This window comes from Marmota flaviventris, chromosome 11 (genome assembly GCF_047511675.1).
Source record: "Marmota flaviventris isolate mMarFla1 chromosome 11, mMarFla1.hap1, whole genome shotgun sequence".
In the NCBI taxonomy this organism is placed as follows: Eukaryota; Metazoa; Chordata; class Mammalia; order Rodentia; family Sciuridae; genus Marmota; species Marmota flaviventris.
In genome coordinates, this window is record NC_092508.1 from 115,963,816 (window position 1) to 116,035,904 (window position 72,089).

The following is a 72,089-nucleotide window of genomic DNA, read 5'->3' on the forward strand; positions in this document are numbered from 1 at the left end:
CCCTGAGTGGTGGTGACATCTTTTGGGTGTTAAGGCCATCAGCTTGGACCTTTTGGAAGGCTGGTGGCTGGATACATCAATGGTTCAGAAAATGTGTAGATTATAAACTCTCTTGAACATTAGTTCCCCCTTACTTCCTGCTCTGGGACCTGCAGTTTTCCTTAAGTGTCATTAACTTATGGCATGCAGGTATCTTAACTGTTTCAAGGTAATCTAGTGGTGCATGGCTATGTTTCCTGATGGCCCCATCCATTTTGCAAGGTGGGTAGGTGGCTTTGGGTGCTTGCTTTTCCTGAACCCTGGCTGAAGTAAAGTCCAGACTTGTCTATGCATGGTACACTGATGTTTGCAAAGAGTATTATCTTTATGTCTTGAAAATATTTGTATAGATATCAGGGTTTCTTCCTATCTGAGTGAGTGTCTAGGGTAATTAAAATAGTACTTTGGAAACTCTTAGTGCTTGGTTATAATAGGTAACCTCAATAGGTGTGGTTGGGCCAATTTGTCAATTTCTGCAAATTCCCATTGGCTTGCAAGGGCGTCTTGTGTGTAGATATATTAGTCTGTAATCAGAGTAGTTTTGCACCCAAAATGGACTAGTGAAGCCTAGATTGGTTATATATCCCACTTGAAGTTTTCAGCGCTGGCTGTCAGTTCCCTTATCCTGCTGTGGGTGCCAGGCAGGGTGAAGTGAGTCGGGGAGATGAAGATGGAAACTTTTGATTCATAGCATACCTGCCAGGATGGGCTGGCAGCCAGCAACTGGGGTTGTACACTCAGTAAATAAAAATACTTTACTGCTTTCAAAGATCACCAATTAGCTGGTTGCTCCACATGGCTGTCTTTAAGGAGAGCGCTGTTTTACCTATCTTCTTGTACAAAGGTTTGATTTTTAATGTCTTGTGAAAAGGATTCTCTTTGTCTTGATTGATGTCAGGAATAAAAGCATGATGGTAATATCCCTTGAAAGCTATTGTATTGTCAGCCCTGCCTGACAGTGGGAGGGCCTCCCAGCATTATAGATTAGTGCTGGGAAAACACTGACATTTTCTTTGTTATGTTGCTGTTGTTCTACTTGCAAAGTCAATTACACAATGTTGGAGCTCAGTTACCCAGTTGACTTTGGAAGTAGCAATGTCTTTCATTGTCTTCTTAAAGATATAATTTCATATTGTTATTGTTGTTTTATTTTCTCCCTTTCCTTTTGAACCTGCCTCCCTCCCTGGTTACCTCCCCTTCCATGTGCTAACAGCACCCCCCCCACATGCCCCCCCAGAGTCTGAACATGTGAGCAAAGCAAACACTCTGGTTTCAATTGTGACCATCCAAATTCAAAGACTGCTACATTATTATCTCTGAATTCTTTTGCTTAATCACATCTCAGTGGCTTCTTATTGATATAGTGACTATAGCAGCCAAGATACATAAAAAACCCATCCAATGGGATTATAGTGTTGATAATCTCTTATCAAGTGGGTTGTTCTCTGGATTGGGGTTCACTAAGGTTGGCAAATTCAGAGCTTGCTTTTTAAATTTTTTTCCTCCTCCCACTTCCTAGAGCCTGCAATTCAAGCTGAACCAGGTTCCCTGGTAGATGGGCCTCTGGCAAACAGTTTTTTTTTTGTTTGTTTGTTTGTTTGTTTGTTTGTTTAATTATTATAGCAGATGTAGCATTCAGCTAGAGCCATTGAGTTCAGTATTTAGGATCCTGGATGGCCTTTTGTCATGGATGGAAGGGGTCTCATAGGAGAAGCATGCAGTCCATTCTCCCACTGCAGATGACAAATCGGGTTATAAGGTGTTGTTCTGAGGGGATTCCAGTCTGCCTTTTTGGGCACACTTGGGCTTGGGAAGGATTTACATCCCTGTGTGAAGTCTTGCTATTGAATGGAAGGAAGACTTGACATGTCTAAAGCTGAAAATGGTTCCAGAGGGTGTTTTTATTTACCTGCCATCTTCACCATCCCTCCCTTCTCCAGAAAATCTGAAAGTCCTGAGTTCCCTAACCTGGTCACAGAAGAGGCAAGTCACCTGGAGCAGGGGCTCGCAGAACCATCTCTCTTGCCCCAGAGAACAGGGTGTAGGAGATGCGCTGGTGCTGCCCGCCACCACCGCAGACTACAGATGACGGGCTCCATCAGGAAACTCCGTCCGAGGACACTAAGTGTGGGCCCCCCAAAGTTATTATTATGAACCACCAGACAAGAGCCTGTGTTCACCAGCAATTTGTCAGGACTAATTTTGTTTTTCTCCAATAATTGAAAATTAATGTCTTGAAGTGAAAGCAGATGTTCATGTCATCTTCTTAATTAGGATATAAAATGGAGCTCTGTGGATGTGCTCACTAATCTAACAGCAATTTCCCTCTCCTTCATAATGGGGGTTGATTGGCCTAAGTCACATAAGGCCAGGGACTGGGAGCTGAGAGAAGGGGGCCTGGGTGGCACTCCTTGTGCTCCTTGGGGGTTCGTTTGGGAGGGAGACTATGCCAATAAAAATCTTTTCGTTTGAGCTCTTGGAGAGTTCATTGTTGAGGATGTTCAGTCTCTGGAGACATATTTGCTGGGATAATTCAAAGCATTGTGCTGGGATAGGTAAAGGGAGCCCTGGCAAGGGGAGAGTGGCTTCCTACAGATGTGTGGGTCCCCAACTGTCATGTTCTTTCACTGTTGCATGTTGAAGCTGCTTAAAGTCACGCATTCCTGGGCCTGGATCCCAGAGATCTCTGCTCACCTGGCTGACCTGAGCAGGGGCTCAGAACTCTGTATCCCTCCTTTTTTAAAAATGAGGGTAAAATATGCATAATACAAAATTTACATCTTAACCATTTTTAAGTAGTATTTAAATACCCAACATTGCAGCTGACACAACCTCCAAGTAGTGATGGTTGGGGGAAAGCCATCAGTTCAAACTTCAGTGTTCCAGGGCAGATGTGAAAAAAACTGGCTCAGAAGAAGATGTGGGGTCTCAAAAGCTCATGGTTCTTTTTCTTACTCCAGAGTGAGGGGTGAGTCAGGTCTGCCTGCTGCTAAGAGAGAGCAGGAACCTAGCCCCATCAGGGCCAGTGGGACTGGGGTGCCAGGGACAAGGACAGGAACTTTCTAGTGATCTAGTGACCATTCCCAGGATTAGAACATTTGCCCTCTCTTTGGGGGGGTACCATTCTTCTGGAGACTAAGCCTGGCTGGGTGTGAGCTCCCCTAGTGGCCCTCATAGGCTAGATCTCAAGTGGTTCCCGCACTTGCCTGCCAGGCCCAGGCAGCATCGGCTCACCCATCCCAGTGCACTTGGGGCAGTTTTGTCTGTGATAGGGAGAAGGGAGGAGCAGCTGTTACAGGATGGCCATCTGGCTGCCTTGATTTGTGGTGTTCTTGAAGCCCCTTGTTGGGCCTGTAGGTATGGGCTTTGCCTCAGCGTGCGGTCTCCTTCTCCTCTGCCTCCTCCAAAGTGCTGGGAAACATTTTCCTCCCCTGATTTCCATGTAATTGAGATTTGCCCTTTCGTTACCTGGGCATGAATTATTTTGTCATTCCCTGTCCTGCTGTGAGATTTATCTCTTCTGTTGATCCTAATTAAATAAAACATACTGTTCACCTAACTCCTTTTGCACCAAATTTTACCTGCCTGAAGGCAGAGTGATGGACATCTGGGCTTGATCAAGGAGCAGGGCATTCCTGGAGATAGCGGGGGTGGGGTTTGGGGGTGGGGGGGTGGGGGGGTGGCAGGCGAGGAGCTGTGCCCCTTGGCCTGGGTGAGGTGGGATATGGAGAACCGGCAGCATACCATGTGTTTCTGCTTCCTGAACAAGAGGTTGGGTTTTGTCCTCAGCCCCCATGGGGCTGTAGGTTTGAATTTGGGGAGACAGGAGACAATCACCATCTCCAGGGACTCCCCAGGGAGAGGACAAGGGAGGAGTGCAGGCTGGCAGGCTGGTGGCGGGAAGATGGAAAAAAAAAAACGACAGTTTCCCATCACCTGAGGTGGAGGCTGCAGAGAGCGCTGGGTTCTCTGGAGATCCGCGAGCAGTACACCTGTTCTTGGTGTTCCAAGAGAGCGTCTGCAGATGCCCTGTGCCTCCCAGAGGGACAGCGGTCAGCCAGGGCCCTGAGCATGTACACTGGGAAGATTCAGGCCTTTACTGTTGTTGCCTTTGAATCTCTCAGAATCCTGAAAACCACAGAAAAGGGACCCTGGAGTTCCTTCATTCAGACGTGTGTGTGTGTGTGTGTGTGTGTGTGTGTGTGTGTGTGTGTGTGCCTGGACCTGCACACTGCTGTTTTCAGGGAGCTCTCTCTCTCTCTCTCTCTCTCTCTCTCTCTCTCTCTCTCTCTCTCTCTCTCTCCCACATCCATGCATCTTTAATTTCACACATCCATCTGCAATCTGACTCCCACAATTTAGGTGCATGGGTACTTGTTCCACCTGTTGGGGCCACAGAGAACCACTCAGGTTCCCAGTCCCCAGAGCAACCCTGTGGAGAGCTGGTTGGGCTGGTCCTGTCTTCCTCATGGGAGAGCACCTTGCCTGGCACAGGGCAGCCTGGGGGGACCTCCAGGACCTCATGCTCCATCACAGATGAGGACCCAAGCTGGGCTTCTGGACTACTGTGTTTAAAAATAAAAGGACTTCTGAACTGAATGAGTGAAGGTGTAAACTGTTGAGGGAAAGAACCGGTGAGCAAGTGAGTAAGTGAATGAATGATCAGGTCATGGCTAATGAATTCCTAAGAGAAACAGCTAGTGGGTGAGCTCCCAGGCAGGACATGGGCTCCCGTAGGTGTTACTCTCTCTGGTCTCTCCTGCCCTCCTGGTCTCCCTCCGCCTTTTTTCCTGCTCAGGAGGTGAGGCTGCCAGCCCTCATGTCCCAGAGCTGGGGGTGGCTTGTGCCATCTTCTTCCTTCTCAGGTGCTCTATGCAGTGAGAGGGTAGTTGCTGCTCACGGGGGGCCTGTGCCCTGTATGGTCCTAGGCTTGAAAAATAGTCTTTTAAAAATGATAAAAGCAATATGAGATTTTTATATTAATTTGAAATAAAAAAGAATGTTTGACTCAATAAATTCCCATCCTGCTGCTTATGGTCATCCTGCCACAGAGATTCAGGGGTCAGATGGGACATCCTTAAGTGGCTTGGTGCTGGCCAGTGCTGGGCAGTTCAGCTACCATTGAGTGGCCTTCAGGACCCTCCTCATCTTTCAGGGAGGGTTTGCCCCAGGATTAGCACTAAGAGTGAGGGGTAGGGTTGGGAGAAGGAAGCAGGAGGGAGGAAATGGGCAGTGCTCGCAGGAAAACCTGCTGCCCAGAGTAGAAAACCAAGGCTCACTCTGAGCTGGCAGAGTGGTGCATGCTTGTTATCCCAGCAAGTGATGTCAGGAGTCTGAGGCAGGAGGATTGCAAATTTGAGGCCAGCCTTGGCATTTTAGTGATGCCCTTAACAATTTAGCCAGATCCTATCTAAAAATCAAAAAATAAAAAGGGCTGGGGATGTAGCTAGGTGGAAAATCACCTCTGCATTCAATAATCCCCAGTTCTGTAAAAACAAACGAACAACCCTATTTCCAATGTGAGGCTCAAAATGCTTTATTTTTCTTGTGGGGGATGGGTGTAGGTTGGAGGCAATGTGTTCCATGATCTGTGGGAAGATAGTGTCCTCTTTCAGTCTTAGTTTACCTATCTATGAAATGGAATGGAACCAGTTGGATCAGCTTCGTGTCTTAGGTGGTATAGTATTTTAATTCCTGGAACACAAGAAGCAGCATACACACAAAACTTGGGTTTTAAAATAATGCAGGCTAAGCTGTGTGCGCTGGTGCAGGCCTGTAATCTCAGTGACTCAGGAGGCTGAGGTGGAAGGATCGCAAGTTCAAAGCCAGCCTCAGCAACGGCGAGGCACTAAACAACTCAGTGAGGCCCTGTCTCTAAATAAAATATAAAATGGGGCTGGGGATGTGACTCAGAGGTTGAGTTCCCCTGAGTTTAATCCCCAGTACAAAAAAAAAGTTTATTTTCCAAGTGCTGGGGCCACAGTGGATACATCTGGGTTGACTGCTCTAGAGCATCTGCTGCAGGGCAGCTGGGTCCTTTCTAGCCCTTTATAAAATTTAGGGTGAGCAACAGATTGGGAGAGGCTTGAGGCTTGACAGTGATGTTTCCAAGTGTCTGAGAGGGAGAGTTGGTGGTGATGGGCATCTTTGGTCCCAGCTGGGGTCGTCCCAGGCTCTTTGGATCCAAGTGTTCTGCAAAGCATTGCTGGTCATCTGGGTGCTGCTGTAATCCAGTGGTGACCAAGCCAGACACATATCCATCCAGAGTCACCAGCCCTGATCCCTAGGGAGGACACATGGAGGGACAGTCAGGACCTGGCTCTTTGGGCACCATGGGGCTCTGTCTTCCTCTCATCCCCCATTCCTCCATAAGATTCTCACAGCAGTTTTCTGATTTACTTATCTCAGTTTCACAGGTGTGCAGACTGAGTCACAGAAGTCCCTTGCCCAAGGTCATACTGCTGGAAGTAGCAGAGCTGGGATTTGAGGGCAGGCCTTATCTAGGTCCAGAGCCTGAGTCAGTCACCACCACCTTTATTTATAATTACCTCTGTGGCTGTGAAAGACAGAAGAGGCCCACTGGTCTTGGTGAGGCAGCCGTGAATAAAGGCGCCCATGGGGAGCCCTCCTTCCCACCCTCTGTCCATCCGTGGAGTTCTGCCTTTAGGGCTGTCCATGTTCCAATCTGGGGGGGGGGGGGATTGACATAAAACAGTCCCGCTCCTTTCCCAGAGCACTAGTATCCTGGCTGCCCACTTCCCCAGGGCCTTTTCAGTGGTGCCTTTACACTAGACCTGGGTGTGTACACCTGTATGTGTCAGTTTAAACACAGATGGTGCCTGCTACTCCATGGCTACACTGACTCTCATTCCATATTTTCATGTAGCAGAGATTTCAGTTTTGGTTGCACAATTAACATCATTGTAGGCACTCAAAAAAAAAAAATAATAATAATAACTTGACCTGGGCCCAGCGTCTAGAGTCTTTGAGGAGGGGTTCCAGGTCAGTGTTTCTTTGAAAACTTCCTGGGAAACTTGAATGTGCAGCCAGGGTTAAGGATTGTTGGTGAAGGAGTTAGCACCACGTGTGTGTCATACATTTCCATGTTACAGCCAGAGGGGCTCTATGGAGATGATGCACCAGAATTATTGATTGTTTTCATGGAGTTGGGGATCAGACCCAGGACCTTCAGTACCCTAGGCAAGAACTGGACCATGAGCTACATTCTCAGCCCTCTAGAACTTACAGTTCTCTAGCGGTGGACATACAGTTGTTTTCTAGTGTTTTGCTCTTAGTGACAGTGCTACAGTGAGCATCCTCAGGTATCCCTTTTTGTGATATTGTTTGAGTATTTCTTAGGCTGGACTCCTAGAAGTGGAATTGTTGGGTCTAAGGGTATCACTCAAAAAATTTGACACTTTTTTTTTGTACTATGGATTGAACTCAGGGGGTAGTTGGACACTGTTCCATATCCCCAGCTCTATTTTGTATTGTGTTTGAAGACAGGGTCTCATTGAGTTGCTTAGTGCCTTGAGTTGCTGAGACTGGCTTTGAACTTGGGATCCTCCTGTCTTAGTCTTCTGAGCTGCCAGGATTACAGGCTTGTGCCACTGCACCCAGCAATTTGATAGATCTTTCTGAGTCACCTTGTGCAAAGGCTATGCTGGGAATTCTTCAACAACAGGGCCCAGATGCATGGCACGTTCCTCTGAACCTTTGCCCACCTAGGAGGTTTTCTTTCTTCTCTTTGTTTCTGTCATCCCCCCACCCTTTTTTCTTTTTGCCCATCAGGCAAGCAAGACATTACACATTGTTTTTGCTTGTACTTCTTTTATTATTATTAGCAAAGTTGACCACTTTGGTGTCATTTCTTCTCCCGGCAGCTGGGCTGCACTGGGTGCAAGGCAGGCTGCACCCAGTAGGCATCTCTTTCCTTCCATGAGTCCTTCAGTCCTTCCCCCACCTCCCTTCCGTACATCCATTCTTCCATCTAAATCCGGAGCATCTTACCAGCTGAGCTTAGCCTGGACTCCCAGGAAGATGCTTGAGAACCAAGAGGAAGCCATGTGTTCAGGGAGCCCATAGACTGGAAGGGTATGAGGCCTCAATCCCCAGACCAGACAGGGCAGTCCAGCATTGAGGTCCAGGCTTAGGGTTGGGGGGATGGGGGAGTTGGGGGAGATTTTTTTTTGATAGGGGAAATCAAGCAAAGCATAGGGAATGACATTTTGTTTGGACCCTGAAGGGTGAAATCAGACCACCAGGAGCAGCTAACATCAGAAGAGCACCCTTGGGTACAGGTGCCAGCCTGTGTTCTTTAAAGGCAGAGTCTCATTTAATATTAGCACTAATTGATGCTTAGGCGAGGGCCTCAGGCTTTCTTTTTCATGAGCAACAATGGATCTTGGAGAATCCTCAGCTGAGCATTCTTCTCATATGGATGGTCAGACTTGACCAGAGAGATGCAAGTCAGGTGTCCAAGATTTTACAGTGACCTTGTGGCAGAACTGTGCCTAGGTGTGGGGCAAGATGTGCTGAGGGATCTTGCTGCAGCCACTGACCCAGGCTAGGACCCACTTTGGAGACAGCCTGGAGACCCCTAAAGTTCTGGAGTGTGGGGGAATTCTGAGCAGATGGGTCCGGGCTCCCAATCCTGCTCCCGCACACCCTTGCTGTGTTCCTGCTGAGTCTTAGTTTATTTTCCTCCCTCCCAGGGGAAGTGTGAGGACAGCAACCTGAAGCCAAGTGCAGTGGTGCAGGCCTGTAATCCCAGTGATTTAGGAGGCTGAAGCAGGAGGATTACAAGATCAAAGCCAGCCTCAGCACCTTATTGAGGTCCTAAGCAACTCAACAAGACCCTGTGTCGGAATAAAAAAATAAAAGGGCTATGGATGTGGCTCAGTGGTTAAGCATTCCTGGGCTCAACCTATGGTTCAAAGAATAGAAAGAAATCTTAAGGGAGAGAGAGCTGTAAGCTGAGTAGCCATACAGAGGAGGGTTAGTTATTTCTTCTGGTGGGATCCTACTGCAGACTCTCCCATTCCCTCTCATCTATATCTATGCTAAAAATGCAGCACTGGAGATAATGGGCAGGAAACAACAACAAACTTTTAATCTGTCACCTGCTGGGTGACACCTAGCCCTCTTGGTGATGCCAAATTGTGCATCCCTCCTCATGTCCATCCTCTCACCCCACCAGAGGACTGCTGCCCTTCTCAGGAGCCTCCTGGGCCAGGCACAGTGAAGCTGGCTGTGTGGGAAGGCAGGCATATGCCACAGAATGGGCTGCCCATGTGTCTGTGTGTGCACGAGTCCATGTGCCTGTGGGTATGTGTACTTGTATGTGAGTGTGTTTGTGCTGGTGTGCTCATGTGTGTTCACATGCATCTGTACATGTGTGCATGAGTCAATGTGAATGAATGTATGTGAATGGCCTTGTGTGTCTGCAGCTGGGGGGAAAGGACTTTTGTCATTGCTTGCCTGGTTCAGAATGTCAGTACAGGGGCTGTGTTACTTCTGTGTTACTTTGGGTACAGTTTGTACCCAAAGTTTGGAACTCCTAGGTTTATAGGTTTGCACCCAGAGAGAATGCACATGGGTGAATTTACTTTATATGCATTCATGCAAATAATTGGAGCATCTTCCATGTGTGGAGCACTGTGCTAGACTCAGTCCTATAAAAACAAAGAAGCAAGTTCTTTCTTCTAAGAATCAGTTGACCATTTATAAAGCTGTGGTCATGAGGGTGGTTAAAAAGTATTTTCTATGGCCAAATACATTTGGCAAACGCTGCAATAAACAGTTAAAAAGTTTTTTAAAACCTTTATGGGGGCTGGGGATGTGGCTCAAGCGGAGCACACTCGCCTGTCATGCATGCGGCCTGGGTTCGATCCTCAGCACCACATACAAACAAAGATGTTGTGTCCGCTGAAAAACTGAGAAATAAATATTTTTAAAAAATTAAAAAAAGAAATTTAATCTAATTAAGAAAAAACTTTAGGGCTTCTCTGAGCCTTTAAAATGCTAATGTAGGACTCAGATATTTTTAGTAGTTTGTGATTTCCAAACTTATTAGATTACTCTTTGTGGAATCCTCTTATCTTGGACACAGTTTGGGTTTCAAGGCTTTTAGGGTTGACATTGTTTACTGGCTGTTCATTTGTTCATTCATTCAGCCCAAGTGTTTACTGAGCACCTATTATATGCCAGGTATGCTCAAGGTGCTGAAGCTCCACATGTGAGAAGAAAGAAGTGTATTTTAGTAAGATTGAGGGGCCCATCTAGAAGTATATGGGTCCATTCATCCTGGAAAGCCAATCCTGAAATAGGCAGGGAATGGTGTGGGAGGTTTTCTGGTTAGGGCCATCCTGGAGGTGACACTTGAGCTCAGATGACAGGGGGGTTCATGAGGGGATTTGGGGACCCAAAAGTCTTTACAGTTGATGCTTTGGAGGGGCTGGGAGATTTTGGGAATTCTGGAGAGAGGACTCTCTGAATCTTGCCCTCACATTCTGGGAGCACCTGCTCCCAACTCAGTACCCTTTTGATTTCCCTGGTGCAGTCCAGAAACCAGAGAGAGGCTTCCCCTGGTGTTGAGTGAGTTAAACAGGATGGTTGCAGGCACGGGTGCTTCAGGGTTCCAATCTTGTCCTAGGAACCTCAGTGGCTTGGCCCCTTTCCCTGCCACAGACCTATCTCAATGTAACTCTCACCATGAAAGGAGGAGGATGACTCTTCCCTGGGCCTGCCTGCTGTGCACACGACCAGGCCAAGCGCCTTCCTTGCTTGCGAGCACCTGCCATGTCCCCAGCGCCTGGCACTGGACTCACATTCCCCCCACCCCCCATCTGACAGATGGGGAAATGAGGCCATGAGGCTCCCCAGCCCGTTCCAGCAGAGGCCCTGCCCAGAATCCAACCCTTTTCCAATCAAGGCTGTGACCCCAGGCTGGTGGTGTGTGGGGGGTTGCGCCTCCGTGTTGGGGACAACAGAGATTTCCAGGAGGGGAGAGTGAGGCCCCTTAAAGCCTCCTGGAGCCTGTCTGCAGAGTGGCCCCATAGGGTTTGGGTCCTGAGAGAGGATCAGGAAGAGTGGGGTGGGGGGTGGGGCGGGAGGAGGGGGATGGAGAAGCGGCCAGGGAGGGGAAGGGGGCGAGGGTGGGAGAGGGCTGGGGTGGGGGGTGGGGTAGGCAGTTGGGTAGGTGTCACGAGAGGGGAGGCGGTGGCGATGGGACAGGGGTGGGTATGGCAGGGAAGGGGGCCTGGGGGCTCTTCCCACACCTCCACCGGGGCAAGCCTGGCTGGCACTTGGGAACGTGGCCCCTCCTGGGCCCTTGTATGCCTGGGTTGCGGGGAAGGGCTCCATGGCTGTAGCGCAATAACTCAGGGCCAGGTTTGGGCACAAAGCGGCTGCAGCAGGGGTCTGGCTGGGAAGCTGCAGGCTGCAGCTGCCCGGGTGGGGCAGGCTTGTTCTGCCCAGAGGCCCGCAGGCTCCTTGGAGTCTGGTTCCCCCAGGACTGTGGAGTCCCAGGCCCCGTGCTGAGGAGGGTCCGCCATGGGGTCTCACCCTCTGCTGGGCGCCAGTCGTGGGTGGGCTGATGCCCCCTGCTGGCCAGGTGTGCGCCTTGGGGGAAACCCTGGGGTCCCTGAGCACTGATTGGCCCTCAGATTTGGGGCGGGGTTAAAGGAGGCAGGGACTGCAGCCTGGACCATGCGAATGTATGGCAATAAAAATAAATGCACTTTCCAGGTACTAGGGACTGTTCTGCGCACTCACTTCATTCATTCATTAACATGCGCTTCATAGTATCTATGAGTAAGGCCATGATTATCCCCGTTTTACAGATGAGGAAACTGAGGCACAGCTAGGATCAGATAGGATCCGATTATAGGCCTCTGACTCCAGAACCGTGTCATCCCTGTAGGGTGTCCAGGTGTGCATGGATGGGCTGGGCATCTGGGCATGGGGGCCGTTCTGAGTGTATTTGCTCATGTCCAAGAAATTAAAGATAGGTTAGCAGACAGATCGTATTCATCATTCTGGTTTTGCCATTTCAAATCCATGCACAGGCTCCGTCCTCAGAGTATCCTCTGAGGGATATCCTGAGTCCGGGCCAGGGCTTTTGCTGTTGTGGGGTCTCTCTACCTTGGGGGAGCAGACAGTCGGTGGGGTGGGGTATGTGGCAGTGAGACCCCAGTAAAGAGTAAACAGTTCCACCAAGAGGCAATTTCTTGACGAGAGACTGCTCTGCTTATCAACTTAGACAGGGTCCTCGGGGAGGACATTGCAGAGGAGGTGACATGACAGCTGGTGCAGGATAAAGAGAGGTGGCTGCTGAGGAAGATGTGTAGTCCCCTCTGGCTCTGAGTGCCTTCCCCAGGGTTGCAAAGGAGGAAGGAGAAGAGGAGGCTGTGGCCACTGCCTGTAAGGACCTGAAAGGATGAAATCTGGGGAATCTTGGGCACATATGTCTGGAAGGGCAGGGATGAGTGCTGACTGGCTCTCCCGAGAGGATTGGAGCCCAGGTGAAGAAGAGCCAGGGCAGGACAGTGGTAGAGACTGCCTGGCATGGGTGGCATTGTGGGGTGGCCCTCCGTGCATGCACATAGGGTCTGTCTGAAGAGTCCCCAGGGCAGGCCACCTGGACCTAGAGCTTTGACCTTCAATGTTCCCAGAGGTTCTCATTGGTACCTCCGAGTACCAGGGAGTAGGTTGTAGGATAATTTCTTGTTTGTCTAATGAGGAAAGGAGGGCCACAGAGGCCAGCAGCCTTGTCCTGCTGCACCTGCAGCAGGACTTGTGACCATCTGTCAGTTGGGATGTTCATTTCCTGGGTCTCCAGATCCCATGGAGAGGAGTCTACCAAGGCCTGCCTCCCCCTCACCCTGATTTTAGGGTTGGATGTGGAAAGGAGATGCTGGTGGGTGCCCCGTTACTCCCACCCAAGTCCCTGTGCCTGGTTCTAGACTGAGCTACCCCCGTCCAACCAGGATCTAGTTAGGTCAGTAAGAAAACAGCTGCCCCCATGTGCCCATTGTATCCCCAAGTCCACTTTAATTGGGTCTCCAAACGGGCTTTATTCTGAATTTCCTGTCTGGCTCCAAATACCCATTGCTCAGGCTCTTCTAGGGGAATGGAGAGGGCTGTGGATTCCCAGGACTGAGTTTGTTTTCCCACTTGGACTTGCTGGGTGAGTCTGAGCCTGTCCCAGAACTTCTCTGTGCCTCTTGTCTTGCTTTATTTTTCTTAGGAGAGTCCCAATTTTGCTTCCATGGAGGGAGGTTTGACTTGAGACGAAGGGGACAGGACATTTATCTATAGTGCTTGCTAAGGTGTACGGTGGGCCAGCTGCATGCCGATTGCTTGATGAGCCATTTTTCATGAGTCCTATCAACAGCTCTGTGAGGTTGGTACCATTATGCTCACATGTCTGCAGTTGAGGCAGCTTTGAGGGAAAGCCGGGTATCCAAGGTCATATAGGTACATCATAGTGGCCTGATGCCACACACCATGCCTGCCTGAGTCACTCCCAGGACAGCTTCTACATACCTGGTGAACCACTGACATCATGGACCCCTGCTGGGAGCCATTAGCCAAGTAAGTATGACAATTTCCTTGCCAGCATACCCCATGTTGCAGTGACATTGAATGTAGGTGACCTTGTTCAAGGACCAAGGCGGATTAGGGCGTTCCCGGTTTAGGTTCCAGGTTTAAGGTTTAAGATTATTCCTGCTGGGAATAGGGTGTATCCTGCTGCCTGAGTTCCCCTTGAGTTCTCACGGGATTCAGACAGTATATTTTGGAGATAGAAGCCCAGAGAACGTGGATTTGGGCAGAGAACGGGGATTTCCCCAGAACGTGATTGTAGATGGCTGGTGTGAGTTCGGGAATAAAGAGTTGCTGTTTGAATCTACAAGCTGTGTGGTGGCTCGTGATTGTGTGCCCAGCCAGACTGCGGCATTTGTGCCCAGCCAGACTGCGGCAGACCCCCTCCCCTAGGAGCTTGTCTCGGGTACAGATGGGCAAACAGTTATGAACTCTGAGGCTGGAGACACTGTGTTCCCCCTGAGGACCCAGCTGTGGCCAGCTCCACCCTAACTGCTACTCTGGGCCTGGCAAGCTTGGAATGGTCAGGGGTGGGAGGATGAGGCCTGGTCCTGGGAAATTTGAGTGGGTGCTAGGCTGGGCTTTACCTGCTTCTTGGTTTCTTGGTTACTGCAACATAGCAGTGTTCATCGCTGGGCACAGCTGGGCCAGCAACTCTGTTCTGCCATGTGGGAGGTGCTTACCTCTTTTAGGGATTTGGGGTGGACAGTCCTGTCTTTTATTCTGTCCCCTCCTATCCCATCCCCCAGGCCTCAGGAGCTCCACTGGCTCAACTTGGAAACTTGGATGTGCTTGTTGGGGGTGTGTGGCCTTGCTGAGGGACTCAAATTGGGGCCCTGCCCTCTGGGTCTCTTTCTGTCTCCACCCAAACTGCCCTCTCACCCTGGGCCTGGCCTGTAAGTCTGCATCATCTCCCTGGATCAAACTGTGATCCCCAGTCCCTTCCTCTGGGGGTCTGGGGCCTGGCTTCCCCTCCAGCTGGGGAGCAGCCCTCTTTGGCATTTCCTGTCTGCCTTCCTTTCATTTTGCACCCAGGCTCCCCAGGGGTTCCTCTGGGAGGGACAAGAGCCTACTCTAACCTTTCTCCCTGGTGACAGGACCTGACTTGGCCTGGCATGGCTGCGGTCCCACTGAGCCTGGGGTTTGGCTGGACCTTGTCTCCCTACATTTCTCAGCACCCACCTTCTGGCTGGATAGCAGGGTCCCAGCCAGACCCCCCTCCAGGTCTGAGCCAGAGAGCCATGGTATGAGATGCTCCTCAGAGACCCCTGGGCTGAGGCCAGTCATGCCTGTGGGCTCCGGAAGAGGCTGAAGGGTTGGGGATGAGGAGAGGCAAGCACTGGCCTTCTGGGGCAGGAGACAGGACCGAGGCCCCTCTGGACTTAATTCTGAGGCAGTCTTGAGGACCTTCAAAGCCACAGCACCTCGCTGGTCTCCCCACCCCCCAGGCCCACCCCACACATGGACTTGCCTTTCCAGGCAACCTCCCCTGGTCCCCTCCACCTGGGTGCCTTCATGAGCTCCATGGGCCCCACCTCCATCCCTCCTGGGCCCCCTCCTTCCTCCTTGACCCACTTTAGTCCCCTGTTGCTGGGAGTGGGGAGCATACAGCCGGTGGCTCTGATCCTGGCTGCCTCCCCCAGCATCCCTCGGGGTGGGCTCTGGATGGAGCCAGCAGGCTGAGCCGGCCTGGCCCCAGGGACTGGCACACTGCGTGCTCCTAGTGGCAGCCTCCCTGCCCCCTCCACGGACAGACAGTTCTAGACAGCTGCACCTGCCCAGGCCCTGGGGTGGCCCTGCCAGGATCCGGCTCCGGTTCCCCCCAGCTCCAGGGAGCAGTGGCTTCAGAGTTTCCTCCTACCTTCTTGCCAAGCACCATTCCAAGAGGAGATGGGGCCAGGGCCAGGTCCTGGCCTCCACCCATCCTTCCCCTAAGTCTCTGCTGGACAGCCCAAAGCTCCAGTCAAGTCCTGTGTCTGCTGTTAATCTGTGTGACTTGGGGAGCTCCACCAGCCCTCTCTGGGCCTCATCTGTGCATTTAGGGATTGGAGCAGATCACTGACATTTACCAAGCTTCACTGTGTTCCAGCTAACTGCTGTACATTGATGACCTCATGGTCCCATGGGAATGCCATGAGCACACTTTCCTATTTGGAATGTGAGGCAACTGAAGCACAGGAAGGGGAAGGAACATGCTTTTGAGGTCACTCATACATGGGGTCCTGGGCAGCCTGATTGGTGACTTGTCTTCACTCTGCCATTGTCTAATTGATCCTGGCACTGGGGCTATTAACTCTTCAGGGACTAGGACAAGGCCCTCTGAGGACTTGAGATGGGGGCTTCTCCTTGGGGGGGGCATTCATTCTGTCCTACTCAGGTGCCCTGCCACCCTGCCACATGACAGACTGTGGGAAGCTAAGTCCCCAGACATCCCAGATGGAGACACCCCCTCCCCCATCCTGAGTCCTAGTCCTTGGGTTCAGGGATCTGACTCCAGCCTGACTGTGCCCTCAAATGAACATCACCCCAAGCACAGAGGGGGTCCCAGTTATTCCAGTTATGAGGAGTCTCCCACTCAACCCCACAGCCTGTTCTTTGAACCCCAATACCACCATAGGATCCAGAACTGCATAAGTCCCACTTTGCAGATGTGGAATGAGCAGGGGGATTGCTAGAGCAATTAGCCAAGGCTGTGGGGTGTGTTTGTGGCTGGACTGGAAAACAGACCCAGGTTCTCACAGTTTCTGAAAGCCTGCAAGAGTCACTCACAGGCTACAAAATACTGGAAAGTCATATTATTTTTTAAGCAAAAATAGCCAATGGAGATCTAAATCCTGAGCTTATAATGGAACAGTGAGAACTCTATCTTTTGTTTTTCTGCCCACATCTTTCCCAGGAGGTGATTTGAGGACAGAGTCCCGCTTTTATTTTTAATTTTTTTTATTTTTTTGAATTTTAATATTTGTTTATTTATTTTAGTTTTCGGCCTACACAACATCTTTGTTTGTATGTGGTGCTGAGGATCGAACCCGGGCCGCACGCATGCCAGGCGAGCGCGCTACCGCTTGAGCCACATCCCCAGCCCAAGAGTCCCGCTTTTAATAAACACAGAATTATGGAAGTTGGTATTGCAATGCTTATGTATATATAATTAGAGGAACCACCCTCATTCTTGTGTTTAATCAATATTTAGATTCAATATATCTCAGAGCATTTGAGAGCCTTACAGTGACTATTAGAATCAACTGGGACAATGTAACAGAATTAGTTCATTGGGACTTACATGCAAGACAAATTTATAAATGTCTCAACCCTATCATACTACTTGATTTTGGTTATATTATCATTTCAATCCCTGGGTACCTTGCAAACACTTTGGTCTTAACCAGATGTAATTCAACTATGGTCAGTATTGGTGGTTATGGAACAATGCAACAAACCACAATGAGAAGTGAGTTTTGGACATATGTGAAGTCCGGCCTTTGGCCAATGGAATGGATGATTCACAGTGCCAACTTTAGGCACCCCTTCCCTAGGATGTACAATGTGAATCAAGTGGGAGAATGGTGAGAATGGCCTTAGGCCTGAGCCTAAGCAACTCCATTTTAAAAACTCCAGTTTGAAACCTGCAGTCTCACCAGGCACACCCACAGATCCCTCAGATATGACCTCAGACAATTACTTCCCCTTACTCTGATAAACACAGTGAAGACTCTGGCAGGCTATCCTCTCCTGATAAGAAGATAAAGTGAGAAGATAAGGATGGAGACCACCAGACCAGATGTTTCTGACCCCAGGGTAAATGATGTCCTGGAGAAATCTGGTGGTAGCTGATAACGATTGCAAGGGGGGTCATAAAGCCCCAAAATTTAGTGTAAAAATAGAGCTAATGAACAGGGATTCAGCCAACTGAAACAAGGATGCACTCGGGCTTGAGAGCCTGGTGAGGAACTGGACTGACATCTCATTACTTATCATCATTCTCCTGACGAGATCCTCTCAAACTCTATAACCTCATCTGGATGGTGAGAGCCTCAACTTCTTTCTATGACTCTATCCTCAACAGGTCATCCACTCCATGCCAGGAAAAACCTGCCTTGGTTATGGACCTGATTACTGTGAATTCTTCACATGATATCTCAGAATCAAATAAATTAAGATGGACTTGTTCTCATCAAGGAGACAGTATTCTAAAAGCAAAATCAAAATCATTAAAAAATATTTCCTGACTAGGTACCTGAAAAGTACTCATTCATAGCCACACATTTATATAAGCCATAAAAAATAAGAAGAGCCCTGACCCAAAGTTTGGAGAATACATTCTGCATTTGGCTAGAGTAGGAGTAAAATCACATTACCAAATTTCTGTACACAGATAAGGCTAAAGGACTACTGATATTATGGCACTAATTCTGCCTTTTGTAAAAGATGAGGTTTATACAGCTGTTTGGTATCAAAAAATATTTTCAAAGTCCCACAAATACTGTGTGTGTGTGTGTGTGTGTGTGTTTGTGTGTGTGTGTGTGTGTGTGTGTGTGTGTGTGTGTTTATATGAGTGTAGTACTGGTGGATAAACTGAGGGAATATTATTCCTGAGCTATATCTTTATTTTTTTCTTTTTTTTTTTAGTTTTGAGACAGGATCTTACAAATATGATTTCTTGTGTGCCCACAATTTTTAAGTACATATCAAGAATAAATATGCCTGAACCAAAGGCAAATCTTATCTCCTTTAGGAGCCATGATTCATCGTTATTTTTAAATTCTCTTAAAAGTTAAGTAGTAACATTATTTTTTTCAAAAAGGGGGGTTACACACATATGGTGGCTCATGTCAGCAATCTTAATAATTTGGGAGACTTAATCAGGAGAATCACAATTTCTAATTCAGCCTAAATATTATGAGAGGGCCCTAAGCATCTAAGCAACACTTTGTCTGAAAACTGAAAATAAAATAAAATACAATTAAAAAGGGCTTGTGATACAGGGGTTTAGGAGAACTATCCTGGGTTAAGTACTTATTCCTCTCCCCTTAAAAAGAAAAGAATAAAAAAACAAAAACAAAATTTTTACATCTGGTGAACTTTCTATTAAATGGGGATAATATGTTTGAGAAAAACTTATGAAGCTTATAGCAAGGATTTAAAATAAACTTGGGAAATGGCTGAGAACTGAATTGAAAAATCAAGGACAAGCAACATTTTAAAAATTTCTTATCAGGAGAAACTTAAAAACAGATATATTTCATTACAGTCATGATAAAAATGCAGCATGGTATGGAAAATGCAGCAAAACCACTGTATTTGTATCACAAAAGTTTTATAAATGGAGAATATGAAACATAAAACACTACGTAAAAAAGTGAGGGAGAGACAACATTAAGGCATTATATTTAATCTAAAATAAATAATACACTAAATATCCACTATATAAATATTATCTGGGAGCATGTCTACAAAACAACACAATACTCCTTGCATAAAGCAGAGGATTTGTGATAGTCTCAAATTAAAAATATTTTCACATCTGTGGGTGCTGTGTAGGGGCTCATATCAAAAAAGCAATGTTTGGGGCTCAAGCAGTTGAAAGAAGATGTAAGGATCTTTTTTTTTTTTTTTTTTACCATGTGATTGATTTTTATTATTTTTTTTAGTCATACATGACAGCAGAATGTATTTTGACATATAATACATACATGGAATGTACATACATCAATCATATTGTCTATTCTATTCTGCTGCCCTTTCTATCCTCCCTACTCCTGCCCTCCTGTCCCATCCTTTCTCTTTATTCAATCTAATGTGACACACTGCCACAGTCTGTCTGGGCACAAATAACCGAGCTGCCACAAAAACCTTGTAGGTTCAAACAGCAAGTCTTTATTCCCGAACTCTCACCTGCACTCTACACACACTTCTCGGAAACACACAACACACTCCCTCCACCAGGTTCTGTGTGCCAATCCTTCCTGAACACCCCCCCACACACACCGCAAGAACTCAACTGGAACTCCAAAGTAGCGGGTACCCAAGGCAGCAGGATCTGCCCTAATCCTGGAGCAGCCCTATTCCTGGAGCAGGGTTACCTTTCAAACATTCCCTCTAGCAAAATGCCAGGTGTCATTCCAACTAAACTGTGGCTCTCAACAACACATTTTTTTTTCTTTTTCTCATCACAACATCATATATGTATTCTGTATAACAATGAGGTCCTCCTTCCATCTTCCATGCAACTCCCCTTCTCCTTTTTCCCTCCCACCTCTCTTCCTATTTAGTGGTAGTCTTCTTATCATGCTATTCTTCCCCATACCATTTTGAGTCACCCCTCTTATATCAGAGAAGACATTCGGCATTTAGTTTTTTTAGGATTGGCTAACTTCACTTAGCATAATCTGCTCTAATGCCATTCATTTGCCTGCAAATTCCATGATCTTGTTATTTTTTAGTGCTTTGTCACATTTTTTAATCCATTCATCTATTGAAGGGCATCTAGGTTGGTTACACATTCTAGCTATTGTGAATTGTGCTGCTATAAACATTGATGTGGCTGTGTCCCTGTAGTATGCTCTTTTTAGGTCTTTTGGGTATGCTCTTTTTAGGTCTTTTGGGTATAGTACGAGAAGGGGAATAGCTGGGCCAAATGGTGGTTCCATTTCCAGTCTTCCAAGGAATCTTCATACTGCTTTCCAAATTGGCTGCACCAATTTGCAGTCCCACCAGCAATGTATGAGTGTACCTTCTCCCCCCCACCCATCCTCGCCAGCAATTATTGTTGTTTGACTTCATAATGGCTGCCATTCTTATTGGAGTGAGATGGTATCTTAGGGTGGTTTTGATTTGCATTTCTCTGACTGCTAGAGATGGTGAGCATTTTTTCATGTATTTGTTGATTGATTGTATATCCTTTTCTGAGAAGTTTCTGTTCAAACCCTTGGCCCATTTGTTGATTGGGTTATTTGCTTTTTTGTTGTTTAACTTTTTGAGTTATTTGTATACTCTAGAGATTAGAGCTTTATCTGATGTTTTAGGGGTAAAAATTTGTTCCCAGGGTGTAGGCTCCCTATTCACCAGATGTCAGGAACTTTTCAGATGGTAGGCTTACTACTTCTGAAGGCAGCAATAGCCCATAACCAGCCTCTAGCTTCTATTCCTTTGAATCTGAGTGTTTATGATCTTGGCTACTTGCTAAAAACATAGCCCTCTGGAAGCTGTACTAACACAGTTGGTCTTTTTTGACCCTAAATGCCTCATGGAATTGAGCATTTTCCAACTTCTACTGAAAGGAGCAATGCTAACCTCACCATTTTTAGGGTGCAACACAAAATGCTGTTTATCTCTAATTCTAAAAGACAAAAAATAATAATCTTGCTCTCTTGACACCTGGGTAAATTTTTTTAAGTCCATCAGTTCTGCTTAACAGATAAAATAGGTTAAACTTGGATACCTGGGCTGGCCATGCCAGTTGTTCACTGGAGCCATTGGCTGCTGTTGTTTCATTTTATGCATCATCCATTGATTGGATGTAAAGGCCTTTATCCTTCTTCTTCTCTACAGACTCAAAATTACAATGGGGAAGGTTGATAGGTATTTTCAAAATACAGAGATCTTACTCTACTGGTTGTACTTTGGATTCCTAGACCTCTTGATTATCTTGCAATTCCTCATTTTGCTAGTCTCTCATACACTTGCATCAGTTTTTGCTGTCAGATCTATTGAAATCATTCATCCCATGGCCAGAGCAGCTGCACATGACTCCTTTGACTACTTCTCCAAATCATCTATCCCACTTCTGCCACTTTTTTCTTTGGCCAGAGGCAGTGGGGCCTGGGCTTCAACACTTCATTGACACTTCAAATTGTAGGGTACATGTTTGCCCACAGTGCATTCAGAATCCTTATTTATGCTTATACGGAACTCATCCCATTATATCACAGCTCTCCATAGGAGTCCACTGTAATAGGACTGAGGCAACTAAGTGTTGTATGCTTCTTGGTGTCCATAGGTGCCACCACTCCCCTAACAACCTCTATTAATCTATCAGGACTGAGATATCTCTCACCTGCAAATATCCTAAAGACTATTCCAGTTGCTATGTGGATGTTGAGACCCAGGATGTAAAATTTGGATCTCTAGCAATTGAGAGATGTTAGGCAGAATTGGCAGTGTAGTCATGCTTATGCAAAAAAAAAAAAAAAAAAAAAAAAAAAAAAAAAAAAAAAAAAAAAAACCTCCAGGACAGTCCAGAGCCTTCAACCCTTAGATTCCTCCATCATTCCATAGGCCTTTTCATATATAGGCCAGAAAGCAAAGGTGAATGATCAATATTTTACATAGTGAACACATGCTCAAAAGAAAATGTTTATGACAATGAGTGCATACACTAAATCAGGGTATTTATTACTTGAATTAATAATAATAATTATAATTATAATAATAACCTGTTGGAAGCATCAACAAGAGAGTAGCTATAGCCATGTTTGGCCTTTTAAATGATCCACCCTTTTAGGATTCATCATCAAAAAATCTACACACCTGAAGTCTTGTGCAATGATCAATTAGCAAGGAAGTAAGAGCTCTGCATCCACAGGCCACAAAAAATACACTGTATTGTGGTATGAGTAGAACACAATCCCCATGCCTAGGATTACTAAAATCCATCTCCAGATAGTATCCTGACAAGTTCATCATTCTTTCAACTTATCATTGATCAACTGCTATGTGCATGCAACTAAAGATGTAATATGGATTTATGTAATACTGATACTATTTTGGTGATCTAGAATATACATACAACTGAATATGGCAGAAATCCATTCCTGTGCTGCTGTTAACAAACCTAGTGTCATGTGATTTTGCAACACAACTTTTTGTATTTGATATTTTTCTTTATTAACTAGAGACAGAGCCTGCTTTGTATGATTTAAGATTTGACTGTGTACTCTGTGTCTTATTCACCAAGGATACATAAAAAATAACAAAGAAAATACGCCATCCTCATGAGTTTAAATTTTTATTCATCATATAGTCTTCTCTTTAGCTATAACCACACCATAATTTTCCATAGGCTGTAAGGTTTAAACCTAGTATCCTAATAATGCCAGCAGAAAAAACAGAAGTTCAAACATATTGAGTAACATTTTCAAGTTAAATCAAAGTTTAGTCATTAAAAATTTTCTGGATAGAATGGAGATCAACAGACTATTGACTATAATAGATAATGTTACCTTCAATATACATTGAAATGTGGGTTTCAATATTTAAACCTTAGGAAATAAGCCAGAATTAACAAAGGGTTGATTATAACAACTGTTTCTCTGCTTAGCATTTCAATTTTGCTTGTTCATAAACCTGAAAACAAGAGCCAAAATTTTAATGCATGTCTCTAATTTATGTGACTCAAGAGGCTGAGGAAGAATGATTTTAAGTTCAAGCTAGACTCAACAACTCAGTGAGGCCTTAAGCATCTTAGTGAGAACATGGCTTGTCTTAAAAAAATGGTCTGGAGATGTGATTTGTGATAAAGTGCCCTGAGTCTAGACCTTGGTACAAAAAAAAAAAAAAAAAAAAAAGAATCCTGCTTTTTTGTGCCACCATCTAACTTCTAAGACAATAATAAAAGATTGATAATTCATGTAATCTAGAGGGTCACATAGAGTTGATCCTGAATTCCAGTAAAGTTGCTTAATATTTGTGAGACCTTTCAAATATTCTTTCATACTGAACAGCTATGTAATCCTCATCTATTGCAAAAGACAGAATGATACTGAGTGTCAACATATTAGCAATTCTTTAGCCTTATCTGTACACATAAATTTGACAATGTGTTCTTACTCCTCTTCTAGCCAAAGTGCAGAGTATGTTTCCCAAACTTTTGATCTGAGCTCTTATTTTTTTTGTGTGTATGATTTATGTAAAGCTGTGACTATGAAAGTGTATTAGTCAGGAAACATTTTGAATGCTTTGTTTTTGCTTTCACAACATTGTCACCTCTATGAGAATGAGTCCACCTTAATTTATTTGATTCTGAGATGAAGGATACTATTTTTTGGCAACCATGTCTCCCTCTGAAGTTCAGTAACCTTATCAACTATCACCTAATTATATGCAGTAAAAAGATCCCATATGAAACCAGCCTTAATTGATGATAATTCCACACACGAGACAATAATTTTTATATAGTTTTTTTCTTATTCAGTGATAGATAACTAATCCACTAACCATGGGCTGAGTTCCAGGATTCAATCACACATGGAACTGAAGTTATGTGAAAAACACATTGTGCCTTATAGGGAATGGTTAATTTTTTATTAATTTAAATTTAAACTTTAATCTCTTGACAGACTTTATTGAATTATATAGAAATGTATGTAGACTTCTATGCTTTAATATTTGATGATATTCTCACAGTACCCCATACCAAAGAAGAAAATTGAAATCACAACACTGCATTAGACTAAAGACAAAACTGAAAAATAAGTTTTTCTTTAAAATGTTTAGATTTTAGTTTCTGGGTTACTGATGATCTGATGTCCTGGAGTCTTCTCTCCAGTGATGCCCATCTCTTTTGGTTACACTGTGATATCTAAAATGGAAATGGATCTGTGCCCAGAATCCTGTGAGAAATGGTGTCCACTTTTGTACACTTCTGAGTTGTAGATGGCTGCACTCTCAAAGTTCACAGTCTCTCCTGTTCTTTAGCCCTGAGAGCATGTTGTTTGGTAAGTTTATTTCATAACCTATGACACAGAACTAAGTTGTCCAGCTTTTTCACCTTGCTGAGGTCACATGGAATATAGCTGTGGTGACATAAATATCTCTGAGAGGTCAAGAGTGAAGTTTCGGATGAAGCTTGAAAAATACGTTTATTTATTGGTCAATTTATATTGCAAAAATTAATAATATTTTGGATATAGTGGTTTAAGTTATTGCAATTGATTTAAGCTGTCCTTAATTTTTAATATAAATTTTTAAATTATACTCGTGCATTATATTGTTTTTCCCTCTGGGGAAATATTACTGCCTTAGGACATTGCTTAAATGTTTAAAATACAATTTGCTTTCTCATAAGACCAGACAGCAATAAAGTTAAATGAAATTTTAAAGTAATTGTGATGAAATTTTTATTCATAAAAATATATATGTTGGGTGTGTGAGAGTCCTTGCCTGTTGGTTTTATTTTCCCCATTGGGTTTCTCCCCACTGAAATTAAGTTTTCATGACATGAGAAGAACATCATGTAATCTTTTACCCTCCCCCTTTTCGCTAAGGTCATTATATGGCTGTAGAGTTTAAGAGTGTGAGGATGATGCAAATGATGAGAAGTAATGAGATGTCATTGCAAGTCCTCATTAGCCTCTGAAGCTCAAGTGCATTTTTGATTGAGTTGGCTGAACATCTGTTCATTTGCTCTATTATTTATACTAAATTTTGAGCCTTTTTTACCCCCTTTTCAATCCTTATTAGTTACCACCAGATTTTTCCATGACATCATTTACTCTAGGGCCAGAAACATCTGGTCTGGTGGTCTGCACCCTGGCCTTCTCACCCTTCCCTCTTACTAGGTGAGGACAACGTGCCAGAGGCCTCACTCTGTTTCTCAGGTTGAGGGGAAGTGATTTGTTTATGTCTGAAGGCAATATTGCAGGGCTTCTTTAGGCATGCCTGATGAGACTGCAGGTTTCAAACTGAAGTTTTTAAAATGGAGTTGTTTAGGCCAGACCTAAGGCCATCCTCACAATACTGTAGTGAATTTGTTCAAAATTAAGTTTTTTTGTTTTGTTTTGTTTGTTTGTTTGTTTGTTTAATGTATTTGTCCTCAATTGAGTTTTTTTTTCTTTTCTCTTTTACTTTTTTTTTTTTTTTTTTTTTTTTTAATACCAGGTATTTAACTCAGGGGCACAGAGACACAACCCCAGCCCATTTATTTTTTGTATTTACTTAGAGATAAGTTTTCAGTTAGTTGCTTAGTGCCTTGCTTTTGCTGAGGGTTGCTTTGAACTCATGATACCCATGTATAATTTTCCTGAGCCACAGGGTTTATGGCCTGTGCCACCAAGTTTGCTTTCAAGTGAGTTTTAAATATGTAAGACAAGTTTATTAAAATGACATTTAGAAGCATTCCTAATATTCAAGAAAATTCCTTTGTCCTGGTGTAGCAGGAAATAAAAGTGGAACTGGACTTTAATTTAAATTACAAGCAAGTTCAATTGCAAAAGCTTAATTAGAACACAGTTAATTAGAAGGTCATAGGCCATGGCACTATTGTACTTTTTTTTCAAATAATTTTTTTCTTAGTTGTAGATGAACACAGTATTATTATTATTATTATTATTATTATTATTATTATTATTATTATTATTTAAATGTGGATCCAGTATCAAACACACTTCCTCATGCATACTAGCCAAGCACTCTACCACTGAGCCCACACCCTGGACCATTACCTGGTATTTTTTTAATATTTACTCATATTTTATTTATTTATATGTGGTGTTCAGAATTAAACTAAAGGCCTCATATATTCTAGGGGAGCACTGTCCCACTGAGCAACAGCTTCAGCTCTTTCCTGGTACTTTTTAATTACCTGTTTTAGATAAATTTTTATTAGTAACCTTAACCCTTTTCCAATATCTATTTGGATTAAATCAATAACCTAGAAATCAGTGAAGCTGAGAGCCTAGTTTTATCTCAAACTCTGATTTTACTTCCTCTTTCTTCCCCAGACTCAGACACCTTATCACAGTGTCTGAGTTAAGATTGCCCCTTGAGGAATTTACTGTGTGTTGTCCACATTCCAAACCCAATATTTACCTATTCCTTAGTTTTAGAAAAGTCTTACACAATTTTCCCAGAGGTACCAAAATCTCTTGGCATATTCAGAAAAATCAGTATCTGAGTCTTGCCTTTTAGGGAGCAGTTTGAATTATAAGTATGCAGCCTTTAAGGCAAGTAGATAAAAGGAAACTTTTCATCAATACCTTGTATCTAAAATGCACTTCAATTGATTCCTTTTATTAGATACTGTGAATAAACCTACAATGAAAATGGAAATAAAGTAATTTCTTTTAAAAAATGTTCCAATTTCTTTAGATATATATCCAGAATATCTTGGTTATAGGGCATTTTTAATGAAGAATTGTTATTTATTTTTTATTTATTTATGCACTTTACCACTGTGTTACATCCATTTTTTTTTTTTTTTTTTAATGAGACAGTGTATCATTGAGTCACTTAAGCCATTACCAAGTTTCTGAGGCTGGTATTGTACTTAAGTTCCTCCTGTTTCATCCTCCAAAGCCACTAGGAGTACAGACATTAACAATAATACTCTGTTCAAAATATTACTATTAGTGGATTATATGGCATTTGTATTTTGAGCTTTTTAGAACCATGATAGTTTTTTCAAAAGTATTTTTATTCATTTTTTATTTTAACCAAACTTTTTATCTATACATATACACATATACTCTTGAGTCCCTACTATCTTTCAGATATTTGTTTGGTTTGGTGTGGTTTGGTGCTAGGAATTAAACTCCGGGGGTGCTAACCACTGAGTTATATCCCCAATCCTTTTTTTTTTTTTTTTTTTTGAGACAGATGATATATCACTAATATCTCACTACGTTTCTTATAACCTTTCTATGGTGTTAAGGTCTTGTCTTTCAAATTACAATCCTCCTGACTCAGCCTCTCCAGTCTCTAGTACATTTGCCATGACACCTAGCTCTTTCAGATTATTATAATAACCTTTTCAACAACACTGCTCAGTCTACAGAAAATCTCTTTGACTGATGCAATTTATCTCTGAGGAAAGTTTATATGAAATAGCCATTGTAGGACTATTCTGTAAAGATTTGTTGGAATAAACAGGGATCATTGGTTTTTAACCTCCTTTCTGAATTACTGTTTGGTATCATAGTTCATAAAAGTGCTGGGAAAGGATATAAATTCATTTGTTTGAAATATACAGAGATTTACATAAGCTCAGTCACCTTTTGTTCCAGAGCTTGGAACTTCAGGACATAGTAACGTAAACAAAAAATGTTAAAGTTGAGACATTCAGTACACACACACACACACACACACACACACACACACACACATCTTTTTCTAGGAGCAATTGGTAATTCTGAAATTATTACTAGTGTATCAGGGACATACTAATGTAAATAATATGTTAAATTTGAGACATTCAGTACACACATACACACACATACACACACACAACTTTTTCTAGGAGCAATTGGTAGTTCTAGCATTATTACTAGTGTGTCAGGGTTGGGGCAGGATTCAGGAAGTGATAAAATCTCACTAAAGCTAAGAGTAGATTACTGGATTCCTCCACATTTCCCCTAAAATACAAGCTAGAGTGTATTTCATCTGTCAGCAACAATAGTTGGGAAAATATGCTCGTAGATTTTTTTGAGATAAATTGACACCTTTGGTATTTGGATATTTCTGTGTCTTGATCACAGCTGATGAAATGCTTGAAAAGGCTTTTATGGCTCTTAGATATCACTACAATTTTTTGTTATCACTTCTCCCAAATTTCCTTCCTTCTTTCTTTTTTTTTTTTTTTTTGTGATGCTAGAGATTGAATCCAGGGCCTTGTGCATACAAGGCAAGCACTCTAAAAACTGAGCTACATCCTCAGCTCCTCTCTCACATTTCTGTTTACTATAAGTGATGATGGTAATTGGAATTTTGTCTCAAATGTGGTACATTTCTCAAAACAGGACTAATATCCAGTGTATCTAAATCTCTCTACTCATTATAATTTTGCCAAAGAGACACTCATAGTAGTTTTTTCTTAAATGTATCTATAGATGGAGAGAGGGTGTCTCATTTTAATATACTGCTTTATTTTCAATAGCATTCCCTCTTAACATTCACCTTTTATAGTGTTGCTAAGTTTGGAACTGACTACCTTGCACATTCTGAACACACACTCTTACAGTGAACTTTGCCACTAGGTCCCAATTCTAACTTTAGGTTGGATAGATTCATTCATTCAATCTAATGTTATTTTTCATATGGTTGGTTTTACATATTCCTTTCTGTTGCTCTTAACAATACTATTGATATTCATATGGTTTCAGATTTGATTCATGTTATGATTTATTCTTCTGTATTATTGCAATGCAATTAATTTTGTCACATAAAAATAACTATATTATTTTTTATTAAATGTTTTGAGGTATTTTGCATATTTTATTTCCAAGATGAAGGTTTTTTTTTTGTTTTGTTTTGTTTTTTTTTTTTTTTTGTCCCTTCTTTTCTTTTCTTTTATTTGGTACTGGGAATTAAACTCAAGTTAACTTAGCCATTGAGCCACATCCCCAGATCTATTTTGTATGGCATTTAGAGATGGTGTCTCACTGAGTTTCTTAGGGCCTCACTTTTGCTGATGCTGGTTTTGAGCTCACAATACACCTGTCTCAGCCTCCCAAGGTGCTGAAATTACAATTGGGCACCACCAAATCCAGCTCTCTTCTTTTATTTAAAAAACAAATGCTAAAATTTTGATGGGAAAATATTGTATATTAAATTGAGTTAAAATAATTGTCTTTTAATGATTAGTTTTATTTACACACATGGTATTTTATGTGTTTTTTGCAAATTTTTATTTAGTTTGTGATAAGTTCTACATATTTTCCTTGAAAGCCATTATACATGTACTGTATTTAATAGATGTAACTTCAGTATAATACTTTTATGTGGTCTTTTGTACTCTAATTAAATCAAAAATCTTTCTGGGCTCTAGAAACCAATTTTTCTAAAACTTTATTATTTTTATTTTTTTTGAATCACCTCCTCTTTTCTCCTAGGCCCCAGATTTCCACTGTGTTGACAAGTATAGCTCTAGCCTTATGCATCATGTAACTGTACACTGTCATGGTACACACATACTATAATTTCTACAGGTCTATGCTGCTTCGTGAGGAATACTTCATATATACATAAACAGTTTTCATGAAGAAATAATAGCAATTTCTTCTCCATCTTTACTTCATGAGAATTTGTTTTGTGTCCTCATCAATACTCTCTATTCTTTTGGTTGTTGTTTCTTACTAGAAATTCAAATCAGGGGCACACAGAGACTTGGTCACACATAGTTGCTTAGGACTTTGCTAAGTTTCTGAGGCTGGTTTTGAACTCAGGATCATCTTGCCTTAGCCTCCCAATTCAATGGGATTAGAGGTGTGTGCCATGGAAACTTCTTCTATTTTATTTTTATATTGAAATATATATTACTTCTGAAAATAATTTATTCTTGATATTAAGAAAACATAGAATATCATTTTTTCCCACAAATAACCCCTTTTTTGGAAAAGATGTCATTATTTTTTTTTAAAAAAAGATGTTAGTAGTAAAAGATGTATACTTTATTGTTTTCTAAATGGAAATTTTATTATTATTATTATTATTATTATTATTAAGCTATGTATTAGTTACAAAAGTTTATCTGTTCATATTATTATAAGGTATATACTCTTTTCTATAACTTCATAGCATACTTCAGTGTGTATCAAAATGACCTGTTTGAGGTTGGGAGGGGAGGATTCATGGGTTTAGAAATGATGGTGGAGGGCTGGGATTGTGGCTTAGTGGTAGAGTGCTCACTTAGCATGGGTGGGACTTGGGTTCAATTCTCAGCACCACATAAAAATAAAGGCATTGTGTTGTGTCCATCTACAAAATAAAATTCTCTCTCTCTCTCTCTCAAAAAAAAAACTTTATTAAAAAAATAAATGATGGTGGAATATGATGTATATTATTATAAAAAGTGCCTGTATAAAGAAGTGAATTTGTGTAAATATACTTTGTATAAAACCAGAGAAATGAAAAATTGTGCTCTATATAAATTTAATAAGAATTGTAATGAATTTTGCTGTCATATATAATTAAAAAGTAATTAAAAATGAAAAATAAATGATGGCATTATGTTCTAATTGGAAAGAAATAATATTCCTTTAAAAATTGGAAAAAAAAGTTTGTTGGTCAGTGATAAACTTTATAAAGTATAAAATGCATCCTGAATATTTGGTAATACATAAACCCAGATTTAGGTATTTATAGTGTTTCAGCAAAATTGAAAAAAATACTGTAGAGTTCATTTCTTGCAACATATACTCATAATTATATGAGATGTATTTTATACATATACATATATACTACCATTATATACAATTAATGAATGATTACTACATCTCACATTAACCACATTTATTTCAAATTAATTTGTCTTTTGAAAGCACCAATATATGACACTCTTTGGATATATATACTTGGTGTGTCTTCAAATTTGTCAATTTATGTATTATGTTCTTTTCTTTACTCTCCTTTATATAGAATTTCTTTTTCCAAATTATGAGATTAGTGAATTTTAGACACTTCAGTTTAATAGTGCAATCTGCAGATTTTTTTTAACCTCAGCTAAAATACATCCCACTTTTTATAGGTGTATTGTTATGTAAATGACTTCTAAAAATCTGTATATATAACACCTTAACCTGACCTTACTCTGTACTATTAATATCCTAGTGGAAGGCATCTCAAAGTGATCCATGGAAAATGCAGGATTTGGTTGGTTCAGAATGTGAGATTGGTGGATGCTGAGTATGTAGTAGTGAGTATTCATGAAAATGTATTGGTGGAGTAGATAGGGGTAGAGAAAAAAAGTGCTGTGAAGGAAAGAGGGAAAGAATGACAAGCTCAAGGTTCAGATTTAAAAAGTCTAGTGGTAGATTAATAGTAGCATTAGGGTAAGGGGTAGTTTCTTTGGAGGCAGAAATAAGGTAGAAGCAAAAGAAGAAGGTACCTCTGTCGCAGTCCCCAAAAGAAAGAGTCAGATGCATGGATTATGTGTTTTTTTCTTCCCGCCTTGGAGTGGAATTGATAATTCACAGAATATGTTTAAGTAGGTGGTATAAAACAATTTCCAAGTAGCTTTACAAATTTGTGTGGCCACAATCAACATTTGATGATTCCAGTCACATAAAATCTTTGTACTTTTTGATCTGTTTTATTTATTTATTTATTTATTCATTCATTCCATTTTTTTTTCATTCACCTTTGCTTTACTGTTATTGTATATATACTCCTGGTTTGTATCCAATGGTACACACACACACACACACACACACACACAATGGTATATATATATATATATATATATATATATAAAATGCTAACTTCTATAACATTATATTCCAAAACATTAAAGTCAGCCAGCTTCAGCAACTTAGTGAGGCTGTAAAAAAATCAGGAAACACTTTTTCTTTATAAAATATTTTATTAAAGGCTGAGAGTGTTTCCTAGCAAAAAAACATGTCTGATTTAAATTTGTAATATGAGAGAGAGAGAGAGAGAGAGAGAGAGAGAGAGAGAGATCTTGCAAAAATAAAAAAAAAAGTAATCAGTGACACTCTTAGTGTCAAGGATGTAAATAATTTAAAAATAATAGTGAGCCTGTTGGAAAACACATCTAGGTTATTAACTGCTGCTTTGGAATGTTAATCTGCTCTCCAACATATAAAAGTGAGAGAGGAATTCTTTATTAAGTTTTGTGTAAGAAAAAAAGGAGTTTTGATACAGCTTTTATTTGACTCAGACTGGGTCAACTTTAATGGGTGATTAGGGTTCTGCCAAGATGATAGATCCCCGAGTTATGTGGAATAATGTGATTTTATCTAGTCTTCAAAAACAAAGATTAAGGTCTAATATAAATCAGGTTTGGCCAAGGAAAAAACATTTAAATGAAAAGTAAATGTATTAATAAACACATAAAACAATATTTAAGAAAAATTTAACACTCAGAATATTTATGCAATTATATAATCACCAGTAATGTAAAAACAATGACAACTAAAGAAAAAGTGAATTAATAAAGAAACAAATAAATAATGGAATGAATGAATTAATGAATGAATAACTAATATGTGCAAAGATGTAATGTGACTGGAATTGTCAAAGTCAGCTTGTAGCCATGACAAAGTGTAAAGGTACATGGAAATGGTGTTTTACTACTTACTGAGACATACCCTGTGAACTATAAATTCCACTCCTAGGTGGGAAGAGTTGAACACAGAACCCATTCACCTGGCTCTCTCGCTCGGGAACTGTGCAAAAAAATTACCTTTTTCTTTCCCCCCAATTTTATTGCTGCGTCCAAGAACACTACCCCTCTACATTCATACCATCATTGTAGACTTGTAGCATATAAACCCCCTACTGCTCAAGTTTTTCTTTTTTTTTTCATTGCTCTTTTTCACCGTACTCCCATATAGTCCACCAATACTTATTTTGTATTGCAAAATCTATGTGCTCAGCAATGTCCAGTCTTACATCTTACTGTATCCATTTCCTGCCTTGTGCATGACCATTTTGAGATCCCCTCCATCAAGACATCAATAGTCCAAAGTGATAAGATTTGGGGCAAAATATGCAGAATATTAGAGGTCAATTACACAACAAGAAAGCTATAAAAGTGGGCTTCATTTAAGGGTGAAAATAAAAAGAAAATCTATAGACTTCACGAGTTAAAATAATGGATCCAAAATTTATGAGTCTCAATAATTTGAATTATACCTGTGAGTCACTTTTTTTGGGGGAAGGGATATGGGGACATTGCTAAGGAGTTTAAAGCTCAAACTGTTTTTCTTTTTTTTTTTATTTTTTTAATGAGACAAAGAACAGAAAAGTTAAAAAAATTAAAGAAACTGTGATACCATTTTCATAAATAAAAATATGGACATATTTATACACAAATTGATTTAACCTTATAAACCGTTATAAGTGTCAATGCATTTCCCTCTGGGATAAGTCCTAGTATTGGAAGAAAACTTTGCCTTAAAATAACCGCATTCACAAACCCTCAAATAATAACAATAATAATAGTAATAATAATAAGTGTCGTGGGGAGGATTTCAGCGTTGTTTAGCATACCTGTAATATAAGTTACTTGAAAAGCCATCACGGGGAATTTTATACACTGTCTGAAAACATATATGTATAAATTATATATAAAAAGTATTTATGGGTTCTGTAGTGAGGGTGCACAAGTGCAATACACAGTCTTTTTTCTTGAATATTTTTTGTTGTAGATGGACACAATACCATTAATAGTTTGTTTGTTGGTTGGCTTTTTAATGTGATACTCGGTGTTCAACCCAGTACCTCATGCATGCTAGGGAAGCGCTCTACCACTGAACCATAACCCCAGTCCCCCAAATCCTTTACTTAATGTATTTTTTTTTTTTTTGGCGGGAGTGTAAGTGTGTAGTGCAGGGAATTGAATCCATGGCCTTATATAAGCAAAACAAGCACTCTACTGACTAAGCTATATTCTCAGCCCTGATCTGTATTCTTTTAACAATGACAATGGAGCATCCTGTCATTCAGACTTTGATTCTGTACCCACTTTGCTCAGGTTGGAGGCAGTGCCTGAAGCCTTGACCAATCAGTCTCTTAGGTGAGAACGGTCCAATCCTCATGCAGCCAGTGATGAGGGGGAGGTCTTCCACAATCTGTGTCTGGAGCCTGCCATTTTTTAAATCTTTTTGTAGGCATTCTGTCCTGAATCCAGAGCCCAGGTGTCTGTGCTATGAAGAATCTGAAAACAAATCACAGGGAGAACACTGAGAACCCTGAAAGCCAGGAAATGGTAAGTGTGCCTTGCTATCTTGAGACTAGGTAGGAAGGTGGCTTAAAGCTGACAGGAGTGGCAATGGTGGAAACTGGCAGTCATGGCTATGGACTCCTTGTGGTCCTCTCCAGAATCTTGTGGCCAGAGGGTCTCTCTGTGGCAGCTTAGCCTTCATCTCCCTCTGACTAGTCTAGTGAGGCTTAGATCAGCAGTTGAAAACCTGGGCATTTTGTTCCATAATTGTGGGGTATTTTCAGCTTCTTTCTAAAGCCCTTTGTGGGCTTCCATGTGCTATGAGTTCACCATGTCTCCAGATTGCATAGTGAAGACTGAGATAATTATCAGGAGAGAACCCCAAATTCATTTGTTGTACTCATGCATGAGATAGGCTGTTGATTTTAGGGCTTGTTACTCTTGTTTGTTTGTTTGTTTGTCTGTTGTGTATGTGTGTGTGTGTGTGTGTGTGTGTGTGTGTGCTATTTTCTTTTTGGTACCAGAAATTCAACCCATAGGCATTCATCCACTGATTCATATTCCCACCCCTTTTTAAATATTTTTATTTAGAGACAGGGTCCCTTTGAATTTCTTAGGGCCTCACAAATTTGATGATGCTGGCATTTTTAACTCATTCTCTTCATGAGACCTGAGATTTTTAAATGTAGGTAAAGCAGTAACTCAAATCCAAAATGAAAATCTGAAATCCAGAACTTCAGTTTTGCTCTGCATAGGCCTCAGAATAAACCCCTAGTTTTCTATCTCTCTGTTAACATATCCAAAACTAGAGTTCTCTGTTCACAGTGAATAAGTATATATTAGAATAGATAGTATAATGACCATGTAATGGGGATAATGGGCCTCACTGCACCACACCTGGTGGCTAACTAAAGATATGTTAATGAGCACCATTAAGGCCTATTTCAAATATAAAAGACCTTGAAGCCCACTTGTGGGAACACCTTCAACAAAGTCCTTTGTCCCCTGGATGATTCCTGATTGAATTTGAAGAAAAAAAGTTGGGTCACAGAAAGAATTGAAGTGAACCCATATGGTAGTCAGCATGCCTTTTCCAAAGCCTATTCTAAATGCTTTATGCTCCATGTTCTGCCCAAAACCATCAGTAAACTTCTAAGATGGTACACCAAAATGAGATTTTTTTTTCTGGTATCATTCCTCATACCACCTGGTGGGAGTTCTATTTCTTCTTGTTTAAATAGATTTTTTTCTTCAAAATTTATTAGACTAGCACCCAGATTCAACTGGCAAACTGAGAAATTTTGATTCATCTCAAAACTCCACTTTCAGCATTATCAATCATTATTTTCCCATGTTTAATTTCAAATGTTTTTCTTCAAGAACTGGAGGGCATTTTTAAAAGATTTTAATTTATCATTCTGAGATTTTCACATGAGGAGAAAGCAGAATAAAATTAGGTAACATTAAAAAGAATAAATCTCTCCTAAATGAGGTTTATGTGTCCCAATTAAGAAATTTTAAAAAAAAAACTGTAATGGGTCATCAATTGAGGGTTTAGGTATTTATTAGTTTATTTATTTATGGTAAGACCATTTTATTAATAAACCACAGAAGGGGCTGCGATTGTGGCTCAGGGATAGAGTTGTTACCGCTATTGACCGGTGACGAGTCCTTGCTTCCCGATGTTGAAGAATAACACCAGAGAGCACGCCGAGGCAAGGTCAGAGTAGAAATTAGAAGTTTATTAAAGGACAGCAGAAAAGACTTCTCCCGGAGGAAGAAGGGGACCCAAGAGGTGGAATCCAGTTGGCGGGCAAATGTGTTTCCCTTTTTATAGGTTTGGTGATGGAATGTAGGTTGGAAGGCCCGAGGGGTGGGACACAGGTGGGCCAAAGAAGTAATCTGGTCAGGAAGGACTTCTGAGTCAGCACCTTTTTGCTGGGGGTTGTTCATTAACATTTCTTTGAGGTGGACTTTGGCCTAGGGCCTTTTGGGACTTCATTAACATTCCATGAGTTGTCCTGTGTTTTCCCTGAGTCATTCTCCGCATGGCCTCCATTTTAGATTTCACTCGATATTAGACCCGATTTACCTAACTACACTGACTACCTAATTTTAAATCTGGCTTCAGAGTGCTCACCTAGCATGTGCAAGGTCCTGGGTTCAATCCTCAGCACCACATAAAATTAAGAAAATAAAATATAAATAAATAAATAACCCACAGAAATATTCCAAACATTTCAGGAAACTCTTTTTTTCTGGTGTGGCAGGAAAAAAATAAAAGTGGAACGAACTTGAATTTAAATTACATGCAAATTCAATCTCTCTCTCTCTCTCTCTCTCTCTCTCTCTCTCTCTCTCTCAGTGTGTGAGTGTGTGTGTGTGTGTGTGTGTGTGTTGTACTGGGAATTGACCCCAGGGCCCCATGCTTAGAAGAGAAGCACTCTACAAGCTGAGCTATTTACTCAGCCTCATTTTTTTTGGGGGGGGGGAGACCAGGGATTGAAGTCAGGGGCACTCTACCACTGAGCCACATTCCTAACCTTGTTTTGTATTTTACTTAGAGAAAGGGTTTCACTGAGTTGCTTAGTGCCTCACTATTGCTGAGACTGGTTTTGAATTCATGATCCTTATGTCTCAGTCTTGTAAACAGCTGGTATTACAGGCATGCACCACCATGCCTGGCCAACTTCAATCTTAAGGGCTAAAGTACTCAGCAAATTAGATCAAAGTCCATTTCAATAACTTGGTACATTATATATATGTACCCAGTTTTTCATACTCTCTTTATAGTAATCTTAGTTGTTGATAGACCTATATTTTATTTACTTATATGTGGAGCTGAGAATTGAACCCAGTGCCTCACATGTGCGAGATAAGTGAGCTACCACTGAGCCCCAGCCCCAGCCCCCTGGTACCTTTTTTATGGGGGATATTGGAGATTGAACTCAGGAACATTTGATTAGTAAGACACATTCCCACAGTTATTATTTTTTTACTTTGTTTAGAGATAGGATTTCACTGAGTTTTTTAGCACCTCACTTTTGCTAAGGGTGGCTTTTAACTTTTGATACTTTTCCTCAGCCTTTTCAGGAACTGGGATTACAAGCTTGCACCAACACACCCAGACTCTGGTACATTTTAATACCTGTTTTACATAGATTTTATCCAGTAGCCTTAACTTTTTTCTAATTTATGTTTGACTTGAGTTCATAACCCAGAAATCAGTGAAACAGAATCAATTTTTTATCTCCCACACTGCTTTCGGTTATGACAGTGTCTGAGTTAAGATTCCCCATTAAAGAATTTACTATGTGTTGTGTTCTCATTCTGACCTCCCATTTGACCTAGTTCTGAGTTTAAGAATATCTGAAACAAGGTTCCCAGAGATTCCACATTTTTTGGAATATTTAGAAAACACCACAATCTGAGTCTTGCCTTCTAGGGACCAGTTTGAATTTTAAGTGTATAGCTTCTGAAGGGATGGACTAAATGGATGCTTTGCAGCTGGAAGGCATTTTCTGATATACTTTCTATCTAAAAGGTACTTCATTTGTTTCCTTTTATTAGATACTGTGAATAAAGATACAATAAAAATAGACATGTGGCAATATATTTAGCAAAAGTATTCCAATTTCTTTACATATATATCCAGAGTTATAATTAATATTCACAACCAAGAAACCATTTCCCATGGAAGCATAGTATCAGTGTCCAACCTGGAGTATAATCCAGATCTTTCAGTAATAAGGTTGTTTAAGAACCACAACTGTAGGTCTTTGGGATCCTCTGAAGTACCCTGAATGGCTTTAAATCATTTATTCTTCTTCAAAATAAAATTTCTGCTACCTACTTAAAAAATAAAGCACTATGAATGAGAAAGGTGAATGAGAATTAAGTACTAAAAAAAATTACATAATAATTAATATATTTATGCTTCACATTTTCTCTTTTGTCTGATTTTACTACCTATATTCTGAAATAAAAAAAAAATTTCTAACTCCTAAATCCCTTGATGTTTGAGCTATCTTTTAATTTTTAAGTTTATAAATAGTCAAATAAGAAGGGCCTTAGGGTTGTCTCATCTTCTCCAACACATGATATGGAATACTTACTGACATGAAATAATAAAAATGCATTTCATTGAAGTGTTATCACAAAAAAATTTCAGGGTAGAATCTTGGAAATATGGGAAAAATATATTCATATACATATGCATTTCTATATAAAAAAATAAGTGATAAGTACATGAGTATGAGGGTAAATTCAGTGTGCCTCATGCATTGTAGGGTGAAGGTAATGATAAAGTAGTAACTGAGGAGATCCAGATCTCTATAATTATGGGAGACATTAATAATAATTTAGAAAAAGAAAATATAGTTAAATCCCTTTAGATTTGCCTCTGTCCTCTGTTCTTATGAATTTGATTCTGTCAAATGAGATTATGTGGGTATGGTTCTCTCTGAATTTATGTTTTCTCTTGTTTTTAGGATTTTGTCAGCTATGTCATGTAAAGCCCTGTCCTAAACTCACTTTGGGGCTCTTTTACCACCTGTTCTGGACTGCAGAGCAGAGACCCACCTCACTCATTCTGTGCAATGAATTGACTTTTGTCAATATTTGCAAAAAAATGTTGGAAGAACAAGCGTATTGGAGGATCTTTCATATCCTATAATATGGTTGTCAGACCCTGTGGGGTTAAAGGATAGTTACTTGCTAGGTTAGAAACATCTTCCCTTTGAGAAGGGCTTATCTGTATTTTTTGTTTTGGAAGCCCCATGAACACAGAAGAGAAGAATTTATGGTCACTGTAAGACTGGAAAAATGCCGCACCACATGACACAGATTACCAAAGAGTTTTCCACTTTATTACAAAAGGCTGTGTGTTTATATAGGTCTAAGGAGAGGTCGCAGGGCTGAGGTAGATAACAGGTCGCCCGTTTATTGGCAAGCTCTCCCATATGTCAGTTCCGGAAGCCCAAGAAGTTAATTCTAATTGGGGCTAAGGCTTCCCACCAGCAGGGTTTGAACATTGGTGCTGGCTGGAATGTTCACGCCAGTGAAAGAAACAAAGAGGAGAAAGAGGGTCGTTAGACACCATGCTGGGGTTTTTCTCTGGGGTGCTGCTGCCGTTATAAAAAAATAAAATCTTCTCTTAGAGATTTTAGAGGTAAAAGTTTATTTCTGTTTTCTGTAAGAAAACTAAAATTTCTCTTTGACCTGACAATATTTTGGGGTTTTAAACTTGTTTGGAATTACTACCTGTTGTTATGCTCGAATTCTGGACCCCCAAAAGACCACCAGAGACCAAGATCCATGTAAACAGCAAAGAGGTGTTTATTGCAAGCTACCTTGCTGCACACTCAGCAACTGGTGACACTGAGAGGCCCTGAACCCAGGGTTTGCAGCAATTTTATACATTCTTTGGAGAAGGCAGGGACCCCCACATACATCATAGCATCTCTTAGCAAATCATCACACACCGTGGGAAAATCAAATAACAACTCTAAAACATGATTAGCACATTCACTGGCAGGAAAAATTTGGGTAGGGGTGATTGGTTACTACAAGAGGGGGATTCATTTGAACTGATTAGCTTAAGCCAAGAGGGGTGTTCCTGCTGAACTACATGGTTTCTCAACACCATAAACTACTGGGAGGGTCATCTGGCATCCCAGGTATTTCCCTGTCTCATGCTGATTGGTGGCTGCTAGGGGGTTGCCATGTGTCCCCACCTAGCCTGACTGAGTCAGAGACACTTGGTGCAGCAGATCTTTCCTGTTATTTGTAGATAAACAACTTGGACTGTACCTAGGAGTGCTCTGTGAGTCTTTCCAAGGACAAAGGTCATGTCCCTTTTTTGGACAGGTTTTGTTCTGAGATAGAGGCTGGTTTCTCATGTGTTCATGAATTCACCTAAGCCTGGCTATCCCTTACCAGATAACAACCCTCTAAAACCTTACTGGTGCCTCATAAATTCTGGCTCCCACTGACCAAATAACAATTCTCTCTAAATCTCAGTGACAGCTCATAAATTCTAATGTATGGAGCTGAATTTATTCCCTACCTTGAAGTATTAGCCATGTAGATCTTTAACCTGCTATCTGCCTTTGTATTATGCTTGTCAAAATCTTGTAAACTGTAAGTTTCCTAGACACCCACCCCTTTGTAACTTTTGTGCTGTAAGAACTTTTTTTCCTGAGGATCAGTGGGATGATCTCTAGCATGGGATGTTGTAAGAGACACTCCTGGCCAGCTTTTGTGTACACAATACAATCTTGATTTAATTTTATTTAAAATTGGAGTTGGTGGTCTTTTCTTTGTGTTTTGCTTTAACATTAACCTTTTTTTAATTTCACTGTAAATAAAATCAAAGAACACAACAAAACTCCTGTAAATGAGCAAGGTGCATAATAATAGTAATTCTTTACTGAAAGCACAGTATTCATTATAGAAATGATTTAAGCTTAAAAATTAAAAGATAGCTCAAACATCAAGGGATTTAGGAGTTAGAATTTTTTTTTATTTCAGAATATAGGTAGTAAAATCAGACAAAAGAGAAAATGTGAAGCATAAATATATTAATTAATATGCAAAAAATTCACAAAAATATTTATTACAAAAAATCATCTATAGAAATGGTTCAAAAGAAGCAGTGTTTTTGTCAGGAATAAACATTTGGACAGAAATGGAAGTTTTGGTTCTCTTTTTAAGTAGCTTTACTCATAGTGAATACTCTTTAAACTATTCCTGAATTTTACTGGTTGGAATTAATTATAATTCACATAACTGCAAAAAAGGTAATGAATGCAGAAAAATATTATTGTTCATGTTTAAATCACCTACATTATTTGATCTTTCACCTTTTTAAACTAAAAATCTGCATAGAACCATCTTTTAATAAATATCTCTCTCTCTGTATATTAGCAGCAACTGAGTTATAAAATTTGCTATGATAACTTGTCTCTTCATATACTTAAAGACTATGAATTTGCTGCTTAGCATTTAGGTATAATTTTCTATGGTGTTCTTTAGTTATTTATGTCTCTATGCCAAGTTTTATACCAAGCTCTTAGTATGTGCCTTAATTACTTTGTGTAGCAGTGTAGGATCTATGTCTTATTTGTGACACTTTATTCCCAGAACTGTGTCTAAAGGGAAATATGTACAAGATGATTATCCAGGAAAAAAAATCTATCAAAAACTTTATTTTATTTTATATTTATTTATATATTTATTTAAACATATTTTTATTATTTAGAAAAACACTTTGGTATGAAACTACAGTGATACTAGTGTATTTTAGCTTGAATTTGTTGTGAGAAACAAACTAAAAAGACTTTTCTCTTTGTTAGTTGGTGATTTCTGCAACCTCAGGAACCTAGTGAATAATAGCAGAAATAAATAACTCTCTAGTTTGAGGCAGAACCATCAAACTAGATGTTTTGCTTCTGCTTTCTATCTCGATCATTAGAAATATACCTTTAAATTTACATGGAACACTTTTGGAATTCTGTTCTGTTAGTTCTAAAAAAATCAATGAAATTGAAAAATAATGCAGAAAGATAAATAATTAATTTCAAACAATTCATTTCTTAAAGTAAATATTTTTTTTCAAATTACCAAAAATTCTGAAAAGTTAGAAAAGATAAAAGCTTTAGAAATAGCCTAAGGCAATTTCTCTTTTGCTCAGGACAGTATATTATGTCTCCAACTCATTCCTATCTAGAATTGGACTGTGTGCAAATATGAAAAAAAAAAGTGCTAAGATGCCCCATATGGCTTATAAGTTTTAAAATCCTGACAGGAGCTCACATCTGCCATTTTTATAATTTACAAAATACAAAATCTTAAATTTGTATACTTAACAAACATTTGCAGAAGTGTAATTCAAAATGACCTAAAAAAATGATAAAAATCATTGAAGGACTAACCCACTGAACTTGAGGACTTATAATATTGAAGCCCTTATATTAAAAGTCTTTTTATCATTGTCAAAATTTTCCATGTTTATATTATCAATATATTAATCAAAATTTTTATGCATTTAATAACAAATATCTTAGTTTCTATTTTACTTGTTCTTTAAAAAAATAGTAGTAATTAATATTAATAATTTAATACTCATACTTGTTAAAGTATGAAACATATAGTTTAAAAGCTATGGCTATAGCAAGTGAAAAATCCAGCCTAATTTCCTTTTAAGATTGGGAGTCATCTCATTACAAAGGCATGAAAAGTTAATTTCTGCTTCATTATAAATTACTGTGATTTGTAAACTTGCTTGAAATGCCTGCCAGTGCCTTGAACTCACCCATGTCTGGTTTTCCCTGATGAGATAACAACCCTCCCTAAAACTTTAGTGATGACTCATAATTTCTGACTTTCCCTGACCAAATAACAACTCACTCTGAAACTATAATGGTGCATCATAAACTCTGATGTTGTGATCTAAACTTACTCTCTAAGTGCTGAACCATTTAGACCATTAACCTACTACCTGCCTTTGTATTATGCTTGTCAAAATCCTGTTATTTGTGTAAGTTCTCAAGACACCCCCCTTTTGCAACTTTTTGTGCTATAAAACTGCAGTCCTAGAGAATTGGAGTGCTGTCTTCTTTTCCCATGGGTTTCAGGAGAGACTGTTATTCTCAAATGCAGGACTCCCAAAAGACCACCAGAGACCAAGATCAATGTAAGCAGCAAAGAGGTGTTTATTGCAAGCTAGCTCAGTCCTCTACACACACAACAACTTGTGGCTTAGAGGCCCTGAGCCCGGGTTTCCAGCAGTTTTATACACTCTTTGGGGAAGGCAGGTACCCCACATACATCATAGCATCTCTTAGCAAATCATCACAAACCTTGGGAAAATCATAAACAATTCTAAAACATAATTAGCAAATTCACTGGTGGGAACAAGTTGGGTAAGGGTAATTGGTTACTACAAGATGGGGATTCATTTGAACTGATTGGCTTAGGCCATGAGAGGAGTATGTAATGAACTATATGGTTTCCCAAAATGTTGTCAACCACCATAAACTCCTGGAAGGGTCATCTGGCATTCCAGATATTTTCCCTGTCTCATGCTGATTGGTGGCTACTAGGGGGTTGCTATGGGTCCCCACCTAGCCTGACTGAGTCAGAGACACCAAGCACAGCATATCTCTCCTGTTATTTGTAGATAAACAACTCAGCAGGATGGGTATGAGGCTAGCAGTGCTCTCTGGGTCTTTCCAAGGACAAGGGTCATGCCCCCTTTCTTGGACAGTCTTTGCTCTGAGGTAGAGGCTGGTTTCTCACCTTGTACCTTATGGGTTTTTTTATGTATTTTTTTTATCTGTAGCTGGGCACAATACCTTTATTTCACTTATTTATGTTTATGTTGTACTGAGGATTGAACCCAGGGCTTTGCACATGGGAGGGGAACATTCTACTGCTGAGCCACAATCCCAGCCCCTGGTGTGTTTTTTTAATTGGGCATTTTTACTTTAGGGGGTTTCTTCCCAGTTCAAATTTCAATCTGTCACCTAAAAAGAACACAGATAAAAAATCTAAATGAAATTTGATAGTTATTGTCATTATTTTATATTAATTCCTGAATAACATACAAGCATATATAATCCATAAACTGAAGTGACCTTATATGTAAGTTTAAATGAAAATGTTCTGTTGGTTGGGTTAGTTCTCACTTATGGAAAAAACCTTGCCTTAAAATAACAGCAGCCTGAGACTCTGGGGTACATTTCTCAGATTAAAAAAAAAAAAGCAACTCTCAACGAACTGAGATTCTAGCCCTTATTCATGCCAGGGTTGGATAATATTTTCTGTCACTCAAAAAAAGGGCTCACTTCTCTCAGATCCAATGTTCAGGATCTGAAGCCCCTTCCAATCAAGGGCATATTGTGGGAACTGTCCAATCCTGTGTGTCATCAGGGAGGAGGAGGGTGAGTTTTCACTTCTTATCTCCTGAGTCCTCCATTTTTGCCATTTGTAGTATCACACTTCAGAGTCACAGGTTGTTCTGCTTTGCAGGAACTGAGGATCCCAAGTAGCCCTACTCCTGAGAGAACCAGGCAATGGTGAGTGTGCATTGGCCCAGCAAGGGAGACTAGGGGAGAAAGATTATTGGAACCACAAGACTGGCTGTGTTGAAAACAGGATCTAGCATATTGGTACACTGGGTAGTCTCTGGAGTCTGCAGGCTTAAGTCCTCCACTGGGCCACTATGTCCTCAGTCCTACTAACCAACCAGGTGGGGAACATGTCAGTGGCAGAGACTCTTTGCTGCCTTACTTATGCTCAAAGTGCATCCTCAACATCTACATAAAATACTATGTTGCAGGTGTGTTCCTCCAGCCCAGATGCTGGAGATTGACAGATGGAATAAATATCAAAATCAAATCTCCAAGGGCTGTTTTCCTTCAGGAGAGGAGCTGTCAGTTTGGGGTACCTAATTTCCTCTTTAGATAGCTAATTTTCTTTTTGACATTCTTTTATTTTTACATTCTTCATTATTATTATTATTTCGTTAAAGTTAGGTGAACTGAGGGATACTGTCCTACTTAGCCATATCCTTGGTAGTGATGCCAGATTTACAGATAGGTAGTTAGTGTACTTAGGAAATTGTGTCTCATATCCAGTAAAATTAAGAATGAACACCATATTGAGAATGGAGTCCAGGAAAAAGGGAATTGAAAATGTCCCCAAGGCTCTGAATCCATCCCAAGGAAATTTTAATGAAGCAGCTCACAGCAAACATGGAGATGCTAATCCAAAAGCCTTTCCTGCCCAGATTACTCCTTCAGCCCACCTGTCCTCCACACTTTGGGCCTTCCCACCTACATTCCATCACTGCAAGGTAACAGAACAAAGGACAGCAATGTGACAGGAATGCTGAATAGCTGAAGGAAGACCTTATCTATAAAAAAGCTAAAAAGACCTTAGTTAAAAAAAATCCCTTTCATGGATTCTACCTCTTGGGTCCCCTTTTTTTCTCTGGGGAGAAGTCCTTTTTACTGTCCTTTAATAAAGCTTCTACTTTCCACTCTAAACTTGCCTTGGCACACTTCTCTGGTGTTATACTTCAGCACTGGGGAAGCAAGGACTCTTCACCCGTAAACAGCCCTAACAGGTTTAAATTTATTTTGAGAAAGGTCCTATCTAAATTGCTGAGATTATTTTTGTTATGGTTTGATTTATCTAGAATTTTCTATTGCAATAAAGCATACTGTTTATACATACATATGTATTCATATGGGGATCTTACTTATATTGTGATTCTTTGATGATTATTGTAATATTATAATTTCACAATATATATGAATAGTAAGTAGGTCATGATAAGATCTTTTTTTGCTCTTATAATTGGAAAGTTTTTTGGCTAAAGTTACATATAACTTTGTAGATGAATTTTAAAAATGTATGCTTTTGTTTCTTACTTCATTTAAAGTAAAGCTTGTTGATTTTTTTTTATTATTGCATTATTGTTGTATTTAATAGTCAGGTTTATTTTGACATAACTATAAAACATGGAATATAATTTGTTCCCTTTCAGTATCCAGTAGTTCCCCTTTCCCTATTCTCCTACTTTCTTCTATTGTATATTTATTTAAGTTTTTTTTTTAATTATTGCTTTATAGAATACACATAAAAGTAGACTTCACTGTGATATATTCATATTTGTACATAGCAATTTTGGTGAGATATATTGTTGGTTAATTTGGTGGAAAATTATCACCTTTGTAATGATGAGTTTTATCATCTATACATGGGATGTATAATTCAGACTTTTATGTGCTTTTTGTGACTTTTATTTACTCATAAGTTCTACAGATTTTTTTCTAAAAATGTACACATCTGAAATACCACTTGCATAAGGCACTTATATAAAATTTATACATAGTGTTTTATGCTCTTTTTTAAACTGGATATATTATAAAATGTGACTGGCCCTAGTGACCATTTTTCCTACAGATTATTATTTTTTTCTCTTCCAAGATGTATATTGTATTGATCCATGCCCTTGGGCTTCAGGTATTTGGGTGAGTACCATTGCGTACTTATATGTTATCATGATCACATATGCTCTAATTTCAGTAAGTCTCTGTGATGGGGAGTATCATGTATATTCAATAGCAAAATAGTTTCCACAAATAGATACTAATTTAAACTCCTTTTGAGTTAATGATTATTAATTTGTTTTAAATGTTCATCAATGTAACTTAAATTTTCCCATGATTGGTTCTTATTTTGTATTTCTTAAATTTCTAAAGATTTTGAATTTTTATAGTTAATAAATATATCTCATGTATAAATTTGCAGTTCAAACTTCTGTCTTTTATATCTTTTTTGGCTTAAAAGATGAGAAAAGGATCCAAAAATGCAGCTAGAGATTGATTTCAAAAAAAAAAAAAAAAAGCTTTAAATTATTTTTTTAATTGACTTTTTTTCTTTACTCATCATTTATTATAGGTTTCTGGTATGATTGTAAGAGTAGGTAACTTAAAGTGGATTCTAGGGCTTATCTTTATTAATCACTACAGGGAAAAATAAATAAGAAAATTCTCTACACTATGGCTGCAGGAAAATGAATAAATTTCTTTAAAATCATATGGTAACAAAATTGTTAAATGACATATTTACTAAACATCCACTCCTTAAAATTTTTTTTTCTGTAATATTTTTTGCAGTGAATCATGAATTCTATTATCTGCATTTTGGGGCTTAATATAAAATCATATGGAGTAAAATTTGGCCAATCCTAAAAATATTCATACATAATTTGTTGTTTACTTAATGACATGTTGTGGAGATAGCAACTAATGAGCATATTTATTTTTAGAAATAGTTACTTTTTTGCTTTTCAGCTTCTAATAAGCCTTTTAGATTTATTTCCTTACTGACTCACTCAGGGCCACTGATGTGTTTTTTTTTTTCTTTTTCATTTTGTAATCTCCAGGCATTTAGCCTTCTAAGAAATCTGTCTTGAGAGCTCTGTTTCTGAAGAGTTTCTTAACATGAAAGAAAAAAAAAAAGTATTTATGTTGCCCCTAAAATGTATACTCAATGCACTCTCTTCAAAATGGAGACAAAATAATATTTCTCCATACTGACATCCCTGTGTCAGGAGCTAACAATACATTGATGATCTTTGAAGAAATTTCATACAGTTCTGTCTATGGGTAGTTTTCTGTGGGGTGCTGAATTGCCATTTAGTACCCATGTTTTTTCATCTGTACTATGGGAAGAATGTTAGAGGACACAGATGAATAATGCTCTTCTTGGAGACTATGAATACCTGTGTGTTCTGTAGTGCACAGCTGACAAAGCCCCTGGAAGACACTGTGCAGATTCTAATTGGTTAACCATTATCTGCCACTCACATGAATTTTCTTTCAAAAGCTTGTAATAACCTTTTCACTTTAGGCATCGATGTCATCCCCATTCCCAAGAATAAAAGTTTGAATCTTTCTTTTCTGAATTCCAAGTTCAATTTCTCTTGTGGTTCAATGTGGTGCAAATAATTATGGTTGTTTTTTTTTTTTTTTTTTTTTTTTTTTTTTGTCTTTCTTTTACACTGTGTTTCTAATAAAAATGTTCTCAGCTCAAGCTCATATTTCCATGTCCAGTTATGTTTAGAAAATGACATAGAAAATTGTATTTGATAATTTATAAAGGAGAGTTGAGAATATTTCTTGCTCGTGTCTCCCTTCCTTAGAAACTGAATCAGAACTATGCTTGGCCCTTTAAAGGGAGCACCATAACCAATCAGATATATAGAAAAATGTTGATTGTATATTCTCTTCTAAGAATTCTCTGTTCAGATCCTTGGCCCATTTCTTGATTGGGTTATTATTATTATTATTATTATCATCATCATCATCATCATCATCATTATTTGCTTAGCTTTTTGAGTTCTTTATATCCCCTAGAGATTAGTGCTCTATCTGATGTGTGAGGGGGAAAAAATTTATTCTAGGATGAGGCTCTCTCTTCCCCTCACAGATTGTTTCTTTTGTTGAGAATAAACTTTTTCATTTGATTCTATCTCATTTATTGATTATTTGTTTTACTTCTTGTGCTATAGGTGTCTTATTAAGGAAATTGGGGCCTAATCCCACATGATGAAGATTAGAGCCTGCATTTTATTCTATTAGATGAGTTTAATTCCTAAGTTCTTGATACACTTTGAGTTGAGTTTTGTGTATGGTGAGAGACAGTGGTTTGTTGAAGAGTTATATTTACTCTAGTGCATGTTTTTGACACCTTTGTCTAATATAATTTTGTGGGTTAATCTCTGTGTCCTCTATTCTGTACCATTAGTCTTGCAGTCTGTTTTTTTTTTTTTTTTTTTTTTTTGCCAGTGCCATGCTGTTTTGTTACCATTGCTCTGTAGTCTAGTTTAAGTTTTGGTATAGTGATGCCACCTGCTTCACTCTTCCTGCTAAGGATTGCTTTAGCTATCATTGGTCTCTTATTTTTCCAGATAAATTTTATGGTTGCTTTTTCTATTTCTATGAGGAATGCCATTGGGATTTTGATAAAAATTGCAGTAAATCTGTATAGTGCTTTTGGTAGCATGGTCATTTTGATAATATTAATTCTGCCTATTCATGAGCAAGGTAGATCTTTCCATCTTCTAAGGTCTTTTTTTGTTTTTTGTTTTTTTTTTCTTTAGGGTTCTCTAGTTTTTCTTGTTTAGATCTTTCACCTTTTTCATTAAATTGCTTCGCAAGTATCTTATTTTTCTTGAAGTTATTGTAAATGGGGTAGTTATCTTCATTTCTTTCTCAGAAAATTTTTCACTAATATACAGAAATGCCTTTGATTTATGGGTGTTGATTTTATATCCTGCTATTTTGCTAAATTCATTTTCTAGTTATAGATGTTTTCTGGTGGAGCTTTTTGAGTTTTCTAGGTATATAATCATATCTTGCATTTGCAGGTAAATGGATAGCATTGGAGAAGATAATGCTAAGTAATGCTAGCCAATTCCAAAAAAAGAAAATGCCAAATGTTTTGTTTGATATAGAGATGCTGACTCATAATGGCGTAGGGAGGGGGAGCATGAGAGAAATAGATGGATTCTAGATAAAGCAGAGAGGTAGGAAGAAAAGAAAGGGTTCAGGTGGAATACAATAGAGTTCATCATCAAAAGTACATGTATGAAGACACAAATTGGTATCATCATACTTTATATACAACCAGGGATATGAAAAACTTTGCTCTATACATGGAATAAGAATTGTAATGCTTCTGTTGCCACTTATTTAAAAAAAATCATTAAAAATATGAAAAAAATAATAAATTATATACATTAAATATGTGCATATTATATATAGAATATATGCATATATTTATGTTTATGTATAGAAAGACAAGTCTCTTTCCTGAATTTTTAAAAATCAATTAATTTATTAATTTGTTCTAACTTGCTATTAGAGCAGAATGCATTTCACTTCTTAGTACACAAATGGAGCACAAAATTTTATTTCTCTTATACAGAAAGTATAATTACAAAACCCATGTAACTGTACTTTGTGTACAAAATATTTCCATCTCATTCCACCATCTTACCTACCTCTATACCGTCTCCCATCACCTCCCTCCCCTTTGTCTTATTCAAAGTTTTTTCATTTCTTCCATGCTACTTCCCACTTCCCTCATTGTGGATCAGCATCCACTTAGCAGAGAAAACATTAAGTCTTTGGTTTAGGTAAATCAGCTTACTTGCCTTAACATGATATTCTCCAACTCCATTATTTTACTTCCCAATTCCATAATTTTATTCTCTTTTAATGCTCAGTAATATTCCACTGTGTATATAGACCATATTTTCTTTATCCATTCATCTATTGAAGAGTATATAGATTGGTTCTATAGTTTACCTATTGTGAATTGTTTTGCTATGAACATTGATGTGGATATACCACTGTATTATGCTGTTTTAGCTCTTGTTGGTCTAAACTGAGGAGTGGGATAGCTGGGTCGATTTTGGTTCATTTCCAAGTTTTCTAAGGAATCTCCTTATTCTTTTTCCAGATTGGTGTCACCAATTTAGAGTTCTACCAACAGTGGACAGTGGGCCTTTTTCCCCACATCCTCACTAACATATATTTTTGCTTGTATTTTTAATAACTGCCATTCTGATTGGACTAAGATTAAATTTTAGAGTAGTTTTGATTTCCAATTCTTTAATTGCTAGACATGTTGAACATTATTTTTTTATTGATTGATGGATTGTTAATCATCTAAGAAGTGTGTCTCTTCAGTTCCTTAGCCCATTTTATTTAATGATTGGGAAATTTGGTTTTTGGCATTAAGTTTTTTAAGTTCTTTATATATCCTGGAAATTAGGGGTTCTATCTGATGGGCATGTGGTAAAAATTTGCTCCCATTCTCTGGTATCACTTTTCACCTCACTGATTGTTTCTTTTGCTGAGAAGAATCTTTTCAGTTTGAATTCATCCCATTTAGTGACACTTGTTTCTATATCTTGTGCTTTAGTAGTATTCCTAAAGAAGCAAAATTTAAAATCCCCTACCTGGGATTACAGGTGTATGACATCATGCATAGCAACACAATTCATCTTGATTTCAAGTCCACTTTCTTAAGGTGCTTTCATCCTAGGAATTAAAAAAAAATGTTATAGACAGGCCACTGGGTCTAAGGACATGTCATAAAATAAGGAATATACCATTAATCAATTTAAATAATAGACTCAAGTCTTTGGATCTGGTAAAAAAACAAATAAACACACACACACACACACACACACACACACACACACACACACAATCACACACCATACACTTTCTGGTCAAATCTCTCTACCCTCACTCAAGTCAGTTTCTCTCTAGTTTTTTATGTCTCAGGAGATATGTTGGTAAAAAAAAATGTATCTTTAACCTGTAGCATAAAAAGAAGTGGTCATGTCCTTCATCTTCCTGAACTCAGGACAAGCGTAACTCTCAAATATGGTACTGTGAACTGAGATTTTCTAGAGTCTTGACATAGTTTTGAGGGTGCTGTTCCAAAAATACATATACTTCATTAGTAATATTTTAATCACATAATGGTAATATTCACAGAGTGGATAATTTGTGTTATGCTATAAAATTCAATTTTCATATTTTTATATGAATTCTAAAAAAATAATTATCTTTTCACCACATACAATTTTAATGTTCAATCTGTTTCCATACAAGAGAAGTTAACTGACATTTTACAGGATTGTCACTATTTTATTTCCATCCATAAATAATATATTTACATATGTAATCTACAAATTAAATGCTTTTGTGGGTTGGCTGGATTTTACTTCTCCAAGGATACATTGCCTTAAAATAGCTATAGCCTGAGGATCTGGATTTCAATTCTCAGAGCCTCAAAAGACAAATAAATAAATGTATAGACAAGACCCTACAATTCTGACATCATCTATTTGTGGATTTGAGGTTATCTCCTATCACTAAAAAAACTCATTAGGCTCAGATTGAACATATGAAGATATAAGCTGTGTCCAATCAGGAGCCCTTATATAAACATTGTCCAAGCCACACACATTCAGTAAAGAGAAGCAAGTTTTGACCATCTGGTGTGAAGCATGCCGTGTGGGTATCCATTTCTAGGCTCCCTCACTTATGTTCAGTGAACCTTATTTTTTCTTCTGTATAGGTACTTTGTGATTTATAGGGAGGACACTTGGTTCCTACAAATACAGTAAATGATGAGTTTGCATAGAAATCCTGAGACTGAATGGTGAGTGTGGTTGAAACTGGCTACACTGAATCTGGTGGGAACTGGCAATAAATTTTTTTAAAATTTTTATTTGTACTGAAGATTGAACTCAAGGGTACTTAACCATGAAGCTACATTCTCAGTCCTTTTTTTATATTTTATTTAGAGACAGAGTCTTGCTGAGTTACTAAGTGCTCACTAAGTTGCTCAATACAATATATATATATATATATATAATACAATATATATATATATATAATACAATATATATATATATATATATATATATATATATATATATATATATATATCATTATTATATATAATATTGTCTTAGAATTTATGATCCTTTTTTTTTATCCTCCTCAGTCACTGAACTACAGTTGTCCATCCCTAGACCTGGCTCATTTGCTTTTTAAAATCACCAACATTGATATTGGTAACTCTCTCTGTGCTATGTTCATCTTTAATAGCTGTCTAATTTTGCTCTTTTGCTTAAGATTTTCTTTACTTTTAGTAAATGAAATTTACTTTTCATTGGGATGGATGATTTGATAATAAATTCTAGTCATTTTATGGTTTACTATTTTTTTTTTCTGTATGTTTTATTTCAACCTCAGGTTTAGATGAATTCCATTTTTTTTTTGCACCTGTATGGAAGTCTATGTGAATCATAATAACTTGTATGGATATTGTTAAAGAAATGGAACCACAATTTTACCCACTTTTTCAACTGTACAGTATATACCCAAAGAACATAAAATCAGCATACTACATTGACACAGCCACATTAATATTTATAGCAGCACAATTCACAATAGCTAAGCTATAAAGCCAACCATTCAATGATGAATGGGTCCATTCAGTGATGACAGGATAAAAAATTGTTGCTTATATGCACAAGAAACTATGACTCAGCCATAAATAAGAATGACTTTATGACATTTGTCAGTAAATGGATGAATCTGGGGATTTTATTCTAAGTAAAAAAAAAAAAAAAAAAAAAAAAAAAAATTTCTTTAAAACCAAAGGTTGAAAGTTTTTGCTGATATGTGAAATCTAAAGCTCATAAAGTGGGGAAGGGTAAGAAAAAAATATCAGTAGATTGCACAATGGTAAACAATAAATAAATACATAAATAAAAGGGAAGGGGATAGCAATATTAAAGACATAAAAAAATAAAATAAATATATTATATATTATATATATATATGTCTTTAATATTTCTATATCTGATATATACTTAGGTGTATATATATATATACTTAGGTGTATATATGATATATATATATATATATATATATATATATATATATATATATATGTATTAGAAATATTAAAGACATATATATATATATATGTCTTTAATATTTCTATCTCTAATATATATATATATATATATATATATATATATATATATATATATATATATATATATATATATTGTACCATGATAGCCACCAACAAGAACACAATTTTAATTAGGATAAGATATATCCCATTCTTGCATAATGACATAAAAATTGATTTTACTATTAGGTAGAATGAGAAAGAACCAATAAATAAAAAAAACAAATTTTATTTGTTTGAAAAGCTATATGTATATTCTATTATAAACATCATACAATATATACATCAATCAAAATATATATGTACATATTATTTTGTATGTTATAAATTGTTAAAATTATATAAAGGAAAAAACAAACATGATTGTTTTTGCTATTGTTTATATTAATAACATACATAAATACCATAAAATGTTTGAACTTAAATTCATTGTTAAATATTTCCATTAAGTGGTCTGTCTACCTTGTTACATTTCAAAATTTCTCTTATACTATTGGTATTGGAATTGCTAGAAGTCTCACTACATATTGAGAACAGCCAGCTATATCAAAGAAATAACATGAGTTTCTATGCTTTATTAAATCTCTGATTATTGCTATACAATTAAAATTTGAGGATTCCCTTTCTTAATTACCATAATTTTCTCATCTGAAAAAATATGTATAATTTAGATCATAATATACAAAATTACAAATTATATATTTTTGTAGTAATGCCTGAGTCTTATATTGTGTTTCATAAATGAGGAGTATATATCCTTTTTTGATCTTAAATCAGTTTATCTGCAGAAGTAGATAATAGTATCATTGTGTTCCAAAACACCACCTACATGATAGTCTACTAACTCTCATTTCAACTTCAATTACCTTACAGACTGTGTAAATGTTTATGTGGTCAATATGTTATTTATTAATCTATTCTTATTTCAGATACTGTTAACATTCAGGGATATAGTCATTGATTTTACTGAAGAGGAGTGGGAATGCCTTCAGCCTGCTCAGAAAAACTTATATAAAGATGTGATGTTAGAGAACTATAGAAACTTTGCCTTCCTTGGTAAGTTTAATTTCCCTTTAAAATTTTTAATTAATAATTATTATTTAATTTACTTCTGTTGTATCTTTGGGAACCTCTCTATAAGAAGGAGTTTCAGATTTGTGTTTCAAAGAAAAAGGGCATTTTTAGTATAGATATTTTACTCTTTAATATATATTATTTTGCTCTTTAATCTCCCTCTTTCTTGGTGTGTTATACATCCTTCCTTTAGATAAGTAGTACCTAGCATAATTTAGTGATGTAAACTATTGTAGCCTCCACATATCAGGGGACAGTTGAGACATTCAAATGGAGAAATCCAAACTAAAAAAATGTTGGCAGAGTAGTTATTCAACAGAAAAAAAATTCAGAAGCTTAGCCTTTTTTTTATTATAATCATTGAACACATACTGCCCTACATTTATTACATTTTCAAATTCTTTTTAGTCCTCTGTTTTCTTCTTTACTGATGTCCCAGTTTATTCAGAGTAACCACCAAAACTTACCTTTTGTTCTGAGGGCCAGCATGATCTGTTACAAATCTTGTGAGGAAACCTGTAAAGAAGCAAACAGAAGAGAGAGACACTCACAGTGAAAAAGAAAAGAGAAAAAAACTGGCCACTCCTCTTTATGACTGCACATAGCATACCCCAATGTAGCTTATGTTACCATGACTAAATTCTAACCTAGTGTTATTTTATCCCCAAGTGCTAGCTAACCAAGATAAGGTACAGTTACTACAAACTTAGAGCCCCTTCTCCCTAAGGACATCACCACAGAAAGTAGATAGTGCACCTGTATCGTTGTCTTAATAACTTCAGGGAGAAACTGCTAGGCATTACTATTGTGGAACTCAGGGTACCAGTTATCATGACCCTCACACTTTCCTGTCTTTTTCCAAGGTCAGAATACTTACTTACAGCCTCCCCTCCTTTTTAAAGGCCTTTTGAATAAATAATATTACTTATCTTCTTAATGCTGGTGGGGGCAAAAAATAAAGCATCCATAGACAACAGCAAGTGCCAACATCAGTAAACATCCACCTATGAATATTTTTTGACCCAGATAAAATTGAGTAAATATGAAGCTATCCAATCCAACAAGTCTAAACATCAATCATCTTGTTACATCTCTATGTCTACAAAAAAAAAAAAAAAAACAGTTTTTGGATACTCTTTGAAAAAGCTACAAATGTTTATATGTTTTACATTTCTCTTATTCTACTGAGAGTGAATGTAGCTGGTAGATATTTCCTAAATACGTAATGCTATCTTATGAAGTACAAATGGCTGTGGATAATAAAAGTAGCATACTTTTCTTAACTTTATTATATTCCTCTTCTTAATGATGTATTCCTCTTGGATACTGTGGTATCTACAAGAATTTTAATAATATTCTCAAGGTAATTGTGTCTGTACATTTTTATTGAACTGATATATTTTTGAATTTATGAGGACTTTGAATGTACTAATCTGCTACACTCCTGATGTACTTATTTTACCTTAATTTCATGTTATGTATACAAAGTATATTTATCCCACTCTAGAAGGTATTGTTTTATTTTAAATTGTTGTTTATTTCAGCCCTGACTCCTCAAGATACCCAAGAATATTCCCCAGAAAATGGCATAAAACATATATTTCACAAAGTGATAAGTGGAAAATATAGAATTTGTAACCTTGACTATTTACAACAAAAGAAAATATGGAAAACTACAAGTGAGAATAAACACCGGAAATCATATAAAAATTTAGACATTGTTCATCACCAGAGAATTTATACTGGAGAGAAGCCCTACAGATATAAACAATTTGACAAAGCTTTTAGTAAAAAAATAGGTCTTATTTACCACAGAAGAACCCACACTGGAGAGATGCCCTACAAATGTAAAGAATGTGGCAAAGCTTTCAGTCGAGAATCACACCTTATTTGCCACAGGAGAACTCACACTGGAGAGAAGCCTTACAAATGTAAAGAATGTGGCAAAGCTTTCAATCAAAAACCACACCTTATTTTCCACAGCAGAAATCACACTGGAGACAAGCCTTACAAATGTAAAGAATGTGGCAAAACTTTTAGTCAAAAATCAGACCTTTTTAGGCACAGCAGAACTCACACTGGAGAGAAGCCCTACAAATGTAAAGAATGTGGAAAAGCTTTCAGTCAAAAAGGAGGCCTTACTTGCCACTGGAGAACTCACACTGGAGAGAAGCCCCACAAATGTAAAGAATGTGGCAAAGCTTTCAGTCAAAAATCAAACCTTATTTGCCACAGAAGAACTCACACTGGAGAGATGCCCTACAAATGCAAAGAATGTGGAAAAGCTTTTAGTCAAAAAGCAGACCTTTTTAGGCACAGCAGAACTCACACTGGAGAGAAGCCCTACAAATGTAAAGAATGTGGAAAATCTTTCAGTCAAAAATCAAACCTTATTTGCCACAGCAAAACTCACACTGGAGAGAAGCCCTACAAATGTAAAGAATGCAGCAAAGGTTTCAGTCGAAAATCACACCTTATTCGCCACAGAAGAACTCATACTGGAGAGTAGCCCTACAAGTGTAAAGAATGTGGAAAAGCTTTCAGTAAAAAAATAGACCTTAGACCTCATTTGCCACAGGAGAACTCACACTGGAGAGAAGCCCTACAACTGTAAAGAATGTGCCAAAGCTTTCATTTGAAAATCACACCTTATTTGCCACAGAAGAACTTACACTGGAGAGAAGCCTCACAAATGCAAAGTATGTGACAAAGTTTTTACTCAAATATCAACCCATATTTTCCTCAACAGAATTCACACTGGAGAAAAGCCCTACAAATGTAAAGAATGTGGCAAATCTTTTAGCCATAAAACAGACCTTATTCACCACAGAAGAACTCACCCTGGAGAATAGCCCTACAAAAGTGAATAAGTGGCAAACTTTTAAGAAAAAATAAAACTTTATTCACCACAGCAGAAGACACCCTGGTGAATGTGAAGTGTAAATAAAGTGATAATACTTTTAAAGAATAACTAAACCTCATTAACAAAAGAATTTATACAGAAACGAACCCCTACAAATGAAAACAATGTAGCAAAGCTTTTAATAAGAAATCAATTCTTTTTCACCACCAAGCTATTTATTCTGGAAAGAAGATATAAATGTAGAGCATATAGAAACATTTTAAATTATATATCATACATTACTAGACATAAGAGAAAACACACTGGAAAGAAGCTTTACAAATGAGACCATTGTACCATTCCTCTAAGAAAGAGTCAACATATAATCCTCACCACAATAACCATAATAGAGAAAACGTTTTGAAATGTGAAAATTGACAATGTGACAATGCCTCCAAAATTAATTCACCAAATCTCAGCACCTGTGGATACATACTGGTTAGAGAGAATACAAATGGGAAAAAAAAATCATAACCACCAGTTTCTTAAACACTACTGATTTTTGGAGAATTTATTGTGCCCAGAAATCCTAAAATGTTAAATAATATTTTGAAAATTTGTTCAAATTTTAAATTCATTAAACATCTGAAAACTCATACCAGTAATGAACATTGAATTTTTTTTTCCAAAATGTATGCCTTATATAAAAATGAAACATTTATAATAAACACTTTGACAAATGTGTGATTATAGTAAAGTCATTATTTAAACATTACACCTTGATGTATATGAGGGCCAGTAAAAGACATTACTCATTTAAATATAGAAAATAAGTAGTTGCGTTTAAATTTTGCTTAAAATTTTTAATCATTATCAAGTTATTTGGTAGAAATATCAGTCATAAATATCATACATGCATAGTGTAGAAACCTCATCTTAAAAAGCATATAATTTTTGTTTTCTAAATCAAAAATTACTATTTTTATTTTTAAATACTGGAGAGAAAAATATATGAAATCTATTTTTTGATGTTTAACTCTGAATTGTAACATATTAAACTGTATTTTTTTGCATGCCAGTTTATATTTAGGGATTTTTAAAGACTGAGCCAAATTCCTAAGCCCTCTCCCCACTTTTTCAAATATTGAGACTCTCTTGCTAAGTTGCTTGAAACCACACTAAGTTGCTGAGGCTGAATTTAAACTTCTGAAACTACTCAGATTCCCAGTTTTCTTGGATTACAAGCATGGACCATCATGCCCAATATACAGTGCATTGTTTTTACCTATATTTACCTTATGTATTCAATATGTCTTTATAACTGAATATTTGTTTATACATTAACACTCATGTATTTCATCCTGTTTTTAATTGACAGACATCACAGTGTTCTACTTGAGTAAATGTTTTATGTAACAGTAAAACATACTATTGAGTAAATAATACTCTAACATCTCTTAATTCTTTTACACATTTTAATCAAACTTAAAGTGGAATATAATTTGCATAAGCCAGATCATTATATTTTTTTTCTGTTTGTATTTATGGTGAAATAAGAGTTATAAGAAGGACATAGATATAGGAAAATAAGCCCCAGATTTTCATTTTAACGTTTCCTAGTGATTTGAATAGACTGAATTTCCACAAACTTAAAGGTAGCTCTTTCAAGAGAGAAGAGCTCTATCTTTCTTGTGTGTGAATAATGACCTTCTAGACTTCAGCCTCGTTGGAAACATTTCATTTTTCTGTGAATGAGATCAATTGGTGTTTTTATGTACATTAGTAAATTCTGACATCACTGCTATTTTATAGGTAGTGTTATTTCAGTTAAGGAATCAGAGAAATAGATCTGGAGTCAAGGTTGAGTGAGGCCTTATAGTTATGACAAAATAATCATTGAGCTATGTTTCATAGTCTTATTTTCTGTGGACCAATTAGTAAGAGGTAAACTGATAAGGTTGTATGTAAAGATTAAGTTTCTTATCATTAAATTTTAGCAGCTACAATAGGGCAAAGGCTTCTTATACATGGAATCCATACAAAAATAATATTGAATATCATTCACAATTTTATTAATATTATATGTAATTCATGAAGAACTGAGTTTACAATAATATATGTCTAAGAACAAGGTCTGGGGACATTGTACACTCTCCAATATAGACATGTTTATACCAATTTATTTTATTTATTTATTTTTTTTTTTTTCACGCAATTGGGATTCTCATTTATTGCTGGTAGAAATGCAAAATGGTATGTCCATGTACAATTCTGATAAAAGTCTATTGCTTTAATTCTTTTTTTTTTTTTAATTTTTTATTGTGGGTTGTTCAAAACATTACAAATTTCTTGACATATCATATTCCACACTTTGATTCAAGTGGGTTATGAACTCCCACCTTCACCCCATACACAGATTGCAGAATCACATCAGATACACATCCATTGATTTACAAATTGCCATACTAGTGTCTGTTGTGCTCCACTGCCTTTCCCATCCTCCCCCCTCCCCCCTCCCCACCTCTCCCCTCCCCTCCCCTCCTCTCTCTCTACCTCCTCCACTGTATAACCCTGAGGGTCTCCTTCCATTACCATGCAATTTCCCTTCTCTCTCCCTTTCCCTCCCACCTCTCATCCCTGTTAAATGTTAATCTTCTTCTCCTGTTCTTCGTCCCTACACTGTTCTTAGTTACTCTCCTTATATCAAAGAAGACATTTGGCATTTGTTTTTTAGGGATTGGCTAGCTTCACTTAGCATAATCTGCTCTAATGCCATCCATTTCCCTGTAAATTCTATGATTTTGTCATTTTTTAATGCAGAGTAATACTCCATTGTGTATAAATGCCACATTTTTTTTATCCATTCGTCTATTGAAGGGCATCTAGGTTGGTTCCACAGTCTTGCTATTGTGAACTGTGCTGCTATGAACATCGATGTAGCAGTGTCCCTGTAGCATGCTCTTTTTAGGTCTTTAGGGAATAGACCGAGAAGGGGAATAGCTGGGTCAAATGGTGGCTCCATTCCCAGCTTTCCAAGAAATCTCCATACTGCTTTCCAAATTGGCTGCACCAATCTGCAGTCCCACCAGCAATGTACAAGTGTACCCTTTTCCCCACATCCTCGCCAGCACTTGTTGTTGTTTGACTTCCTAATGGCTGACAATCTTACTGGAGTGAGATGGTATCTTAGGGTGGTTTTGATTTGCATTTCTCTGACAGCTAGAGATGTTGAGCATTTTTTCATGTACTTGTTGATTGACTGTATGTCCTCCTCTGAGAAGTGTCTGTTCAGGTCCTTGGCCCATTTATTGATTGGGTTGTTTGTTTTCTTATTGTCTAATTTTTTGAGTTCTTTGTATACTCTGGATATTAGGGCTCTATCTGAAGTGTGAGGAGTAAAGATTTGTTCCCAGGGTGTAGGCTCCCTATTTACCTCTCTTATTGTTTCTTTTGCTGAGAAAAAACTTTTTAGTTTGAGTAAGTCCCATTTGTTGATTCTAGTTATTAACTTTTGTGCTATGGGTGTCCTATTGAGGAATTTGGAGCCCGACCCCACCGACTGTAGATCGTAGCCAACTTTTTCTTCTATCAGACGGCGCATCTCTGATTTGATATCAAGCTCCTTGATCCATTTTGAATTCACTTTTGTGCATGGCGAGAGAAAGGGATTCAGTTTCATTTTGTTGCATATGGATTTCCAGTTTTCCCAGCACCATTTGTTGAAGATGCTATCCTTCCTCCATTGCATGCTTTTAGCCCCTTTATCAAATATAAGATAGTTGTAGTTTTGTGGATTGGTTTCTGTGTCCTCTATTCTGTACCATTGGTCCACCGGCCTGTTTTGGTACCAGTACCATGCTGTTTTTGTTACTATTGCTCTGTAGTATAGTTTGAAGTCTGGTATCGCTATACCGCCTGATTCACACTTCCTGCTTAGCATTGTTTTTGCTAATCTGGGTCTTTTATTTTTCCATATGAATTTCATGATTGCTTTCTCTATTTCTACAAGAAATGCCGATGGGATTTTGATTGGCATTGCATTAAACCTATAGAGAACTTTTGGTAATATCGCCATTTTGATGATGTTAGTTCTGCCTATCCATGAACAGGGTATATTTTTCCATCTTCTAAGATCTTCTTCTATTTCTCTCTTTAGGGTTCTGTAGTTTTCATTGTATAAGTCTTTCACCTCTTTTGTTAGGTTGATTCCCAAGTATTTTATTTTTTTTGAAGATATTTTGAATGGAGTGGTTGTCCTCATTTCCAATTCAGAGGATTTGTCGCTGATATACAGGAATGCCTTTGATTTATGTGTGTTGATTTTATATCCTGCCACTTTGCTGAATTCATTTATTAGCTCTAATAGTTTCTTTGTAGAGCCTTTTGGGTCTGCTAGGTATAGAATCATATCATCTGCAAATAGTGATAATTTAAGTTCTTCTTTTCCTATTTTTATGCCTTTAATTTCTTTCGTCTGTCTAATTGCTCTGGCCAGTGTTTCGAGAACTATGTTGAACAGAAGTGGAGAGAGAGGGCATCCCTGTCTAGTTCCAGATTTTAGAGGGAATGCCTTCTGTTTTTCTCCATTCAGAATGATGCTAGCCTGAGGCTTAGCATAGATTGCTTTTACAATATTGAGGTATGTTCCTGTTATCCCTAGTTTTTCTAGAGTTTTGAACATAAAGGGATGCTGTACTTTGTCAAATGCTTTTTCCGCATCTATCGAGATGATCATATGGTTCTTATTTTTAAGTCTATTGATGTGGTGAATAACATTTATTGATTTCCGTATATTGAACCAGCCTTGCATCCCAGGGATGAATCCTACTTGATCATGGTGTACAATTTTTTTGATATGTTTTTGTATCCGATTTGCCAGAATTTTATTGAGGATTTTTGCATCTAGGTTCATTAGAGATATTGGTCTGTAGTTTTCTTTCTTTGAAGTGTCTTTGTCTGGTTTAGGTATCAGGGTGATGTTGGCCTCATAGAATGAATTTGGAAGTTCTCCCTCCTTTTCTATTTCCTGAAGTAGCTTGAAAAGTATTGGTATTAGTTCTTCTTTAAAGGTTTTGTAAAATTCTGCTGTATACCCATCTGGACCTGGGCTTTTCTTAGTTGGTAGTCTTTTTATGGTTTCTTCTATTTCCTCAATTGATATTGGTCTGTTTAGGTTTTCTATATCCTCCTGACTCAATCTGGGCAGATCATATGACTTAAGAAATTTATCTATGCCTTCACTATCTTCTAATTTATTGGAGTATAAGGATTCAAAATAGTTTTTGATTATCTTCTGTATTTCTGAAGTGTCTGTTGTGATATTGCCTCTTTCATCCCGTATGTTAGTAATTTGAGTTCTCTCTCTTCTTCTCTTCACTAGCATGGCTAAGGGTCTGTCGATTTTGTTTATTTTTTCAAAGAACCAACTTTTAGTTTTGTCAATTTTTTCAATTGTTTCTTTTGTTTCGATTTCATTAATTTCAGCTCTGATTTTAATTATTTCTTGCCTTCTACTTCTTTTGCTGTTGTTTTGCTCTTCATTTTCCAGGATTTTGAGATGAAGTATGAGATCATTTAGTTGTTGGTTTTTTCTTTTTTTAAGGAATGAACTCCAAGCAATGAATTTTCCTCTTAGAACTGCTTTCAATGTGTCCCATAGATTCCGATATGTTGTGTCTGTGTTTTCATTTATCTCTAAGAATTTTTTGATTTCCTTCTTGATGTCTTCTATAACCCATTGATCGTTCAGTAACCTATTGTTCATTCTCCAAGTGATGTATGCTTTTTCCTTCCTTCTTTTATCGTTGATTTTCAGTTTCATTCCATTATGATCAGATAAGATGCATGGTATTATCTCTACTCCTTTATATTGTCTAAGAGTTGCCCTGTGACATAATATATGATCTATTTTTGAGAAGGATCCATGTGCTGCTGAGAAAAAAGTATAATTGCTTGATGTTGGGTGGTATACTCTATATATGTCAATTAAGTCTAGGTTATTAATTGTGTTATTCAGTTCTATAGTTTCCTTATTCAACTTTTGTTTGGAAGATCTGTCCAGTGGTTTGTTTTCCTCTTTGATTATCCCCCCCCCCTTTACTGTCCTACCTCCCACTGTTGGTTTTCATTGTTATTTTCCATTTCCTCTTCCTGTAATGCTTTGGCGAGGATGTTTTGAAGAGATGGTTTTCTAGCTGCGAATTCTTTAAACTTTTGTTTATCGTGGAAGGTTTTAATTTCATCCTCCATCCTGAAGCTTAATTTCGCTGGATACACAATTCTTGGTTGGAACCCATTTTCTTTCAGTGTTTGAAATATGTTATTCCAGGATCTTCTAGCTTTCAGAGTCTGTGTTGACAGATCAGCTGTTATCCTGATTGGCTTACCCCTAAATGTAATCTGCTTCCTTTCTCTTGTAGCTTTTAAAATTCTCTCCTTATTCTGTATGTTGGGCATCTTCATTATAATGTGTCTAGGTGTGGATCTCTTATGATTTTGCACATTTGGCGTCCTGTAGGCTTCTAGGATTTGGGATTCTGTCTCATTCTTCAAGTCTGGGAAGTTTTCTTGTATTATTTCATTGAATAGACTTCTCATTCCTTTGGTTTGGAGCTCTGTACCTTCCTGTATCCCAATGACTCTTAAATTTGGTCTCTTAATGTTATCCCATATTTCTTGGATGTTCTGCTCATGGTTTCTTAACAGTCTTGCTGAGCTGTCTATGTTCTTTTCCAGTTGAAATACTTTGTCTTCATTGTCTGATGTTCTATCTTCTAAGTGTTCTACTCTGCTGGTAGTATTCTCCATTGAGTTTTTAAGTTGGTTTATTGCTTCCTGCATTTCTAGGATTTCTGTTTGTTTGTTTTTTATAACCTCTATCTCCCTGTATAGTTGATCCTTTGCTTCCTGGATTTGTTTGCGTAATTCGTTGTCGAAGTGATCTTTCATTGTCTGATTTTGCTGTTTAATGTCTTCCTTGATACTCCAGATCATCTGAAGCATGTATATCCTGAATTCTTTATCTGACATTCCATCTGCTGCAGCTGTTACCTCTTCTAAAGTTGCGTTGACCTGCATTGCTTGTGGTCCTTTCTTTCCTTGTCTTTTCATACTGCTTGCGTATCTTTCCTGCAGGTGCGGGCGGCGGCTCTGCTCTCTTCTTATTCCAATTGGGGTGTCGTGGCTACCACGCCGGCAGGTCACTGGGCCTGTTCTGGGAGCTGGCGGCGGCTCTGTTCTGCCCCTACTCCAATTGGGGTGACGAGTGTACCACGCCGGCAGGCCACTGGGCCTGATCCGCCGGTCGGTTGCAGGTTTGCCTACCCTGCAGGCGCGGGCGGCGGCTCTACTCTGCCCCTACTGCAAATGGGGTGACGTGTCTGTCGTACCGGCAGGCCACTGGGCCTGTCCCGCTGGTCGGTCACAGATCTGCCCACCTTTCTTGCACGGGTGGAGGCTCTGCTCTGCCCCTACTCCAATTGGGGTGTCGTGACTACCCCGCCTGCAGGACACTGGGCCTGTTCCTGGCACGGGCGGCGACTCTGCTCTGCCACTACTCCAATTAGGGTGGTGTTTGTACCACGCCGGCAGGCTCCTGGGCCTGATCCGCAGGTCTGTTGCAGGTCTGCCTACCTTGCAGGCGCGGGCGGCGGATCTGCCCTGCCCCTCCTACCACGCCTGTGGACCCCTGGGCCTGATCTACAGGTTGATCACTGGTCTGCTCACCCTGAGGTCACGGGTGGCGGTTCTGCTCCGCCCCCGATTGGGGTCACGTGACCACCACACCGGCAGGGCCTGATCCGGGCGTGGGAGAAGGATCTGCTCTGCCCCTACTCCAGTTGGGGTGACGTGTGTACCACACTGGCAGGCCACTGGGCCTGACCCGCCAGGCTGTCACAGGTCTGTTTACCTTGCACGCTCATTCGTCACAGTGCGAACCGCGGCTCTGCCCTGCCCCTCCTACCACGCCCATGTACCACTGGGTCGCGGGTCTGCCCACCTTGCGGTTGCGGGTGGCGGCTCCGCTCCGCCCCCTCTCCAATTGGGGTCACGCGGTCACCACGCTGGCAAGCTGCTGGGCCTGCTCCGGGCGCTGGCGGCGGCCCGGCTCCTTCCCTCTGGCTCGACGACAAATTGAGGAGACTCGGGTGACTGTGCCTCACCCCCCCTACCAGGAGACCAACTGCTTATGTCACCACTGGTATTGATGAAGTTCCCTCCTCCGCCGCTTTCTGCAGACATCAGATCTCTGCCATGTTGGTGTCCTATGCGAATGGCAGCATTTCGTTCCCCTTGCCGGGCAACCAAAGCACCGGGTGAGTCCTGACCGGCCCTCAGCAGGACCCGCACCGAGAAGCAGTTTCCGCGGGCTCCTAGCCCCGGGCCAGGGAAGTTCCGGGAGCCGGAACTCGGCCACTCCGTGCTCGGTGTAAGCTCCTATAAATGTAAGCTCCAAGAAGCAGTCCCCGCGGGCTCAGTTCCGGGAGCCGTAATTCGGCTCCTTAGTGCTTGTTGTATGCTCTGGTAGGCGCAGGGTCCAAGAAGCAGCCTCCGCGGGCTCAGCAGCTGCTCCGCGCTGGGTATTCACTCCGATAAGATCAGGTTCTAAGAAGCACCCAGGCGCTGAGCCCTAGCAATCTGTCTGCAAGCCGCAGGCGAATTGCAGCCTGAAATTACCTGTTCTATGGCTGAATGAGCTGCGGTCAGTTGAAAACAGCGGTGGTGACGTCAGTTTACCAACATGGTGGCTGCTGGCCTCCTCTGTGGTCTGACCGGTGTGGAGAACTGAGATGGACCGCTTCCTTCCCCCGTCTCGAACCCAGAATTCAGCCCTGAGTACGGTGCTTGCGCGGCTGGCAGAAACTGCAGCGCTGTAACCCTGCGTCTCTATCCCAGCGCACGCTGCAGATTCTAGCCTCGGGCCGATTTGCTGAATAAGCAGTGCGACAAACCTCTCGCGTTTGAGTCCCCGTAGCTGATCCTCGTGCGATGGAAATCCTTCCTCCAGGTTCCGGAGCACCCCACTATTGCTGGAAATTCCTAACAAGATATCCTTTAGCCGTCCTGACTTGTCATACTCCCACACAGTGAAGCAGCACACGGGGGCAATGCACTCCCCTCGCCGCCATCTTTAAACTTCTCTATACCAATTTAATTATACATGAAACTACACTAAATGAGAATGAAAATCAATTGGATCAACACACAACAATATACAAATAAAAACTTGTGAAGACTTAAGCAAAAGACCAATAGTGGATGAAGTGTGGCTTCCAAATGCTAGGAGGAAAATGGACATATAATCAGTTAGAGGTAATTGAATAAAGATAAGTTACCCACTTTGAGTTAGAACAGCATTTGATAGAAAAAGAGTCACAAAGTTAGCAAAGATTATTCACTTCCATTTGTATGCTTTGCAATACATTCCAAAAGATTTCTGCATGTTTTATTTCAGTCAAATTGTGAAACAATCTAGAAATTAAAAAAATAAAATAAAACAGTTATTGCTTGTCTGGTTTTAAAAGCAAGAAAAAAAATAGAGATTTATTGAGCTAGAAAAAGTTACTAGTTAGAGGTAAAAAATAGAACTGAGATTTCCAGAGTCTCAGTATAATGTATTTCAGCCATCCCTGGCTTCACAGAGCATTTTTGGTTAATAAAGAATTTGTTCACTCTCATACAACTTAAAGAACATTGCTTTTTTTTAGTCAGTCTTTTCCATTAATAACAATGATGTACCTTTCAACAGTTTCCAGCCACAAAAATACACAATTTCAGAAATCTTCTGGTTCATCCTCCATATATTCTGTCACAGTATTCACCAGGACAAGATAATATAAACCTTTTGGCAGCCCCATCAAAGCATTCACTTCTATTAATTTTAAGGCCAAACATATACTGCAGAGAAAAGTATGATACATGCAACAACATAGTTTTACTTAGTAAAAATATTTTTTAATGAAAAATATATCCCAACTGCTTTGTCTTGGGATTGCATTAGAAAAATATGAGGAAATTATACTGTGTATTATGACCTCAGGATATGAGCCTTAAAATTACCTTAAAATAAAAAAGAATATTTTCTGTTTATTTTTAAATATTATTTTTATATTTCAAACATTCAAATCAAATTTCACAGCAATCAATGGTATAAAAAATATGAGAAAAACAACTGCAGTTTGGTGTCTCATTGTGACCTTTCAATACCTGCTGTAGTTTGCCTGTTGGTTCCACTTTTAATTTAAAAAAATATTTTTTCCATACAGTTTGAGTGAAGTGGAGGACAAAATCTCCTGCAATTTTTTTCCAGGGCTAGCCATCATACTTGAAATAACTGGACCCCAAATCAAAATATGTTTACTGTACATTCTAATTATATCAGTTCTTAACTTATCTAGCATAAAACAAATCTGCTTTCTTCTGTTAGAATATCTTGAGCCCAAATATATGTAACCTGGGAGCTAAAATAAGTATGACATAAATGAAGAGGTCTTTTTTGCATAAGGCAAATTGCACTTTTTTAAATTTGATTTTTCTTCTTGTGAAGATGTACACTTCTCTACCTACAGTGGTATTATGATTGATGGTTACTTGTGTGAATACACGAGGCTTAAAATGCAGCTATATGATTTTTAGTCCTTTCACTGGTAAAAAAATACTATAATTTGTATTCTAATAAGAGACTCAAAATGGTGCTAGACAAATCTATTTTTTTAATCTGCCTCTTTATTCATGGTATTCTAATTGTTTTGATCTAGTCAGTTCAGACCATTTCTGATTAATGGGTATCATCAAGATGTAGCCATGTATTCAAATTCCCTCTATGATCAGTAGCAATACTTCCCATTAAAAATCAAAACATTCTCATAGGGAATTTGCTATATTTTAAGGAGCCACTCTTGCTTTTTCTTTACTAAACAGAATCAATTCCACATAGTTGAGTCCCAAAGTAAATGGCAATACATTAACCTAAGCACTGTGAGGAAAATACAAGATATCATCTTTGAAATATATAAAAAATAAGAATCACAAATGCTAAGACATTACCATCTAAACTATACCAGGGATTTTAAAATGTTATCTTAGATGTTCTACTCATTCATAGTAAGAGGCCTTAGAACTCAAAGTCATTTTATCTTGTTGTTTTAGTCTGTTTTATAATGCTATAGAAAAATACCAGAACCAGGCCAATGTATAAAAAGAGATATAAATGCATAAAAATATTTTCTGAGGGTATGGGGTTGGGGCTCAGTGGTATTGTACTCACCTAGCATATGCAAGGAGCTGGGTTCAATCCTCAGTACCACATAAAAATAAATAAATAAATAAAATAAAGGTATTGTGTCCAACTACAACTAATAAATAAATAAATAAATATATTTTTGAATACATAGTTCTGAAGATATAAGTGCATTGTACCAGAATCTTCTCAGCTCCTGTGACAGCCCCTTCACCTGCATTACACATGAGATGGCATTACGGTGAGGGCTCATTTGAGAGGTAGAGAGAACATAAGGAGATAGGAAGTCAGAGAAATCCATTAAGAAGACATGCTCTTTTTGTAAAATCTGCTTTAATAAGAACTATGTTGTGTCCCATGAAAACTATCTTGTGTCCCCCAATGATCTAACCACAATCTACTAGATCTCACTTCTTAAACATTCTACTATTTTCCAACTCTCTCCCTTTGGAAACTAAGTTCCCAAAACATGAGTATTTGGGGGACATACTCAATTAATAATGAAAGTAATATGAGAAAGACAATGTAAAAAATGAGACATGCAATGTCATTTCTTAGTACTAGATACTACAATAAAATACACTAATATTCTTTCTCAAGGCACATTTTTTTTTGAAGCATAGTTCCAAAAATCTGCAAATGCAATTAAATTTTACTTATTATACACAGATAAGTACTTTAAAATGAGGAAATACCTGGAAATAATTCCTTTGGCATATTTATATTTTCTAGAAAATAGGGTCAGGTTTAATATAATACATCTTCTACATTTTCAGTGACAGAATTTTTAAATTTTAAGTAAACTTCTCCTGTAGGCTCAAAATTCACTATATAACTATGGTATTAATACAATTAGTGATGGATGTTACAAAAAAATTAGTATTTTTAAAAGAGTTGTTTGAAATGAAACACTAGATCAACACATGATCCTTCAAACAAAATATAATAATGCATGCACAGCAATAAATTTGGAATAAAGACGGCATAGGTATTTATTACCTACAGAACTTTGAAAACACATGCTTTGGACCTAAAAGACAATTAAGAGAGGGTTGCGAGACCCCATGGTATTTCCCCAGCACTGCCTGAGCTATGCCAGAGATGCTTGAATATCTGGATATGCCCTAGACACCCTTTTAAGCAGAGACCACCAGTGAAATCAAGGGTAAATTATCTCTTTCTCAGCTGTGGATTGGACACCAAACTCTGGCTTTTAGCATCTCTTTAAGCACCTCCAATCCCTGAAGTAGCATGAACTCTCAGACAATGAAGAAGTAACAGCCCACTCTCACAGCTCCTCCTCATCCTGTGATGAGCCCATAAATATCAATACCCTGTTCCTGTTCACTCTCTTACTCTTACTCTCTCTTACTCTTTTATGCTTACTCTCTCTTACTCTCTTACCTTTTATCTCTCTCTCTTACTCTCCTCTCTCTCTCCCTCCTCTCTTTCTTCCCCCTCTCCTCTATCTTCCCCCTCTCCTCTCTCTCTTCCCCCTCTCCTCTCTCTCTTCCCCCTCTCCTCTCTCTCCCCCTTTGTTCTCTCTCTCTCTCTCTCTCTCTCTCTCTCTCTCTCTCTCTCTCTCTTTCTCTACCTTCTTTTCCTCTCCCTCTTCCCTTCTCTATTGACCCCCTTCTCTTCTGCAATGGCCGCTATTGTCCTGCTAATAAAATCTCAGACAGGTAAACGGTTGTTTTGGCTTGTTGAGTTTACAGAGCTTTCCCACCATCCTTTACAGCTTTAAAAAGAAGAATCATTTGATACTTTGTAATCAAATGCTCATTCTTGTCCTCTCTTATTCTTCCATAGACAGAGATACCTTACTAGAATGTATTTAAGTTGGGATTCCCCATTGTAGACTTGGCAGGATGATATGTCCTCATTTCATTCTAATACTCTCTCCTGGGTCAGTTGTTTCTGAGGTATCCACAGCTGTCATGTCTATATCATTTTGGAGTGTGTAAGACTTTTGAATTTGTGTCCTCTCCTGCCAAGAGGAAACAATCTGAAATATAGTGTGGAGATTATCTGGGGAGTAGTTGGATGCCCTGGACCTGAAATAAATTTCCTGAGACACCCTTCACTGAAGTCTTTATTTTTTCTTTGACTACTGGCAATACTGCTACATGATAATGGGTATGCAGTCATTTCTTTGACTTCCTAATTTTAACTTCTTGAATTTATACCCAGACTTAATTTAACCATGTTATATTTTATTTCTCTTTTAAATAGTTCAAGGAGTCTATATTATTTTCACAAATGACTTTCCTAAACTTACATTTTCACCAACAGTGTGCAAGCATTTTCTTTTTCACATATTCATAGTTTCTTGACCTTTTTTGTTATTAGATTGTTGACAAAACTATTCTGTCTCTTTTTTGGTGGTAGGTCTTGGTAATTGAACTCCAGAGAACTCAACCAATGAGCCACATCCCAAGCCCTATTTTGTATTTTATTTAGAAGCAAGGTCTCACTGAATTGCTTAGTACCTTATTTTTTTCTGAGGCTGGACATTGAACAAAGGTCCTCCTGCCTCAACTTTACAAACTTCTAGGATTACAGGCATGTGCAACCATTCCTGGTGACAAAAGGTACTCTAACACCTGTGCTCAGTATACAAGTGGTCACTTTTTGACTTGTGCATCAAATCTGTCATGAAAGATTGTAGAATCCAGTCTGTCAAATAGCCACAGAGAGAATATGCAGAAACCTGTTCTGGGAATTCACAACTGTATGTGCTTTCTAACCCCTTCTCTGAACTACTGCTGGAGATTTTAGCAGCCCATTGAGATCCTTGCAAATCAATGGAAAACCAATAGTTTTTGATCTAGGGAAGATTTGCATATGATCACTAGTAAGCTTCATTCCCAGAACTTGAGCATTTGGAATGGCTTTCTCTTTGGGGTCCTCTGCCTAAGCTTCCTACCTTTCTTTTGAAGAGTGTTTTGTTATATGTGAGGTAACTAGTTTCTTCCATTGAATGGGAGATTTTAAGACATTAAATCTGTCAGTGAAGAAAAATTTTCCTGCTGGGAAAAATTGGCTGTAATGGAATTTTTAGAGGGGCAAGCTGGATACTGGAGCTCTTTGTGTGCTGAACACCCATAAATGCATAAACCAAATTATTTGTGATTTAAACTTCTCTGTCCTTGTCCCAGGGTTTTAAGCCCATGGATGCCCCTGCATGAAGATAGATAACTATCAATTTTTTTCCTGTATTTTTAGTACTATGAATATGAAGATCTTTCTTCAGCACAAGCAAAATTATGATCTAAAGGACAGAAAACTATTTAGAGGTAGGGTGATATATATATATTATATATAATATATAATCCCAATCTTCCTCTTCTCAGGGTACCACTGGCTGTTGGTAATTCTGTTCCAATTACATAGCACATTGCCTAAGGCTGGACTTAGGCCCAAGTCGACTCTAGCTTTTAAAATCAACAAGTGGCAGATATTTTCCCAGTTGTATAGTTTGTATAAATCTCTTGACTCATTTTTTTACTTTGCCTAAGAGAAACTTAAAACATAATATTTACATTTAATATATTCATGGATGGAGAGAGAGTCAGGAGCTAGTA

General features: G+C 38.7%; 1 protein-coding gene across 1 annotated transcript; it reads left to right on the top strand.

The window, feature by feature from the left end:
- Positions 1-11,592: 11,592 nt before the first annotated feature.
- LOC139707674 (zinc finger protein 892-like) lies at positions 11,593-56,933 on the top strand. Its single transcript, XM_071619316.1, has 2 exons — positions 11,593-11,653; positions 55,969-56,933. Exons 1-2 carry the CDS (start codon positions 11,593-11,595, stop codon positions 56,931-56,933), a joined length of 1,026 nt encoding a protein of 341 aa, XP_071475417.1.
- The last annotated feature ends 15,156 nt before the right edge of the window (positions 56,934-72,089 follow it).

Coding starts and splice junctions, on each gene's coding strand:
- LOC139707674 (XM_071619316.1), top strand. CDS start 11,593: ATGGGGTCTCACCCTCTGCTGGGCGCCAGTCGTGGGTGGGCTGATGCC. Junction 11,654..55,968: donor TGATGCCCCCTGCTGGCCAG/GTGTGCGCCTTG, acceptor TGTTTATTTCAG/CCCTGACTCCTCAAGATACC.